We start from the raw sequence: 72,089 nt of genomic DNA, 5'->3' as shown, positions 1-72,089 counted from the left end.
ATTAATTTCATATTCCTTTATTATACTTCTAACTACTGGTATTCTACTTTTACTTCACTAATTACTTTTACTAATTATCTTAACTAATTTCAAATAAATATATGTTATTTTTTTTTCAAAACTATGTTGTTTCTATATTCCTATTATCATCCACTTGGCTATTATCATTTACTTTTATATTAATATCCTACTGCCACCAATGCCATTGTTACAATTAAAATTATCATTATTATTATTGTCATTGTATAATTCATGTCATTTCCTTTTTCCTGTTCTGTTTTAATAATATTAATTACTGTACTAGATTCTATTTTATTTTCGGTTTTTGCGATTACTGTTACATTCTGTATGTGTCCCTTCATCATTTTAGTGTAGACATTTTTGAAAACATTTTTCCGATAATATTCTTCAATTGACGTTGTTGAATTCCCCCTTTCGTTAACCATTTGTTTTAAAATTTTATAAACATCGATTTTCGGTGTCGTTGCTTTTTGTAACGTTTCGTTTGTAGATACTTATTAATTTTTATTCGCCCCTTCATTTGATTTGTTAAGTTCGTGTATATATATTGTTTCATATTTCTTATATTTCCCGCCTATTAAATTAATTGTACAACATTTTTGTAAATAATATGTTCTAGGTGCATTCAAAACTTTATTCAATTTAATATAATGTTCACATAATTCACATTTTATTTGAATAGTTTCGATACAATTGTTTTCGTAGTCCAAATTTGGAATATAAAATTCATCATCTACTTCTCCCGTGATATTAATTAAATCCAATTGTCCTCTGAATTTTAATTCTATTATATTTCCTATTAGATTTTCACTATCTGCCTCTCGTCCATTGAACGTTATTGCGATCGAAAACCTATAATAGTATTTTTATTTATTTATCAATTTATAGTAATTCTGATGTTAGCTGCGCCATGCTTTATTAGTATATTATTAATCTACTAGAAACTTCATCGCCCTGTATACTCTATTCTACAGTTATTTATAATTATCTTATTTTTACTAGAATTAACTCATTATTGCTATATTATTACGTATTTTTATTTATTTATTATTTATTTTTAAAGACTCGTGAGAGCTATTTTCATATGATTTTCATATGTTGCTCGAACTCATTGTTATTTTGTCGTGATTTTTGCTCATTTCTGTAGTACTAACGTGACTGTCTTCATTTATAGTCTTAATTTGTGTAATTATTTCTCTTAACTTTTGGTCAGTCCTTTTCGTTATCATGTTACTATGATTTGATATTGATATATTATTGTTTTCATTCTCCATATCCATTGTTTGATTTATTATTACATAGTAATCCATTTTTCCTACTTTAATTCGTTCGTCTGCGTCATTCAAAGTTTTCACATGTATGGCACATGATTTCTCCAAAAGATACGAATATTCTTCCAAATAACCAATATTATTAGTTTTTTGATATGGTGTATTACATATATACTGTAATGATTCTATATTACACCCTCCATTCTGAAATTGTGCTACAACTATTCTATCATTTTGGTGATTCGATACTCCCACCATTCCTCTTTGAACTCCGATTTTGTCCTTAAAATATATTTTTATTTCTGATATCCCTTCGTATTCTGGTATATTGTCATTGAAACTATCTGATACTCCTTGAACTGTGGTCCATAACCAACACAACCTATAATATATATACAGGGTGTAACAGATAGAACTGACTTTTGGAATAACTTTTGTTCCAATCAATATTTTTTAATTTTTTTTTTTATTTATCATTTATAAACCCTAGCGCTACATGTACAATAATTTTATTTTTATCTTTAATTTAAGTACTGAGAATAAAAAAAAATTTAATTTGATTTAATTTGTTTTAAAAATTTTCAAAATAGCCATTTTGTAAAACTAATTATTAGAAAAATTTTGATGTTCAAATTGTTATTATTGAATAATCCATAAATGAGATATAAGTCCTCAAAGTTATATTATTTTTTGGAGGTGCTATATTTTTTGTTTGTAAAGACCAGTAGGTAGTTCAAAACTCTGTACATATTTGACTCAGTGTAACGATAACGATATACCATAGTAACCACAGCCCACAATTATTACTGACAGATAGGTTATTTATTGTCAATATTATCACACTCATAATAATAATTGAAACACAATTAATTATAACAGATAAGCAAGGACATAGATTACATACATTTCAATTGATAAGTAAAAATTATGCCGTATCTTAATTCGATATCATACAATCACAGTATGCCACAGAAGAAAATATCATATTATAAATATATAATTTTATTATTGTAGTGTACGCACACTGTTGAACTAAGTTAACCTTAAACGTATTTTAAATTTTGATGATATGATTATTGAATATTGATTAATATTAATGTTGTTTTCTGTTGACTAACTACTTTACTAGTACAATGTCATAATGGTAAACAAAATAAATTATGAATGTTAATTAAAACAAGTAGGTACCTACTCAGGTACTTCAATTTTAAATAATAATACTTCACAATGTGCTTTTTTATAATACTTTAATTTGCAATGTAAAAATAATTCAATTCAAAATAGGTGTTTTATTAACTGAAACTAATATAATGCATGATAATTGGATACCAACTTGGAAACTTCATTTTCAAATTGTTTGGTAAGTTTTTCTTCTAATTAAACAGTTAAAAATCAATAGAAGTTTTTAAATTTTTAAATTATTTTTTAATGTTTTTATTTTTTTTATTTTAGTCAAACATGTTATTCTGCATAGTTTACAATTTTTATTTAAACATTGTATACAAATGGACCACTTACATTGTCTCATAGGATATCATATTATAATAAAACAATACAATACTATACAAACACCAAGTCAAAACTTTTAAATTCATCTGCAAATTCTTTATTTGGTGACTATTTAATTTGTATAGTTAATTGGTAAGTTCACCTAACATTTTTTTTTTTTTTTACTAAATAATACTTATTAATAACTTTGTGTAAAAAAATTTGACTTTGATTTCAGTAAAAATTAGTAATTCATAATAAATTACACTGAACTATGAGAAACTATATCTATGACTAGACAATACAATTTGATTTGACTAGCAAATGTTTCATAACTGTACCAGTACACTGATATTTGATATTTATGTAAATTATTATGGAATCAAATATATTTCTGTAATATAATATAGTCTCTGAACAAACTACTCAATTAATTGTGTATGTATGAATATTTTGAATTATTAAATAAATACATTTTTTAAAATTATTTTATTTTATTTCCAGATTGTAAAGTTAATTTTTACGAATAGGGAAATATTAAGTCAGCCTACTTAAAGGTTATGTTATTAAATTGTAATACGATTCCTCATAAGTAGCATTATGAGGTTGTTAAAATAGAAAATTTTACATTTTTAAAAAAAATTAATCAGACATTTCCAATTTTTAATTAACTTATTTTCAAAAAATGTAAGATGAAAAATTAACTATGTTTGTACTAATTGTATTTGTTGTATTTGAAGTCCGTAGCCCTTAAATAAGTTTAAATGTAGAGTAGTTAATATATTATGTACATTTAATTTTTATAATTTTATCAAGTGTAGTGTGTGTGTCAAGTGTTAATATTTTTTGTTGGTTTATGACCTTACCCAAATTCTGCAAAAACTTGCATTACGGAAATTAGGCCATACTCCAGTAGAATTATTGATAACTAATGCACTTATTATTTTTGATAATTTAATATTAAATTAGTGTCCATTATGTGGCTTATTCACACACAAGATAGTTTTTACATTAAATGCATATTATGTGTATTAGGTTTTAATACAATAGCAATTATTTATTACAAGCATACATTTCTTAAAAAATTATTTTATTTCATATTTTTAGTATTAATTATTATAATCACATTCTGTTTTGGAATATAAAATTCTTATGGATAAAAAATATTTAAAAACATGTTTTAATAAAAATGTTGTATTGTAAACGACTTGAAATAAATGTATGGCTGCTCTATTCTAAATACTGTTATGTAAAAAAAATGTTATTAATTTCTAGCTTCTCCCCTACAAACGGCCTTGTGTGTGATTTGACTTATAACTACTCTTAGAATTATGTTGGGTTATGGACTTTTAGACAAATGAATAAAATTATTTTATAACTTTTATTAAAATTTTTTAATGTAAACATTTATTCATAATTTTCAAAATGTCCTCCATTTCTCGCTACACATTTCTCATGCCTCGTCATAATGGAATTAGTTAGCAGTACCATATTCGCTATAAACTCTAATCGCCTCTCTGGGTCAGAAGGTTTTAAACCTTGTACATAGTGTATTTTATACGGGTGATACAAATTTGTCTTTAAAATACGGTGTACAGAGGTATGGCTTATGTTTGTTTGCCTGGATATTGACCTTGTAGAAGCATGCGGATCAACACTAAACGCAGCCAAGATACTAACCGAATGTCGCTCATCAGATGTGACATTATTTTTTGATTTATGAAGACCATTTGGAAAGCTACCTAGAGTTAAAAATAAGAGAATTTAATTTTTTTTAATGTTGATTGTGATTGTGTATGTACTATTGACTTATAATTTTGACAAATATATTTTTTAATTTTAAGTGTTATATTTTATATATTTATATTGCCAACGTCCAACGCTTAATAAGTTAGTGATGGCACTTGTTATCAATTACGGCAACTGTTACAAACTGTTCTCAAAAAATAACAGTTAAAATCATAAATATTTATGGTGAAAATAACAGTTACCTACTGTTGTAGACTTATTAGTGTTATTAGAAAAGAACAAATAGAACAATTAAAAAATATCAATAACATGACCAGTAACAGCTTGCTAACAACAAAGCAATACTATTGATAACAGGGTAACAGAGAATAACGCCAGTAACCTGTAACAGTTTATAACCAACGAACCAGTCGCTAATCAGTAAGACCAAATTATCAGAATAACCGTAACAGCTTGTTATTGTTACTAGTGTAGTACCTGTTATCAATCAATGTCCTTGATATTTTTTATCATCACTAAATAAGTGCAAGTGTACAAGTACACAACAAGCGCCTCGTATAATTCAGTTTTTAATTGGGTATATTGGATCAACGACTGAATGAAAATAAAAAATTTAAACGCTGCAATCCTTAAAAATAATATTCTTAAAAAATGACAATTCTGAATATGTTATAAAAATATTTAATTTAATTTAAATTTTTTTATTTTCAGTACTAAAAAATAAACAAAAGAAAAAATAAATTATATATGTAGCGCTAGGGTCTATAAATGATAAATAAAAAAAAAAATAAGAAAAAATTGATCAGAAAAAAAGTTATTCCAAAAGTCAGTTCTATCGGTTACACCCTGTATATACTATTTATCCTTTCAATATGCTACGACGTTCACATCCCACGTCGACTTTTATTATCCGTATTTTCCTATATAATTCGATTATTACTATATTTAATTATTTATACATTATATCTATATACTTTTTCCTATTATTATTCTACCGTTTTATTATTATTATTTTTTTTTTATACTATATATTTAATTATTGGTGGTATATTTAACCATTTTGTTCGTTCTTTTTATCATCGTGTAATATTTTTTACGTTATTTTTATGTACCGTTACTTTTTTCCTATTTCGCGATATAACTACGTTTTTCTGAATCTAATACCTCCAAAATTTCGTATGTTCCCCTCCAAATTGGACTTAACTTATTCCTTTGAGTATGATCTTTGAGTAGTATTAAATTTCCTATATCTAACATTTCTGTTTTTACTTTTTTATCGTAATGTTTTTACTTTTTTCTTTACTTTTAATTAATCTTTCCCTGGTTATGTGATGTGCTTCCTGCAATTTTTGCTTTAAATCATAAACGTAATCGTCATAATTATACCTAGGGTCTGGATTTGATTTCAACCTAACCGGAATATTAATCTCCCTACCATACAACCACGCAGAAGGTTGGTATTTCGTGGATGTATTTTCCATTGAGTTTTATACGAAAATTGCGTAAGGTAACAGCTTATCCCAATTGTCTAAACTTTTGCTCACATAGTGTCTTAAGCATTATGCTAGCGATTTATGACTACGTTCGAAATCGGGTGATAACCGGAAGTCTTAATCTTATTAATCTTTAACAACTTGCATACCTCCCTAAAAGTTCTACTAAGAAATTCTGTACCCTGGTCCGTTAAAACTGTTTCTGGAATTCCATGTATACAAACAAAATTTGTCACAAATGCTTTAGCTACTACGTTCGCTGTATGACGCTGTAAAGGTGTACCTAAACTAAACTTTGTCAAATCACATTGCATCGTAAGTATATTGTTATTGCCTAACCCCGTTGTAATTAATGGTCCTACAATGTCTAAAAATATTTTTTCAAATGGTTTTGTGCTCGTTGTGGTGATAACCATTGGATATTGAATATGTTTATTAGTATATTTATTTGTTTGACAAGCTGTACAGTTTTTTATATACTCCTTCACTTCGTGTTTCAAATTTGGCCAGTTAAATTGTTTTTTTATCTTTTTTATTCTTCTATTAACGCCACCATGCCCCCTAGTTTCGAATCGTGGAATTGTTTAAAAATAATTAATTTTTCTTCCTCACTGAATTCGAACTTTGTGCAAATTATTATTTCTATATTTGTATTATGAAAAATGAATCTTATCATTGATCTAATTTTAGCCCAATCTAGTCCGTCTTGTTGTCCTAATTGATTCATTGCTAATTTAGTTAACGAATGTTTTTCACAAAAATATTTAAGATTCAATAATGCTATGTGCACGTTTTCATACGTAGTTAATTGTTTCTGTTATGTTTTCGTTATTAAAAATATTATATATCTATCGCCATTTTTAAATTTTACTACGTCACCCAAATCTTTAATAGATTTCAACTTTTTGTCACGCCCGAATCGTGTTTTTAATTCATAATTAATACCTGATCTGAAATTATAATATTTTTCTATTTCCGATACTATACTATATTCTGACGGAGAGTCTATTAACTCGCCGTGCACTTCCTTAACATTTTTATAACTAATTATTGTCGTTTCTAATTATTCCAGAAAGTTCGTATAACTTTCATTTTTAATTTCGCTAAAATTATACATTCGCGATAGTGCATCAACATTAGTGTTTAATTTTCCCATTTTATAAATAATTTAATAATTATATTGTTCAAGTTCGATACGCCATCTTGCTAATCTAGATAACGGATCTTTCAAATTAAATAACCAAGATAACGGTCTATGGTCTGTTGGTATTGTAAACTTTTTACCATACAAGTACGGTCGGAATGTTTTTACGCCGAATATAATCGCTAAACATTCTAATTCTGTTACTGAATAATTACATTCTGCTTTATTTAAGGTTCTCGAACTATAAGCTATTGGTAAATCCGATTCTACTGTACCTTGAGATAAAATTGCTCCTAATGCTTTACCACTAGTACTAGCATCTGTCGTAAGTATAAATTGTTTTGTAAAATCAGGATATTGCAAAATTGGTTTTGAACAAAGCATTTCTTTTGATTTATCAAAAGCTTTCTGACAATTTTCATCCCAATTAAATTTTACGTCTTTTCTCAATATTTTCACCATTGGATTAGCTATAGCACTATAATTTTCTATGAATTTACGATAATATCCACTAAGACCTAGAAAATTTTTTAGGTACTGGAAAATTCATAACAGCTTCGATTTTCTTTTTATCTGGTTTTATATCCTCATTTGTAATTACATGACCTAGAAATAAACATTCCCGCTGTAAAAAGCTACATTTATCTGGTTCTATTTTTAGATTATGAATACGTAATCGTTCAAATACGTTAATTAATTTATCATTATGATCTTGTAAGTTTTTTGCATATACTATTATGTCATCCAAATACACTAGACATTTAATTCCTATTAACCCTGACAACACATTCGTCATCATTTTTTTGAAATGTTGCCGGAGTTGAGCTTAAACCCATAACTAAACGTTTAAATTGATAATGACCTTGTCCCGTGGAGAAAGCTGTAAGCTCTCTCGAATCTTTTGATAACGGAACTTGAAAATAACCTGCCTTTAAATCTAATAGACTAAACAGTTGGCATTGCCTCAACTGGTCTAAGATTTCCGTAATATTGGGTAATGGCTGAAATTCATTTAAAGTTACGTCATTAAGTGCTCTAAAGTCTATAACTATTCTGAATTTTTGTTTTCCCGAGGCATTCTCCTTCTTTTTAACTAATATTAGGGGTGCATTAAAAGGACTCATTGATCTCTCTATAATTTCGTCTTTCATCATTTGACCTATTTGTCGTTCTATTTCGTCATGTTGTGAAAACGATAAACGGTACGGTTTTTTATAAATTGGTTTTGTGTTACTTCCGATATATTCAACGCACTTATCGTTATTTTTCCGTTTCTAACCGTATTATAAATATTGGCGCAATATACATCTGGTGATAATTCTTGTTTATTAATAAATATATTTTTATTATTCATTGTTTGATTTTCAATATCTATTTCGACTACTGTTTCCGAACGTGGTTTTAAAATAAAGCATACACTATTTTCGTTTTCTACTTTATTTTCATTTATTGTTATCGTATTGTTAGCAATATCTATAACCGCATGATCCATTAAAAACTTATGTCCTAATATGCCTTCTCCTGTTATTGGAAATGTTTTATTTACTACATACAATTCTGTTTGAATGCTTTATTATCTATTATTAAATCTATTTTTGCTTTACCTATTGTTGAGACTATTTTTTCATTAATACCTTTTAAATAAATCTTGTCTTTTTCATTAATTTCTGTATCCCCCTTTAGTGCATTTATTTTAATGATATTTAATTCAGCCCCCGTGTCTACTATTTATTTTTTTTTTTTTTAATAATTTAATTCGCTCTTTATTAAAACTAGGTGATTTTAAAGTAATATGATTTTCTATTAATTTAGTTGTGATGTGAAAACATCGTTTTGTGGCGATTGCATTATCTCTTGGACAAGCCTGACGCCAACTGGAACTTGCCCTTTGAAATTTTTTGAATTATTTTTCTCGTTTTTCTGTTATGTAAAACAGTTCGAAATTTCATGCCCTATTTTATTACAATAACTACAATGCAAATTCTGAACACCCGTATTGTTCCTATTATTATTACCGCTTCCAGAATTACGCACACTATTATCACGATCAGGGCCGGCGGAAGGCACATGCGACCTGTGTGACCGCACGGGGCGGCAATTTTTTTTGGAAATTTAGGGGCGGCATTGTTAATAAATAAAAATATATGTATTTTTCAACATTACTCACTGTAAATATAAAATTAAAATAATGCTCATTATATTATTTCAACTGGAACTGTGTCATTTTATGAAGTACCTAAGTAAGCACTATTAGTAGATAATATAATGTGCGGGCTAGCCGCTAACATTATCGCTCGTTCTGTTTCGCGATTATCTTTGTGGTTTCCAATTAGCAAACATGAACCGAATCAAATCACGATAAAGATCCCCATAAACGTATGTACAATAATCAATAATTATCAGCGATACAAACTAGTTTACTTGTGACGAGTAACAACTATCGAACTATACGTACCTAGTATATTGTAGTTTGTCAACGAGCGTCGTAGCGTCAACGATTATAGAGTACTGTGCACATTATTTAGTCAAACAACATTCAACATATCATATTATTTTAATATTTATAATTTGGTAAGTATTTATTTTCATTTTAAATAATTGTACAATTATTAATATGAAGTAGGTAATTTATGTAAATAATAAATACAATGAATTAAGTAAAACCCGTTTTAAAACTATCATATTTTTTTTTTTTTATAAGAAATTTACATCATATTTTTTATCTATATAGTAAAAAGTTAAGAAAGCGCCAATATGTCGGATGGTAGACAGCGACTTTCTGGTGCAGAATATAGGAAGAGAAAACGTGAAAAAGAAGCTGTAATCAAAAAACAGTCTAATTCTATCAAAAAAATTTTAACGGGTTCTTCCTCGTCATTAGATATTTCAAATGCTGTAGTTGTACAACCTAGTGAAGTTTTTGACTCTTTCTCAGTTATAGATGCCACTGTACCTTCTGAAACTACAGTAGCCAAAAATATAACAGACAGTGTTGTAATGCAACCCAGTGAGGTTTTTGACTCTGTCTCAGTTGAAGCAGTCACTGTACCTTCTGAAACTACAATAGACAAAAGTTTAACAGAAAATGTCTATCAAAATTCCTTTAATTCTTTAATTAATATTAGTACAGACCCTGCTGAATGGCCTTTAATTATTAATAACGACTTTAAAACATTGTTGGTTGAAAAAGGTCCTCCTGCTCCGTTAAATGCAAATTTTGTATTTCCTTCAGATGATCAAGGACGAAAATTCACACAATTTCATTACAAACGAAGTATGAGTAATGGAGAAAATGTCACAAGGACATGGCTTGTATACTCTATTTCCAATGACGTAATATTTTGTTTTTGCTGTAAACTATTTGATAATTCAAACTCTAAGTTGGCTTTAGAAGGTTATAATGACTGGAGGCATTGTACAAAAATGTTAAAAGGACATGAAACATCAAAAAATCATTTGACCGCATATAGTACATGGTTAGAATTGTCATTGAGGTTAAAAAAAACAAAAACAATTGATGATGTAAACCAACGTATTTTAGAATCTGATTGGAATGAAGTTTTACAACGGATCATGTCGGTAGTACAATTTCTTGGTCATCAAAATTTAGCTTTTCGTGGATCATCTGATCAGTTATTCAAACATAATAATGGAATTTTTTTAAAATTAATTGAACTTATGGCTAAGTATGATTCTGTGATGGCTGAACATGTAAGAAGAATAATTAATAGTAAAAAAAATATAAGCCATTATTTAGGAAAAGATATTCAAAATGAGATGATTGATTTATTAGCTCAGTCTATTAAGTCTCGCATAGTTACTATGGTTAGCGAAGAGAAGTATTATAGTATTATACTAGATTGTACTCCTGATATAAGTCACTCGGAGCTCATGACTGTTATTATTCGTTTTGTGTCAATTGAAGATTCAAAAGTTACCATCCGTGAACATTTTCTTGGTTTTATTTCAGTTGAAATTAGTACTGGAGAAAATCTGTGTGATGTACTTTTAAGCATATTACGTGAGCTGAATATATCTTTGAGTAATATGCGAGGACAAGGATATGACAATGGAGCCAATATGAAAGGTGTGCACTCCGGAGTCCAACGGCACATTCGAAATATTAATCCACGTGCATTTTTTGTTCCTTGTAGTGCGCATTCCTTAAATCTTGTTGTAAATGATGCCGCAAAATCTTCAAAAGAAGCTGTAGGTTTTTTTCATATAATTCAAAAAGTATTCAACTTTTTTTCTGCCTCAACTATTCGTTGGCAAATTCTTTTGAAACATGTTAAAGAACTAACACTCAAACCATTAAATCAAACCCGGTGGGAAAGTCGAATAGACGCACTTAAACCGTTTCGATATTACATAGGTGAAATCTATGATGCTTTGTTTGAAACATCAGAAAATATAAATGTAGATCCAATGGTTAAACATGAAGCTGAATGTTTATGTAATCTTATTAAAACATTTAAATTTATTTGTTCTGTTGTCATTTGGTACGACATACTTAATCATATAAATCCAATCAGTAAATTAATGCAAAAACCAAATTTTGACATATCTTTAGCTTTGGGCATTTTAAAAACTTTATTGAAACATTTAAATGAACTGAGATCAGAAGAATCTTTTGAGAAAATGATTATAGATTCAACAGCACTTGCAACGGAAATGGGAGTAGAGTCTGTTTTTGAGAACTCACGGGGTAGAATTAAACCACGACGTACTCGTAAACACTTTGATTATGAACACAACGATGAACCAGTTATTGACCCAAAACAACAATTCAAAATACATTTTTATTACTTTACACTTGATGTAGCTATAAATAGCGTGAATGATAGATTTGAACAACTAAAAGAACATAATAACAATTTTTCGTTTCTTTACAATATGAAAAAACTAAAAAATCTTACACATGAAGAACTATTAAAACATTGCAAAGACTTACAAATTCTTCTTACCGATGGTGATTCAACAGATATCAATGGAATTGAAATGGCCCATGAATTAAAGTCAGTATTAGCTATGGTTGATGATAACTTAACACCTTATGAACTCTTAATATTTGTGATAAATTCAGGTGACTTTGCACCAAACCTATCCATTGCTTTACGAATTTTGCTAACATTACCAGTATCAGTGGCAACTGGGGAAAGAAGTTTTTCGAAATTGAAACTTATCAAAACATACTTACGCTCAACAATGAAAAACGAACGACTTTGTGGTCTAGCCATGATCTCAATTGAACACGAAGTTGGTCAAGAATTAACAGAGAATGTGTTTTTGCTCGGTCGTTTCCCCCTGACCGACCGTTCGTTTGCCAGCACTCCCTTGCGAAATGATTTGATTTTCCACACGTGTAACAACCAGTGTTACTTCTAGTTTGATTATTACCATAATTATTTCGCTGATTATTATTATAATCGTTATAATTTTGTCTATAATTGTTACTATATCTGCCGCGATTATTAGAATTACTGTATCCGGTACGATTACTGCATCCGTTACGATTATTATTATTAAAATTACTTTTGTATCATCCCCATTTACACCCTGATTCTCGTTTTTACTAAAATTTTGACTTTCCGAATTATTCTGCAAATTTTCGATATTCATCCTAGAATTATATTCGATTTCTTTGTCAAGAGCTATTTGTATACACTCCTCCAAAGACTTAGGACTTCTCGCTTTCAGTACTTTATATAAGTGATTTGGTAACCCCGTCATAAATATAATCATAGCCTTATTTTTCGTTTGGTTTTTCACTACAGTTTCCTCAGCTTTGTTCAACCCTACGGTACTGTCTGCACATAATTTGTAATATAATTCCTCGATTCTATTCGCGAATTTCGCTACGCTTTCCCCTTCTGCCATACGTGCTGTATTTAAACCTATTGATAAAGCCCTCTCCGAAATTTTAAGCTCGAATGCCCCTTTTAAAATTGATTTTATTGCTTCCCAAGAATCTAACGTGCGATACTTAGTTATTTCCAAAGCATTTCCCGTTAATTTAGAAGTTACATTTTGATGTAAGTTACATTTTGATACTACATTTTACACACACACACTTTCTCACTTTTTCATATTTTCACTCTTTTTTTACTCTTTAAGTTTTCTACTAAGTTTTTCAATTTGTAAATCGTTATTTAATAAGTTGTATTTTAATAAAAGAATTTAATAGTACATAAGGTTGTAATATTTATAATACAGCAATAACAACCCGTACAATTGGTGACATCGACAACGCAACAAAATTAACGAAAACGAGAATAATTCTGGAGCCAGTAATCAACTTATTCAAACGCCTGATACAACTATGGTGAACCGTGTGAGTAGGTAGTATTTGTAGGTTCTATCCCAGTTTTTACAATTACAGGGAGATTTAAAAACGGTTATCCACGACTTTCCCCCTTGATCGATCAGATTTGTGGGTGCTTACTATCCCAGTTTTTTACTGTTACAGGGAGATTTAAAAACGGTTATCCACGACTTTCCCTCTTGAACGATCAGATTTGCGGGTGCTTACTATCCCAGTTTTTTACTGTTACAGGGAGATTTAAAAACGGTTATCCACGACTTTCCCCCTTGAACGATCAGATTTGTGGGTGCTTACTATCCCAGTTTTTACTGTTTTACTTTTTTCATTCATTAATTAACAGCTAGATATCGCTTTTTCTTTAAAGCAGACCATGTGTTTTTCCGGAGAAACTTAAATTTTACTTATGTTGGTTTCACTGTATTTTTTATCAAAATTTGATAAACAAATTATTAATAATTATTAATTATATTCAGTTGTTTGCGACTAACTGTTTTACTAAGTTGTGTTTTGTAGTTTCCAATTTTCTCGTCATTTCTTTAAATTGTTTTTTCAAGTTATTATTTATTAAAAAATAATGAATTTCCAAAAATGCACAAATGATATCCGGTCATTGGTTAGTCAAATACGATTCAATTCAACACCGGCTTATCCAGAATTCTCTGCATTTTCATCAAGGCTAAAATCATTTCAAACATATCCATCAAATACAGGCCAGAACAAATATAAATTGGCCCAGTGCGGTTTCCAGTATCTAAACATCGGGGATGCAGTTCAATGCCACTGGTGTGGGATAATTCTACATAATTTTGAAATTTTTGACGATTGTTTTATAGAACATACTCGTTATTCGCCAAAATGTGTGTTTGTATTATTAATGAAAGGAAATCAGTATATACAAAAAGTGTTAAGTAATTATTGTAAAATCGAAGTTACTTGTAATTGTGAAACCGATCCGGGCGATACCATTTGTTAAATCATATTTTTTTGCTTATAATATATATTTTTTTTTACATTTTTTGTATTTTTTATCCCAGATTTTAGTATATAATATGTTTACAAAGGGAAAAAACTCACAGTTCAACGTATGACTTCTAGCAGTTATATTTCACTTTATATTTATGCTTATAGTGTACAAAATATTTTTAACTAATAAAAAAGTTATCAAAATTATTTAACTATGAGTTCACCGATAATTGTCTGTAAGTCTACTTTCGACATCCGTGCTTTTAGCAAGAAAAATATTACAGTCGGGTTATTAATTAATAATCGGATTTCTATTATTTTGCTATTGGAGTGTAAACTTTCAAAGAAAATCATTACATTAAGTTTGGAAGAATGGTTTACACTTATGTCTGAATCTAATTACAATTCAATTATGAATAATTTACATACCAGATGTAGACGTGTAAAAATAACAGATAACTTTTCATATTCAACCAATGTTAAACATAGTTTAACTATCTTGCATATAAACGACAATTACATTAGTCTGACAAACATTGACTTCGCCCGTCTCAAGCAAATACAAAATTTGATCGATTTGTATATTGTAGAAAAACAGAAACGTTTGACAAGTTATCAGGTTACATTTGACACAGCTTACGAACTGATTAAAAACGATGTCCGTGGTCTTCCTATCACTTGCCAGAGGAATGAATTTACAAACCAATATATTCAAAACTATGACTTTAGTTATTATTCGCATCTACAAAACGATGACACATCATTTTTACATGAAATATTGCAATTTCATTTTAACACAATGTCTGATATGATATTACAAGACCTATTAGTGTAATAAATTATTGTTTTTTATAAATAAAACTTTTTTGCATACAATAAACAATCTTTTTTATTCCAGGAGATAACCTATGTAAATAATTAGTTTGACTTGATAAAAAAACTTTTATATTTTTTATTATAAAAAGTATAACATATAAAATATCTTTATTTTAAAATATCTGATGATGTTATCCATGAATTTTGGCTCGAATCAAAACCTAGCCATTTGACAAACATTTTATTCCCAACTTTTTTTATAATACGTTCAATGAGGAAAGTGTCTGGATAATCGGTTAACTTAATTTCCTGTTCGTAAAAACCACCTAAGACTTTACTGCCTGTTCCATCTTTTAGTTGATAAGTTACTGGGTTTGTCTGTAAGACTTTTGAAATTGTAAATATTTCCGTTGTCCAATTTGGGGTGTATCCTTTACTAAATTAATGTTTATACTTAGATATTCTTACTTTATCATTAACTTTAAATTTCGGTTTATATAATGTTTTATCATTTATATGATAATTAAATTTAATTTTGTTTGCGGCCATCCGGGCCTCATTGGGTGTACATTTGATTGTTCTATGTTTTGTATTATTATAGTTTTGTATAATTTTTGATATTTTATCATACCAATTCCATGTACCTGTTGCAGTGAAATGTCTATATATATTATTTTTAAGAGTTTGTATAACACGTTCACAAATCGAACACTTGATAACACTGTATGAACTGAAATGTTTAATTTTATATTTTTTCATTAAATCTTGAAATTTAATATTATAAAATTCTGTGCCATTATCTGTTTGTAACAATTTTGGATTAGCTTTTTTCAATATATTAGACATGGCTTTTGTACAATCTTTACCGGACTTATTTTTCAGTGACTCAACCCATATATATTTTGAATACGTGTCTATAACAACCAGAATATATCTAAAGCCATGATTTTTTCTAGAATGTGATTGCATATCCATTAAATCAGCTTGCCAGAGGTCATCAATAAACCGTGTTACTACACATCGTCTAGGAAATATTTTTCTGGCTGGTCGATGTAGTTCATTAGCTATACTATCTAAGGTTGCCATTATATTATAATATTTCTCTCACGTAGTTCTTCTAAAATAGATATAATTTCATTATTAACACCAGTATTACCAACACTTTGTGATGATGCTAAAAGATTTAATCTAGTCACTAGCTCATTTGGGTCGTCATAATAAACTAACTGGGTTTGAGGTATTACATCTTTATATAAACCAGCACCTTTATTATTAGTCTGCGGTGTCGAAGTAAAACTAAACATCATTTCAACAACGGGTTCTGAAATCATAGAACTGTTAGCTGTTGGTTGAAATTCAAACGGCTCATTTCCTATGGTTGTATTATTATGAATATTCCTACGTTTAGCGCTCAACCTAGATATATGTTCGTTAAATGGTAATAAGTTAATTCGAGGAGTTTTAGGGGTATTAATTTTGGCTATTTCTTTGTTTAACTGGTAATTCTCATTTTTCATTCGTTCGTATAGAGGTTTTACAACATTAATCCATTTAAAGTATATTGAGGTTTTGGGTTTCCCATCTGGTTTTAAATGAACATGTGTTGTTCTCAAAATATCATAATAAGTTTCCATATCTTCTATAGTGTGATTTTTTGGTTCCTTCTCGCATAATAACGGCCATAGTCCTTTAGTCCATTTATAGTATTTATTAACCAACTGTAAGTTACCATGGCAAAAAGTTACTGTGTGATCTCCTATTTTGTACGAATCACTAGCTTTATCATAATACATACCATAGGATTTATCATAACGTTGTATTGTCTGTCGATTATTAAAAAAATTTACAAATGGTGAATTTAATAAACCGTCATCTTCGTCACTAATATACGAGGTTTCCGTATTTTTTTGATCAGCTGGGTGCGAGTTACATTGATTATTTTTTCCTATATGCGTACTCAATGGTTTAAATGCCTCACGGAAATAGTTTTCAGAATCTATAACGCCACGTTTCATTTCCATTATTTTTCGTTTAATATTTTTTTTTGATGTTATTAAATTTTCCAGCAAAACTTTTTCTTTATTGTAGGTTATTGTAAATAATAAATACAATATAACTGTATCGTATGACTACTGATATCACTATGGGGCTAATAACTACGTACTATGATATATATATATTTATAAAGTATTTTATTAAAATAATATTAAGGTTTACAATAATTTTCTACAAAGTTCCCCATTAAATGGCTTATAAATTATAATATCAGAAAACTAATGATACGTATGTTAACATAATACAATACAAATTTATTTTATTTTAATAAACGTATGAAAACCACATCAATATCTTCCTTCATTCATTTCTCGAGTTTTATCGATAACCAGAAACCCGTAATCACTGTGGTTCCAACATAAATGTGAAATTTCCCGAAATTTTGAGAAATCCATATCTGCAGACGAATGATCGTTGAATATATGGCGTAAATTTGTATCATCTTGTTTCAGCCCCATTAAAAAGTTTGAGTTATCTCTTACTAATTGTTTTGATATTTTAGAATATGTTTGTGCTAAATAAAATACAGAGCTAGCACCTGAATGTCTTCCAATGCTGAAGTATTCCCTGATTACAGATTGTGGACCACATATTACATCATCAAAAATTATAATAGAATTTTTTTTAGTCAAGTTCGGTTTTATAACCTTATCAGCGCTTGTAAATATGAAAAAATTAGCACCTTGTATATCATCTATTATTTTTTTTAATAAAACATATTTTTCCTGATTAGAGGTTTTAGAGTATAAATAAATATTTTCAAATCTTAACCCGTTTGCATGTGTGATTAGATTATACATTATATTTGTTTTTCCTGATCCACTGGGACCGACTAATATAGCGCGTATAGTATCAGGTAATAATGAACCGTGTCTTGATGGTTTTTTTACAATCTGAACATCCACATTTATAACATCTAATTTATCTTTCTGTTCGATAAAATCCATTTTTTTTTTCTTATAAATACTCTAGAATTTTTCAATTGATAATCAGTTATAGATTAGGTGTTCATCTCGAAAGTGCCAATCAGGTAAGACTGGGAAAGGATTTGCAAACTTCCTTATAAATAGTCTCCCAGTTGAAGCCCATGTTCCAGGCTATCAGTATTGTGGTTCTGGTACAAAATTAAAAAAGAGATTAGATCACGGTGATAAAGGAATAAACCCATTGGATGCTGCTTGCCGTGATCACGATATTGTGTACGCAGCGAGTAAAAATTTAGACGATAGACATAAAGCTGATAAAGTGTTAGAAAATCGAGCTTGGGAAAGATTTAAAGCAAAAGATACACCTAGAAAAGAGAAATTTGTTGCGTACGCAATAACAAACGCGATGAAAGCTAAAAGAAAATTAGGTATGGGTTGTAAAGGTAAACGGAAACGTGTTAGAAAAAACAATGGTATGCTAGCTGTGAAGAAAAAAAGATCCTCAAAGAAAAAGAATAGTGGTAAAAGATTGATTTTAACACCAGGACAGAGAGGAGGCGTAATCCCCTTAATACCTATATTTGCGGGATTGTCAGCACTTGGTAGTTTAATGTCCGGGGGTGCCAGTGTGTATAATGCGGTTCAAAATTCAAAAAGAAAAAAAGGTGGTGGTTTGAATTCAAACAATAATAAGTTAAGAAAAAAAAGAAAAAAATAACGACTGATGATCACGCTACCTGACAGACCGCTTTCATCTCAAGATATTATAAAATATGTAAGAAAGTTGAATATCAATCATTTCCGTGGTGTCTTTTCACGTGATAACTTACCTAAAAAACCTCATGCGATTGAATGTGGTATATTAAACTTGGACATATCTTCAGGCGACGGAAGTCATTGGGTAGCGTTTTATAAAATTAAGGACAAAGTTATATATTTTGATAGCTTTAGTGATTTACCTCCACCAATTGAATTACAACATTATTTCAGGCAGTTCAAAATAGTATACAACTATTCTAACTATCAAGATTTTAATACATTTAACTGTGGTCATTTATGCCTTGAATTTTTACAATGGGTGAATCCGTTACATTAAGTTTGACTGGAAACACAACTTTACTATCCACAAATTATTTTACGTGTCTTAACGTTTACGAGGATTCGGAAATAGCTTTGTTATGTTTAAAAACGCGAAATTTATTTCCAAACATAAATTCAACTATTAACCGCCTGGCGATAGATGTAATTCCCTCATTAAATCATGCACATAAACTAAAAACGTTTATATTTGTTTTGGAAGAAGGATGTTATGAAATTGAAGATATTAACAACAAAATTAAGAAAGAATTATTTCACTTCAATAATGAATCCAGAACACAGCTAACATTCAACGTATCTATTGATCCCGTAGATTTTAGAACATACATTAAATGTAATGGAAAACTAAAGTTAAATATTCCAAACAGTATAGCATCTTGAAGACTATAAAAGAATATTAGTGAATTCTAGATTGGAATTAATATTAACCCGAAGTCATAGTGATTTAAATGCTTTATAAGTTAAAACTGGTGCAACTGCTACTGAAGGTAAAGTCGTTTTAAATAAAATAGTCTGGATGGTTCCACATATCACTGTTGACGATGAAGAAAGGTTAAAATTATTGAAACTTATAGAAAAAGAAAAAAGTCTATTTATCCCTTTTAGATCTTTTGAAACTTTTGAATATCCTGAACTCGGAACCACTAAAAAAGTTGTATGGAATTTGAAAACTGCTTCAAAATTAGAAAAACCTCGATTTATCATAATTGGATTACAAAAAGGACGCAAAAATTTGATAACAAAAGATTGTAGTATATTTGACCATTGTAATTTAACAAACGTTAAAGTATTTCTGAACTCGATAGCTTATCCGTACAATAATTTGAATTTAGATTTTACCAAAAATAATTTCACCTTATTATATAATATGTATACATCGTTTCAAGAATCCTACTATGAAAAAAGTATTCGTAACCCTATATTGAGTCCTTCTACTTTTCTGACAAACGCGCCAATTATAGTCATCGATACTTCGAAACAGAACGACTCAGTCACTGCTTCAGCAGTAGATGTTCAATTGGAAATTGAAGCTTCAGAATTGCTCGCAGGTGTGACTGCTTACTGCTTATTAATTCATGATAGAATTGTAGAATATGTACCTTTTACTAGAGAAGTAAGAAAACTTGTGTAAATATAATTAAGAATTAATTTATAACAATAAAAAACTATTATTTATTAATTTGTAATATTTTTATTAAATATTATTTTAGTTTTAAAGTAAGGTTTGATAAAAAATAATTTTGACTATAGTGTAAACATTTTATGTATATACGCTAAATAATTTTGTGTAATTAATAAATAGGTTTACAACATGTGTGTAATCTCAGTAATATGTGTCTCAGTAAATCGGTGACCCCTGGAGGGATATCCAGATTAAGTCTTAACCATTATGTTATAACACGTCAATGAACTGTAAACATACAGATGTATACTACTAGCACAGGATAATAAGCGATCAGGTTTATATAAAAATGATAAACTTGTTACACAATTGGTTAAGTACAATATTGTTTTAAATGATTTAGTTATACAAAAAATTAAAACATAATTTTATAAGTTATAACACTACATTTCAAAATTGAATGATAAAGTATAAAATGTATCATTATTCTATATATTATTTATTTAATTTTATTTTATATTTACAAGGTCAATGTTCAATTTACAATATAGAATAACGATATTAACAAAAGTATAATAATATTTACCAATTATTACATTTTTTAAATAATTCAATATAAGTATAGTATATAAACATAAATAGTCTTATATATTTAATATAATAGGATAAATAAAAAGTAAAATTATATACATTTTGCTTCATCATCTTCATAGAACCGCCATATTTTAATTTCAAAATTTATTATTAAATAATTACAGTATCATAAATCATATTACTTACAATTTAACATAATGAATCTCGACCAAAGTCAATCACAATACAATTATGTATATTATTATTTAATAATAATAAAATAGAAATGAATCATACATAAAAGTTAATGACCAATGTTGGAATATTAAAATATATACATAGTTTTACATACATTTTTCATTTTTACAATTTATAAAATGTTCAATGAATACCCCCCCCCCCCCCCCCCATAACTTCAAACAAAATAATAAACAATATTATGTCATATTTAGTAATATTAAATTTTTAATATTTTTATTAATATTTTAATTTATAATGTCCGTATGGTAGAGTGCAAATACCATCTTTTAATATGACACGTTTATCATCATTTGCACTCAATACTATTTTTCTGGTTGTTTTGGAATAAACATTATGTTTTGTTGCCTGTATTGAGTTAATATCACAGTATGCACTAATTTGACTAGATTCCCCGTTTTGTGCATCCAAATGTTGGGAATTTTGTATACTGAACTTTGATAAAATATCTAAATAATGATTGACCGTCATATACTTGTCTCTAACATACTTTTTTACACCTTTTGCCTTTTTATATTCAATACCACTTACTGTATAAGCATATAATTTGGGTCTTAGCGTTACAAATTGCGTCATAATTTCACTCTTCAATTCATCTTTAAAATACCCTGGGGTGTTCTTATGTTTATCGCTGTAACAAAAGTGGCTAATTGGAAAATTAGAAGTATCAAAGTGACACAATAAATCAAATTTTAAATCATTAAAATAATTATTTGTTTTAATACGATATATTAATGAATCGGTATCAGTGTATAATAGTGATATTTTTTCCCCGTATTTATTTTTCATTACGTCATAATGGAAATTATAAATATAGGTTTTTGATATATCTAAAATAGAAAATCCAACGTAGATTGGTTTATCAAATTTAATCTTTTCTTTTTGAAAATGTAAAGACATTAACTCATTGCTATATATAGTTCTATCTATGAAATTAGGTTTTCTCATTAGCCTATGAGCTTTTCGATCATCTGATACCAACTTTATATCCAATCTTTTACACGGATTCATTTCCCATACACTATTCACGAGTAATTTCCAAAATTCATATTCCAACTTGTTTTTTGCCAAGACCCTCATACTAGTACATTTATCGACATAGGGGGCTAACCATTTTGATTGATCAAACTTAATTATTTTATGAACTTTTAAAACTTTTAATCCGTTGTGAATCGCCTGCTTTAACAATCTATAATGAACGACATAATTTGATTTATTATTTAAAGTTGTTAGCAGTTTAGTAATCTTAGAATTAGGTGGACAGCTATTGTGTGGCAAAAAGGGTAAATCGCTATGAATATCACGAATAAATCCACATCCACTTCCAGTATATAACCAATAGGTGCATCGTCATCTATGGTAGTAACGTCTAATGTCAAATCATTATACCATTCAAAATTTTTGTATGGTAAACTTGCAAGCATTGATTTGCCGTATAAATTTACACAATCAAAATACGCCAAATAAATGTGTGGTTTTTTTTTGTTATAATTAATTCCATTAACATCTGGTAGATTAGCTCTGGCATAGCGTCTTACAGATTGGCATACCCCCCCTCTTATTCCATTTCCCATCATGAGTAACATCAAATAATCTGTTAATCTCTCAAGTTTAACTCCAGTAAAATTTGTAGCTACGATTACGATTACGATTACGATTACGAATTTACGATTAGGAACTGCTGCTGGCTCGAGTGCTCGACCGTTGATTCTTTTGTTTGTTGTTCTCGTGTTGACTGTGTTAAAAGATCGAGTAATATACTAAAATGTCTCGTGGTTGTGGTAGCAAATGTGTTTATATGAATTGTAACAATACTGCACGCAAGAATACCGATTTAAAATTCCGCAAGTTTCCAAAAAACGAAGATTCTCGCAAAAAAACGGATTTTAAACACAGGTAAGGAAAACAAATATTTTTAAATGTAATAGAAGAACTATGTTTTTATATTTATAAGTTAAGTTGAAAGTAAAGTGCTCACCAATTTAGAACTTGAGTTATGCTTCTATTAAATTCAAAAAAATTTAAGATAGAAGTACAATAATAAATAATAATGTATAAAATAATATACATAGTCACGATAATTGAAAAGTTGGTACCAAACTATGTTAATAGTAGGTACAATGTATTTTATATTTTGGTAGAGAATTAATTTTTTTATTGAGTAGGTACTATTAATTGTTACTTTATATTATATTTAGTATTCATATTTTGTTTAGGAAATGTCAATTTAGTTCACCTCACATCTGATCAACTATCACGTCGGTATATCTGTGATAATCATTTTCTTGATGAAGATTATACAAATAATGAAAAATTAAGATTGACTAGAAATGCAGTTCCTATAAAGTATAAAGACTTTGAACATTTACATGTATCTACACCCACTAATGCTTACCAAAAAATAGGTGGTCTAAGTCCAATAGCAATAGAAACTATTTCAAAAAATGGATCTCCTAGTGTATATGTTCAAACACCAGATAAAAAGTCATCTGACTCAGATAATATTAGATCAACATCTTCAACTCCAGTATTGACTCCAAAAACCAGACAATTTATTGAAGAATCTCACGAACCAACTGGCCTAAAACCTAAAATATTATTCTGCAACAACAATGATAGTAAAATATCAAAACTAAAACTTGCTCTTCAATTTAAAAAAAAAAACAAATCCGTAACAAAAATGCCTCTTTATTAAAGTTAAAAAAAAATTTGAAAATACTTAGAGAAAGTAAAAAAAATAAAAGTACTTTATTAGATTCTTTATACTATCCATCTTCAGATTCTAAAATACTTGTAAAAATGTAGGTATTAAGACCTAAATTTTCAAGGAAAAAATTCACAAAAAATTCAAAAATTTTGATTTAGGTCTATTCTACAAATCACCATCTGCTTACAAATTCTTAAAAAATAACAAGCAATTAACTCTACCTGGTTTATCAACCATCCGTCGCTGGATTGGAAGTTCAAAATTCAAACCAGGATTTAATGCAGGAATATTTAAACAGTTAAAAAAAAAAGTGAATCGATGAGTCAAGATGAACTTTATTGTACCTTAATCTTTGATGAAATGAAAATTAAGAATTATCTTGAATATTCCAAATTTTTGGATGTTGTTGAGGGATTTGAAGATTCAGGACCTAAGGGTCGATCAAATAAATTAGCTGGCCAAGCAATGGTATTTATGATTCAAGGATTATACTCTTCTTGGAAAATGCCAATATGTTATTTTTTACCAGCAACATCAATGAAAAATAATATACTGAGTGAGTTGATAGTATAAATAGTACAACGGCTATTAAATTGTGGATTTTTCATCAAAGCTGTAATATGTGATCAAGGTGCCAACAACGTATCAGCACTTAAACTTTAAAAAGTAACAAAGGAGAAACCATTTTTTGAGGTTGATGGAAGAAAAATTTATTCAATATTTGACACTCCTCATCTGTTTAAAAATTTTAGAAACCATTTTATAAAAAATAATTTTAAATTTCAAAATGAAGAAGTATCTTTCCAAGATGTTAGAAATATCTATAACATTGATAAAAACAGTACTACAAGTAGGTCATTATTGAAAATAACAGAAAACCACATAAACCCTGGACCTTTTCAAATGATGTCTTGCAAATTAGCAATGCAACTGTTTAGCAATACAATTGCTGCTACGATAAAAACATGTGTGTATACGGGTGAGCTGAAATCCAAAACTGCTCTTCACACAGCAAACATGATTAAGTTTTTGAATGACCTTCTTGATGTTTTAAATAGTAAAAGTTTATACAATTCAAATTCATTTAAGTGTGCAATATCTGATACAAGATCACAGCAACTTCAATTTCTTGAAAAAGCAAGATCAACATTGAATGAAGTTTTCCTGTTCGAATTGTGAAAAATTAATGATTAAATCTGGCATTATTCCAAACCAATTAGAATATTTAATTTTTTGTAGAAATTATGACTCAAAAACATCAAAATTACATTTAAAAGTACCTACAACTGCCATCACAGAATTCGTTTTTTCATCTCAAAAAATACTTGCTAAAATATTGGAAAAAAAAACCTCATAAAATAAAAATCGCTCAATTTGTTGGCGAACAAATTAAAACAAATTTAATAAATTCACTTAGTATTGAAGGTTACCAAAGACTATGTTACTAAAGAAAGATATACACAAGTATACATGGGTATCTCCAGACGGTAAATACAAAAACCAAATAGATCATGTACTAGTAAACTCCAGATTCAAAAACAGCGTATTGAATGTAAGAACATTGCGTGGAGCAAACATTGGTTCTGATCACTTACTACTAGGCATACGGTTAAAAGTGAAACTCAAAAAACTTGGTAAAAAAAAATCCAGTAAACTCAAGAAGGCTTGACATAGATAAATTAGAAAATCATGATATAGGCAAACTTTTTGTAAACAGTATCAAGGACGCTTTACAAAGTAAGCAAATAATATTCGAAGAAAATATCGATGAGAGTTGGGAAGAATTTAGAGATGCTTTAAGCAATGTAGCTAACAAGACTTTAGGAACAAAAAAGTTAAAACCTAAACCCTTGGCTCAATAGAATTTGCGAAGAAGCGTTGCAGAGAAGAAAGGTTGCAAGGCAAAATTGGTTAAACGATTCGAGAAACGAAGAACTATTCGCAAGGTACAAAACTCGTCTAAGGGAAACAAGCAACATCCTAAGAGGTGAAAAGCGGAAATATGTTCGAAATATAATGGTTAATGCTGAACTAGACTACAAAGCACATAAGGCTAGAGATATGTACAAACGCATAAATTATCTTACTGGTGTTTACAAGAAGAAGGAAATATTCCTAAAAGATGACAATGGGTCGTTGATAACCACGAATGAAGAATTAGCCAAAAAGTGGGGAGATTATTTTGATACTCTCCTTAACTGTGAAGCACCTGATGAAGTCTTTAGCCTTAACTTAGAAACTGAAGAAGAACAAGAATGCCCAGAACCTACATTGGACGAGATAAGATTCCAAATTAACATATTAAAAAATCATAAGTCACCTGGCGAGGATCAAATTCATGCAGAACTTCTCAAAAAAGGAGGAGAAGAAATGACGTTCAGGATGTGGAAATTGATCCACCAAATATGGCTATCCGAAAAAGTTCCGGAAGATTGGAAAATAGCCTTAGTATGCCCAATTCATAAGAAAGGGGATAAACAAGATTGCAATAATTATCGCGGAATTTCCCTGCTAAGTGTTGCGTATAAAGTTTTCACGAACTGTATCTTGTCAAGGATAAGAACAAAATCGGAGCAAATCATTGGAGATTATCAAGGAGGCTTTAGGCCAGGAAGATCTACGGTAGACCAAATATTTATTCTCCGACGACTTTTCCAAAAGACCTGGGAATTCGACAAGGAAATGCACGTGCTCTTTATCGACTTCAAGAAGGCATACGATAGTATTCATCGCAAAAGCTTGATAAATATTCTTAGAGAGTATAACTTCCCACAAAAATTAGTTAAGTTGATCGAATCATGTATTATGGAAACATTCATTAAAATAAGAGCAGGAGAAGCGGAAACCGACCCAATAAGTGTGAATTCAGGCCTAAGACAGGGGGACTCAATGTCACCTGTTCTTTTCAATCTGGTATTAGAAAAGGTTATCAGGGAAACTAATATTAGACCCCAGGAGGGGATGCCACTACAAGGCTCCTCCGTGGCATTATTGGCTTATGCGGACGATTTGGTCCTCATGGATAAATCACATGATGGATTAAGAACATTATGCGGCCGTTTGGAGGAGGCAGCTAAGAAGGTTGGCTTACAAATAAATGAAGATAAAACAGAATACATGGTGGTGGGGAGAAGAGATAGTACCAGAATGTACCCTTCCTTAAGAGTTGGCAACCATGAATTCAACCGAGTCAAACAATTTAAATATTTAGGTTCTGTTTTGACCGAAAAAAATGAAACTGATAAGGAAGTGGCAGCAAGAATCCAATCGGGAAACAAATGTCTGTACGGACTCATAAGGATACTAGGGTCCCGATCCCTGTCGAGAGATATAAAATTACAATTGTATACTACACTTTTACGTCCCATAATTACATACGGAGCAGAAACATGGACATTAAGAAAAACGGAGGAAAACAAACTGAGTATTTTGGAAAGGAAAATCTTAAGGAAGATCTTTGGCCCAGTAAAAGACGAGGAAACTGAGGGATGGAGAATAAGGAAAAACAAAGAACTAGAAGAACTCTTTCAGAAGCCAAACATATTAAACATAATCCAGAGTAGGAGGTTACAGTGGGCGGGTCACGCATGGCGTAGTCAGAACCCACTACTACACGTAGTATTGACAGAGAACCCAAAAGGGAAAAGGCCCCTTGGACGACCCCGTTTAAGATGGGAAGATTTAATAAAGAAAGACGTGGAATCGCTGAACGGTGGCCCAGATTGGAAAACAAAAGCAGCTGACAGAGAGTCATGGAGGATTGGTTGTTTGACGGGATGGTCCTAGTGGCCGATAATTCCCAAGAAGAAGAAGGAGAAAGAAGAAGAACTTAGTATTGAAGAAGATTGTATTCCACATCTAGAATTTTTAACTAAGCATTTGATAATTTGTAAACTTTTTAGAAATTTTAATTGGTGTTCAAACAATTTAAAACATGTTAGAAGTGAAAAATCAAAAAAAAAAATTAAAAATTCTTAATAATATTTAAAGTATTATTTTAAATAAAATTATATTATGATGATTGTAAGTAAGAACATTCATGGTTTAGACTTCTTGTATTAATTGTATAATATACTTTGTTCATAATATATAAACTCATATTCATCACTTAAGTTTTTTTTTTATTCTGTAATATTGGGATTGTTATTGAATGTACAAAATGTATCTATAAAAAAAATAGTTTTACAAATATTGTAATACCTACTACCTATAAGAATTCTCATAAGATTGGCAAAATGTATTATTCTTAAAATCTTCATCTTGACATTCTTCAGGATAACGTTTTCCATTTATTTCAAACTAATAGTTTCTAACACAACAATGATCAAATTCACCAGGATCATGATCTTGAGTATTTAATTTATTTGTTTGTAATCAAATTCAATTTTTATAGTTCTTCCAGATATATTTCTTTCCTCGATACATTGCCACTCTTTAAAATTAAAAGTATACTTTTTTTCTTGAGAAAGTTCAGTTAACTCTTTTAACAATAAAACTTTTTGCAAAGGATTGTATTCTACAATTGGAATTTTAATTGTAAATTCATCAATTATAATTTTACCATCTTCTGTTCCTACGACAACTCTTTTTAATAATGCATCATTATCTGTATTTCTATTAAAACATAATTCCATGTCACAATTGAAAACAGGATATGGATGGTCTTTGAAAAATGGTATGCCAAATTGTGATAAATTACCCATTAAAATGACCTCATTAACATGGGTTCTCATTTGAAAAACATAAGTCTGTATCGCCTCAGGACACTCCTTAAATACTACAAAGAAATGGTTTTTAAGTATAATTAAAAAATTCCAAAAATCAGTACTTGTTAAAATACAATTTTATTTAATTCATTTCAATTCATTTATAAAAGGATAAAATGGTGGTTACCAATTAGCATGCTTAGTTAATTACCCTGTACCTATAGGTGAAAATTAAAATATAATATAAATAAATATAATTTAGGTACCTACATAATATGGGGTAAGGTAATGTATAATATTATGCAGATCTACTTCTATAAATCAAAATCTAAATTATCACTTAGACAGTTTGGCATTATCTTCAAATACTCTACAGGAATAAAATTATTTGCCGTAACATTAAGATTCCTAAAGATTAGGTCAATATACATTGTATTTTTTAATTTATTTTGTTTTATAATTTGTGTTTTATTTGTTTTTATAATTTGTAAATAAACTTTGTATTTTTGTTATAGGTACCATAATTATATCTATAGATGCATTTTATTAAGAAGTACATATTAAACAACCAGTAAGTAAAATTACCTTTTCTTTGGACCATTTTTTAGTTGGACCACTAAACAGTTTTGTTTGAATCTCAGTTGTCCTGTCTTTTCCTTGCTTTCTTTACTTTTTGCATCAATAATTTATGTTTGAGCTGTAAATTTATAGATAATTTCTTTATAAGCTTTATAATAAAGAAGACCATTTTTATGGAATTTAACTATTTAACAATGGAAATAGGCATGTAATAACTATGTAAGGATTTGGGCTTTTTAGTTCCACAAAAACTACCCACGGAGAAAGGGGAACACTTTCCTCGTGACCTGTGAGCCGCATGAGCACCGCGTGAGACCCGAGGGTCAAGTCGGTGGAACTCACAGGCTTTGATACACGCATGGGGTATTGAAACTCCAAGATTTATATTGGGTAAAGGGTGAATTGATAAAGACATAATAAGTTATGATTTTAAGGTAATCACGTGGGTGTATTTTACATAAGTTTAAATGATAAATAATTTAATAATAATATTTTCATAATTTCGTTACAATAAGTATAAGGTGGCACATGGCAAATGCACAAAATACAGTATATCGTAGTTGACACGAAAAAACCTATGTGCCAAATTTTCGATTTTGAGATATTGGTATCCCTGGATTCAGAAAAAATAGGCGGTCATTTTGATAAAAACTCCTATGAGCTATTCTCCATCGTAGAATTAATGAAAAATATTATACAATTCCTCCTATGTGTTACCACCCACACAGCAATTAGAAAATATTTATATTGTAGAAATATGTTTTCTTTATGTTCTTCAAAATATGTTGGTCGAATACGTTTTTACAATATGTTTATATTATGAACAAAACTATATTTTATAAATGCATGTTTAAAACATATTGTAACAATATATATATTTAATGGCCAAGAAAATATTTTAAACAACATCAAGCGAAAATATTGAGACAATGTAGATCTAAAGTTATTGATACCATATATTATGGTATATATTCTGGCAATAAGTTTATTTAATGGACAAGAAAATATTTTAATCAACATCAAGTCAAAATATTGAGACAATGAATATCTATAGTAATTGATAAAATATGTTCCGATAGATAATCTGACAATATGTTTATTTAAAGTACAAGAACATATTTAGTTAAGTATAGGATATTCAGGGAAGAAGTTAGTTTCTTTTGAATATATTTTAACCGTAGCTCGGAGCACGAATGGTATTTATTATTTTAATATTACAATAATAAATTACGATTGATCCAAATAATTATAAATAATACAAAATAATGTTTATTATCACTTGAGTGTCGATTACACTGAGCGAATTTACTCGCTAGTCGTTGGCGAAGAAAGTCGCGCGTGTGTGAGCGTGTAGCGACCTGTCCAATTACATTGAGCGATTGAATTCGCTCGCGGCTCGCTCGCTCGCTACCAGTCACTACTTTCTGGCACACTAGCGATTTTGCCACCTGGCAGCTAGCCTCTAGGGCGGTTTTATAATCAAGCGATTTTACTCGCTGGAGTATAAAAAAGCCTCGATTACACTGAGCGATTTTACACGCTGCGTGTCGGCGATTAAAGTCGCGCACACGCATTCATGTGATATACACGTGACAAGAAGTTGTCATTGATATAGATAATTCATTCGTTTTCTTTTATATTAAACATTTTAAAATTTATGATGAAGTGGAATTGTAATAACATTGTTGACTTTTTAAAAATTTACGAACAGTATTACTGTGGAACATAAAACATAAGGACTATTTGAACATAAAATTAAAAGATGAAATTTTTTAAAAGTTGTATGCAGACCTCGAGAATGAAGGATTGGTAACGGGAATAGATGAAAAGCAACTCAAGGCAAAAATTAAAAATTTAAAAGATGTTTATAGAAATGAGCTTGCAAAAATCGAAAAAAGTAGAAAAAGTGGAAGTGGAACAGATGAAATATATTCTCCAAAACTTACTTGGTTCAACTCTGCCAACTTTTTTCGTGAAGTTTTATCAACAAGACACAGCCAGTCAAATTTGGTAAGTTTGAATATTATATAGTATAATAATATTGTTAGTGTTATAAATTAATAATTAATACCAATATTCAAAGTATGCAGAAACTATTTCCTATTTAAAATTAGTATATAATGTGCAATGATAAATATTCCATAATGAACAAAACTCAGACAATATAAATAAGAGAATATTTTGTTTAATTTTATAGATATAAATGTAACGTAAATGAATAGCTTAACATGTATTTATTTGCTTATTTTAATTATACTTTAAATTTAATTTTTCATAATTGATTACTTAAAAGTACTTTAAATAAATACATTAGGTTTATTTATATAGTTATGCCAACTTTCTCCCATTGCCACGGTAAAGGATTTTCCTCTATAAAATATTTTGACAATGAACTCCTAACATCTTCTGCAGCTCGTTTATAGTTGTTGCTGCCCATTCTATTGACAGTTTCTAGATTATTCACGTGTTCTCTCCATTCCCCAGGAATAATATTGCCGTTGTTAAAATCCTCTTGGTCAACTGCTTGTGGAGGTATATAGCTATTTGGAGTAGTTTTACGTAGCCAGTTGTGTAGACTACAAGCTGCATATATTAATTTATCTATTGTTTTTGGCTGTAGATCAATTGGTTTAGAAAATATTCGGAATCGCCACACCAGAATGCCAAATGCGTTCTCCACCACCCTTCTAGCACGTGAAAGACGATAGTTAAAAATCATTTCATAATTATTAAGTCGAGTTTTACTATATGGTTTTAATAAGTTTGTTCTTAATGGAAATGCATCATCGCAAATAATAACACAGTTTTCGGGCATACCTAAGGTATTATTTTCCAATGCGATATTTAAGGTACTGTTTCGAAATATTGCACTATCACTAGCTCGGCCATTAGCTCCTATGTCGATGTATGTAAAACAATAATCACCGTCAACCATTGCGAACAATATAATACTATAGGTTTTTTTATAATTATAAAATTATGAGCCAGAACCAGGAGGTCGTTTAATTATCACATGTTTTCCATCGATTGCACCACAACACATTGGAAAATTCCAACGATGAAAAAATGTATCCTTTATTTTCCCCCATTCATCAGCAGTCGCAGGCACCTGAGCATTTTAAATTTAAATTAAGTTTATATTGTATAATAATTTTTTTTAAATATGTATGGAATCATATTTTAAATAATCTAAATTTCTAAATTGATTATTATTGTTTAGATTTTAACCAATTTAAGTCAATGTTCGAATGAGGTGGAATCTAACCCAATCGAAGAGATTGAAAATGAAGGTTCAACAAGGGGATCCATAAACGATATTCAAATAGATGAAACAATTGGGAGACCAAGACCGTCGCCAACAAAAATGAAACCACCATCAGAGTCAATAAAAAAAATTAAAAAGCAAACTGCCCCTGATATAGCAATTGCAATTGAACAATTAGATAAAATCGCTCAGAGTGCATATGAAGAAAAAGCGTATGATCAGTTTGGAAAGTATGTTGCATACGAGCTTCGCCAACTACCACAACGCCATGCTATTTTGTTACAGTCTGAAATACAAAGTTGTATTACTCGGATTAGATTATCATCTACTTTGGAACCTCTACATCAACAACCATTACCATACACGGAACAACTTCATGTAAATGTCGCATCACCTTCTACCTCGTCAAGTTCAATAAGTAATTATACATCTACTCCGCGTGTGAACGAGGAATACGATATGTTAAGCCAAGCTATTATAAATTCTTTTTCAGACAATGATCAATAATTTGTATGAATTTAAAATTAATTATTATATTATACAATTTAATAATGATACAGTTTAAAAAAAAAAATAAAATAATTTTGTTGATATTTAGTTTAATTTAACTTTATTTATTAGTACTTTATTTTTCTATAATTATACTAACTTTAATAAATGGTTCCAACACTTGAGAAATCGCTGTAAGTACATCGGGTAAAAATACTGAAATTGTACATTCAGGAACATGAAAAAGATATTGTAAAGACTTAAAATGAATCACCAGTAGCTAAATAACGTAAAGTTATTTCCAGTTTGATTTTCGACGGAATCGCCATCCTCATTTGAGTGTCTTCTTTCTTTATTAGGCCGTCAATCATCTGTAACAATGTATCAAACTGGGCCCCGTTCATCCTTAGAATATTTCGGTAGGCTGTAGAGTCTTCGTGTCTTAACTCTTCTAATAATGTACTGGATGCACCATATTTCTCTCACCTTGAAATCCAACTTCTGATCCATAATCTTTTCTTTTTATACTTTTTCTTTTCAAACTTCTGTCGCAACAAATGAGAAATCACAACAACTCCCGCACGAACTACAGCTTCCGACATTTTGACCAGTCACTACTCACTAGCGATTTTGCCAGCTAGGGAGATTACATTGAACGATTTTACTCGCTGAAGTGTAAAAACGCCAGCGACTTGCGACTAAAGTAGCCCGGCCGTCAACTTTAATCGCGAGCGAGCAGCGAGTATTCAACACGCGGCGAGTAAGCGACTAGACCGATTACATTGAGCGACTTTAATCGCAGCGAGTTAATTCGCCGGCGACTAGCGTGTAAAATCGCTCAGTGTAATCGAGGATAAAGGGGCTGTCACACGAGGCGACTACTCGCTACGACTACGTACCAGCGAGTAAAGTCGCTCCATCTGACAACGTATTCGCTACGAGTTATTCAAGTCGTTGCTATGAATAGTCGCGGCGAATGGAATAGAGCATGTTCAATTCTACTCGCTTGGAACGCGCGACTATGCTGGTCACGTGACCCACTCGCAACTCAAAAATCGCGGTCACCCGTGTGACATCGACACTCGCTGGTCGCCGCTACTAGCTAGTATCATTATTATCATTATTGTTTATCAATATTAATTATATTATCAATTATATTATTTTATAAGATTGTTATTGTATTAATATTACTTTATTTCATTAATTTAATCAGTACACTTCATCAGTTAACTTTTCGATCTTCAACTTTTCAATTTATTTTTCTATATAATATCATGAATAACAAGCAATAACTGACCTTGAAGTGGTCATCTAATGATATAAGTAGATTTTTACTTGTATATAGAAAATATGAATCGTTATGGAATACAGCCGAAGACAATTTCATGCGAAAAAATGCACGTCAGAACAATATGACAAATTTACGCATGGAATTAAATGACATTGGTTTTCAAATTTCAAATGATGAACTTCTGAAAAAGAAAATTAAAAACATTAAGGATGCGTACAGACATGAAGCTAACAAAGTTAAAAAGTCTATGAAAAGTGGTGCTGGAGCTGAAGATATCTATAAACCCAAGCTAAATTGGTTTCACGAAGCTGATGCTTTTTTGAGAAACGTCATGACTGGTCGAGAATCCAGCTCAAATCTTGTAAGTACAATGTACATTTTACCCTGCAGTAATTATTTATTATTTCATGTTTTAATAATAAAATTTGAACTTCAATGATTTATTTATCTTGTTTGCGACTCTTATTTATTTTAAGAACAGAATTGCGTAATTTAATTTAATTTTAGTCAATTTTTAAAAAGATAATACAATATTGAATATTCCCATTGGTGACTACGTCGACGTGTGTTTAATAATTCGTGATTTATTTTGGGTTATTTTTTTTTCTATATTACAATCTCATCGTTAACCATGAATAATAAAGACATTTTATTTACCCCAATGGCCTAATAATAATAAATTGTCATATTTTTACGGTGTACTGAAAACTAGTAGTCCAAGTCATTATGACATAATATATATTTTATATTATTTAATATTACAATTGTATGGGCTACTGGTTGTTGGTAAATCGAACGCTAATATAATATTCTTTTTTTCTCCTACACATTAGTTATTGCTGTTTGAAAAATAAATAATTTTAATAAAAATCATAATATTATTTTCACATTATAATACTGTAGGTATTAATCTGTAATCATAAAAAATAAAAATGATAAAAAAATAAAAACAAAATTACCATTTATTTGAATTATTTTACTAAGAAATAAATATACTAATATTATTTATTTTAAGTATTTTGAACGGCTTGTGTTTCCACGGAACAGACAATGTTGTGCAGAAGTCTCTAGCATATCTTTTCCTCAATAGTTCCGCATCTGTTGTATAGTGATTGGAGGTATATCCCACATCTCGCCGACCAACTGACAATAATGAATTGGTTTGTCTCCATGTACCCGGGTGAATTTCACCTGTGTTTATATCTTCAGTATTAACACATTTTGTTGTTAAATAATCCATTGAAACGGTCATTCTTAGCCAATTATGAATGGCACACGCAGTTTTCACAATTAACTCTGTAGTTTCCACTTTAACATCAATTGTCCTTCGAAAAATATGGAATCTGGATGATAGGATTCCAAATGCATTTTCAGAAACGCGCCGAGCTCTAGACAAGCGATAATTAAAAAATTTTTCTTCCAACGACAAATGTCTGTGACTGAAAGGCTTCAATATGTTTGTTCGAAGAGGGAAAGCATCATCTCCTACACAAAGACCACCCCCCCGGCCAATTGAGCAAATTTTTTTCAAGTGCAATATTCAAAGTAGAAGCTTTGAATATTGTACTATCTGAAGCTCTTCCATCACTTCCTACATCGATGTATCTGAAGCAGTAATCGGCATCTACCATTACAAACAAAACGATACTGTAAAATCCCTTGTAATTGTAAAATGTGGATGTACTGTTTGGAGGGCGAATGATGGCAATATGCTTTCCATCAAGAGCCCCACAGCAATTGGGAAAGTTCCACTTTGTTTCAAATGATTTTTGGATAGATCACCACTCTTCTATAGTATCAGGAACCTAAACACATTTGTGAAATTACTAATAAAAATGTTTCTTGTAATTATTGTATAATTAATTTGTAATTAACCAACTAACAGTTAGTGGAGTATTGCTAACAGTAGCTAAAATAAAAAAAAATTGAACTGCACACAAAAAATACACTGAAAGGTGAATCATGAGGGAGAGATACTATACTAACACATTACAACTATATTAAGATCATAATATTGTAACACATTGTACATTCTGATATCAATTAAAATGTTTTATTAACAGGACATTTCATTGATCAACCAAGATTTAGAAAAGTGCAATGATTCAGATGAAGATGAAAAAGTTTCCGTAATATCTGAAAAACCAATTGAACAAGTCACGAATTTGCCACTTGCCTCTTCATATACCGAAAGTATGGCCTCATTACCTCCTCCGAAAAAGAAGAAGAAATGTAACAAGTCCTCGAACTTGGAGCAGTCTGTTAACAAACTTCATGAAATTGCATAAATGACAAATGAAACCGATGATGAATACGATCGTTTTGGAATGCATATTTCAGCTCAACTTAAACAGCTACCATTAAGAAGTTTTATAACACTTCAAGAAAAAATTCAAAGTTTAATTACACAAGAAAGACTGAAAATTATTGATTCTCAAAATAACCAAACTGAATACCCATTCTCCATTCCAACCTCATCTGGCAGATCATCAAACCTTAGCCAAACATCTTTCTCTTCTTCGTCTCATTCAACCCCCATAATTCATACCGGAGAATACCAAGAACTCCCTCAGTGCAATACATTTCAGTCAACTATACAATCAAAAAACACAATGCTGGACCCGATCCAACAAGCAATTTTAAACATGTGTTCTAATAATTAAATTATATATAAATTCTATAAGAGAAATAATTTTTTTTTGTTTTCTATAAAAGGTTTTAATACACGAGTTCGTGGCAGTTATTTAATAATATGTATATTGTATAAATACATACAATAAAAAGTGTGTTGTTTTTTTACGTTTGAAAATATACGATTTGTAAAAGTATATATTTATCACATTTTTTGCCGTTATCGACCTGTAATAGTTTTGGCGAGCGCTTGAGTAGTATTTTTGACATTGCATTTGAAACTTCTTTAGCCGTTTTCGACTTTAAAGGTATAGCGAAAGAGTATTTCGTGTAACAATCTATGATAGTTAGAAAATATTTATAGCCTTTATTCTTTTTAGAATAAGGTATCATTTCCACCAAGTCTGCCTGCCATAGATTCTTTTTTACCATACACATTAACTCTTCGCCTTGTATAATTTTTTCTTGCTGGTTTGTGTAGTTCGTTTGCTATATCGCGTTTAGACATTTGGAATTCGTTTTATTAAACCCGTTTCATACAATTCTTCGTAAATTGAAAGTATTTCGTTGGAAAGCCCTGTATTACCGGCAGCTTGTGAGGCTAAAAGAAGTCGTAACCTATCAACCAACTCGTTTGGATCATTCCAATATACTAAATTATGCGCTTGTAATTTCACACCCGAACCCGAGGTGAATAGCTTGCTAATAATTTGCTCATACTTTGTACCACCCTTCCTAATTTTTGTCACGTCCTGTGTTAAATGTGCTGAAGTATGAATCAGTATTTCTTTATACGTATTTAAGTCATTAGCGGAGTATTGCATTGGATATCTGGAACACAATAACTCGCTAAGCCCCTGTGTCAGTGGATAAGAGTTTTCTCTCACAACTATTGCACCGTTTTTAAATTGTATTACTTCTGTACCTAATTTGATAATGCCATTAGAATATTTTTTTGGGCCATATACTTTATCTTTTTCTTGGTCTTCTAATTTACGAAAGTTTGTAAACCGGTTGTCGGATGCGTTGGAAACCATATCATTATCGACTTTGGAAGTCTGTAATTTGTTCAGAGGTTCGATTATTGGCTGAAGTGTTTGTGATACAAAATATTGAATATCGGCTTTTCCATGTTTTAATGCAATATACTTGCGTTTAATATTTTCTTTAGCTTTAATCAATTCTCCGAGTACCTCGCCTTTAGACGACATATTTGTGAATGAAGTGTCTTATAAAAAAACAATAGTTTATATAACAACGAACGTATCAAATCCGTGACGATAGCGACCATTGTCACGTTCACTGTCTTTGTTTATGACAATAAATTCAAATCCTCCTTTACACCAACATGAAGTACAAAAGTTTTTAAACTCGGGATATGACACATCACCAGAGCAATGTTCGTTGTAAACATGCTTTAGGTTTGTCTCGTCTTGTTTAAATAAAACAATAAAATTTGCGTTATCACGTAAAAGTTGTTTAGGTACTTTTGAATAACTCTGAGCCAAATAGAAAACATCTACTAAATTATGGCGGCCTCTGGAAAAGTAAGTCCTTGCAATCTTCTGGTTTTCAGTAATAATATCATCGAAAATAAACACAGAGTTTGGTAAAACTTTTTCAGGTTCGATAACTTGTTCGTTTTCGTAGAACGTGAATAATTGTATTCCATTAATACCTGATAAAATATCACTCAATAATTTATACTTTGGTTGATCCAATGTTTTTGAATATATGTATACGTTGTGAAATCGTATACCATTTATATGTGTTAATAATGTGAATATTAAATTAGTTTTCCCACAGCCTGAAGGACCCATGATAAGCGCTCTAATCGTATTAGGTAGAAGTACACCATGTCTTTGTTTTTTATACGAAGTAGGTGGGTCCACGTTTTCAACTGTGAGTTGTATATCTTGTTTAATGAATTTCATTTTTTAAATAAATATCCCTGTAACACTAAGAGCGTAATCAGTACACGATGTCACTCGCTCGAAGAAAGACCAAGAATAAAGGTGCTGGTCTTATAAACACGCTTATAAATAAATTACCATTAGAGCTTCACGTACCTGGTGAGAGTAAATACACGTATCCTAACGTGGTAATAGTAATAAAAAAATAATATTTCTTTATAGGTTATCAATATTGTGGACCTGGCGCAAATTTGAAAAAACGATTAGCTCGCGGAGATAAAGGGGTAAATCCTTTAGACACTGCGTGTAGAGAACACGATATTGCATACGATCTTAGTAACTCTATCGCAGATCGCAACGAGGCCGATTATATATTAGAACAACGAGCCATTCGTTGAACTTAATTGCTACTTCTGATATTTCTAAAATTTCAGATGAAACCTATATCAGTTTATCTACAAAAACGTTTAACAAACTACAAACGTTCTGGAACTTATTAAGTAGAAGTACAATGGCATCTGATAAAGTAGTAGAACATTGCAACTGTAAATTTCCTATTCCTGTCATGACAAGGTGGAACTCAAAATATGATGCTATTAAAAACATTTTGGAACATAAGAAAAAAATAGTGACACTATTTGATATTTTAAAGTTGAATAAACTTAAAGGTAATGAATGGGTATTTTTAGAGGAGTATTGTTTATTGTTAGAGCCATTAGCAAATTCTCTTGATAAGCTACAAGGAGAAAAACATAATTATTTAGGGTATGTTGCGCCTACATTAATAGTATTAAGAAAACTATTAATTCAATCAACCAATTTAAAGCACTGCAGACCATTATGTTTATCATTAATAAGTTCATTAGAAAAAAGATTCAACTATGTATTTGATCTTAGTGATCCAAAAAGCAAGATATATATTATTGCATCTATAAGTCACCCTAAGTTTAAGTTATCTTGGGTTCCAGTAAGGTATACAAATTTGTGCAAAAATATTTTTTTAAACGAATGTGAAATAATAAGTGCCACTATTGAAAATAAATTATCTGGATCTACTGACAATGAAGATAGTGATAGTGATGGATTCTTCAATAGTTTATCTGAACGTTCTACAATAGACATTTATACACCAACACAGTCTCAAGACGATGCTTCAACTGAGGATACTATAAGAGTTTCAAATGCTGCTAGTGTTCAAGCGTTAACATTTTTAAATTCAAAGAAAAAAGATCTGGTGATGCTTGATCAATTTAAAGTTGTCAAGCAAGTTTTCTTAAAGTTTAATACAACGCTACCATCATCAGCTCCAGTTGAACGGCTATTTAGTGGGGCCATACAGGTTTTAACTCCAAGACGTAACCGATTAAAAGACAGCACATATGAAATGCTCTTATGTTGCAGATCTCAAAAATGATCTTTTATTATTTTTCTTATATACATTTACAACTTTTTATATTTTTATTTTGCTACAAAATGCCAAGATGGCCGAATTTTTTTAAAATTTGTTAGTAGGTATAATTTTATATTTATTTCAGTTATTAATTAACAAGTGTTGTCAACTGGAACTTCTACACCATTATTTACATTAATCATATCAATATGAAATATGATTATTAATTACAATAAAATATGTATAAATTATTATGTTTTATATTTAATAAGAAATTAGTGTCAATATAAAAAATATAAAATATAAAAAATTTATTTGATAATTTATCTAGATAAAATAATTTTGTTTTCATCTTTATCTAGATAAATAAATAATTTAGTTATCTTTATCTTTACCTAGATAAAATTATATTTATCTCAGCTCAACACTGCTTCCAACCTTTAGATGTTTGAGGCACCTATAAAAATATAAAATTAACACATTTTTCTTACTTATTGTGTTAACTATTATTTACAGTTGCTAAAAAAAAATATTATTATTTTACTAATATTAAAATTTGCATTTCAGGTTTTTCAAATACCGTCATCACCTCTTCAGTCTAAAAAAACTAAAAAACAGAAGATGGATGATAGCGTTTCTAATTTTATGAAAAAGTGTTCTGAAGCTCTTGAAAACTCTAATGATAGCAAGCCTGATGAATATGAAGCAATGAGGATTAATTTTGCAGCTAAACTGAAAAAAATGAAGCCTGAACAACAAATATATGCCGAACTGTTGTTTCAAAAAGTCTGTGCCAAAGGGCTTCTGGGGCAACTACATGAGTGTTATGACATTGTTGATGTTTCCAAAAATCAACAGACATCTCAATTGCCCGATAACAATTATACTGCAGTATCTTTCCCAAGAGAATATTATTCCACTCCAATAAGTACAATGGCATATCCAAACAACAATTCATCTACAGAGTCTAGTGAATCACCATCAACAAGTGTTCAAAGTTTTCTTTATAATTGGAATACATCAACTAATTCCACTGATGATCAATGAAGTTTTTAATTATTTTATAATTTTTAAAGTTCTTTATTACCTATTATTATAATATTATATTTTAATTCAGATTTAAGTTGTTACACAAAATTCTAAGGGAAAACTATAATGTACCAGTTTCTTTTATTATTATTTTAATTATCAAATTATTACATATAAGTCTGAGGAAAAGACTTTCCTTTTTCATTCAACTCTTTTAATAATGGCATGTGACCAAAGAAGTCCCTTCTAGCAAGCCAGTTTTTGACCCACTTACTCCTCATTTTTCTTTTTGAGATATTATATTGGTACCCAACCATAATTCCTGCAGCAGCTATCAACTTTTTTTTTCTCGGAGGCATATTGTGTTTATTCATTATTATTATAATATTACGATTATAAAATAACATTTTATTAACACAAATTCATAGATGAGTGATAACATAACAATAATAACTGATAAACCAGTTGTAGTCCGTCGTATAAATCCGCAGATCTTTCAGTACGTCTTGAAAGACCAAAGGACTCGGGTCCTCAGCATAAAAATCAACGGATTTCCTCCACTAACCAGCGGACATGGTCCGCTGGTGGATTCGCTCCGCGAAAAATAACGGACTTTTATTTTCACGTAATGGACACGTCAAAGGACTTAGTCCAACGGACCAAATCCGTCGAGGACCTAAGGATTTAGTCCGTCAGACCAAATCCGTCATGAAATCCGCTCGTGTATGGCTACCTATTGCTTACGCTGTAGTATTTTTTTATTTAATAATAACGCATGGCTTAATAAAGGTTCACACCCTATTGATGTTCCTAACGTAGTGCCGTACGCGTCGAGTTCTGTACATAGGGTTTGTAATTTGTGCATATGGTCTTCAATTACGTCCCATTGTTCCGTATAACATGATGTGTCAAGAAAAAATACCAAATCCCATGTGTTAGTAACAATTTTAATTGTACCTATATTTTCGTAATAGATACCGGATCTTGGCGGCAATTGATTGTCCGAGAATCGTAACTGTGACATCACCAGTGTAGAGCCAATTATTAACTGCATAATAATCTGACTGGATTGGACATAAAACAAAAAAAATAATAATAAAAATAAAACTATGTACACGTATTTGTATTGTGATGCGGTCCTATGAGGAGCCGCGAGGATGAGGTGGTGAGGTGTCAGGTGACCACAACAAAATTATAGACACAAAACAGCTTTTGAGGGTGAAGGTTGATTTTTTTATTAACGCGGACCAAAACAAAAAAACAACCACAAAAAAAAAAACAAAAAGAAAACAAAAGACGTTGCGGGGACGGGTCAAGAGAAAGTTTCGTCTCGTGCGGGTCGTCGGTAAAAAACTGGTCACATGACAATCCGGTTCACCCAACGGCCGGCCGACGGTTCACAGCGCGGGTGTCGCGCGCCGGCGTCGTCCGTCGTCGATTGGCGGTTTGTTTGAGAAGCGTAGCGCGGCTTTCCGCGTAAAAGGCTATTTGAATTCAAACAGCTATTACGCGGGACCGCGTCAATTGTCTATGTGTATTTTATGTTTATAAACATGTATATATATATATATATATACCTATCTCTACTAATATGTATATATCTATTACTACTTTATGCAAAAAATTAAATAAACCTAACCTCATAGTTCGGTTTCATAAAACAATTTAACATTGTTTATATGTATACGGTAACCCTTACGACCTTTGTTAATAGTAATGTTTTCGTTATCGTGTACCGCGAGTACTTTGTATGGGACCGTCCAATTTCTACTCAACGTGTTACGTTTGTTATGCTCTTTTACTAGGACTTTGTCCCCTACTTGTATATTAATCGCGTGTGAATTTTTATCGTACTAATGCTTATTATTTTCTTTCTTTTTAACTAAATTGGCGCGTGCCAGTTTATGCGCTTCCTGCATAATTCGTTTTAAATCGAGTACGTAATTATCATAATTGTATTGTGCTTCGGGTTCCCTACTAAATGACGACGGAATATTCGGTTTCCGACCGAATACTTATTTGTACGGTGTTTACGAGGTTGACGTATGAACTGTTGTGTTATAGCAAAACATCGCGTATGTTAGCAACCTATCCCAGTCGTTGTCCTTATCCACAAAACCACGTAAATATGATTTCAAAGTGGCGTGACTCCGTTCGAGAAAACCATTCGTCTGGTGATGCCACGGCGTCATTTTAGATTTTTCTATATCTAATAGCTTGCACATATTTTTGAAAATATCCGATAAAAAATTAGTACCACAGTCGGTAAGTATCGAAGTCGGAATTCCGAAAATGCACACAAAATGTTCTACAAATGCTTGCGCTACCGCTACCCTACCATCAGTGGTCACTAACGCCATTGCCAGCGAGTACTGTGATAATTCATCTTGTAGTGTTAAGATGTACGTGTTTCCCCCTGTCGTGGGTGGTAATGGACCCACTATGTCTACACATATACGTTCGAACGGTTTTGTTACCGTCGAGGTGATAATCATAGGTTGTTTCGTTCTGATATGCGACTTATTCTTCTGACATATGTCACAATTCCTAATATATTTTTTAACGTCTTTTTTTAACTTTTTCCAATTGTAGTTTATCTGTAACCGTTTCGCAGTCTGTGATACACCAAAGTGCCCCCCAATCGGAGTGCTATGATATTCATATATGATACGCTCCCGCTCTTCTGCGGTCCAGCTTTGCTCGGTATAGATTCTTATACATACCTCGGTTCCCTTGAACACGTACTTGAACATGGTTCTAATACGCTCAAAGTTGGTAAGGGTCGTTAACCCCTCAAAACGAGTAATGGAAAATTGATTTATTCCATTTGTTTCGCTAAATGTTTTTAGTTCGTCTATAGCCAGAAAAAACTGTTCCCCCGTTAATTCGGTCAAATGTGTTTCTTTTAATTTATACAATACGGTTATTCGATTATCTTTATTAACTACAATAAATTTGTTTTCGTTCGTGAATTTCATTTAGGTCGTAATCTCATGTTTCGTTAACCGTGGTGTATTAATTTTATGGGTTACAACGTCCGTTGCAGTCAATAGGTCCCCCTCTAGATGGAAAATATCAGAATACTCATTACAAATGCTTATAATATTTTGTTTTTCTTCCTTATTCAAATGTTCAGTTTTAATTGAATCGTTTAATAATGTTATTCGGCCCAGGTGATGCCTATCTACCGGCTCGTGATCCTCATTAATAAAAAAAATCTTATCCGTATATGGCTCCCATTTCAAATTACTCGTGGTTAATTCGTCAATAATAAATGATTGTTCGGATATGTTATTATATTACTTATTATGGTGTTGTCGCGCACTGGGCTTAAACTATTTGCTATTATAACATCGTCGTTTATAGCATATTTTTTAATCGCTACTAAATTAGACCGTATATTATCTCATCGGCTTTGACCTGTAACACGCAATTACTGCGCGCAGGTAATATAATAGATTCGACTTTGTTCTCTATGGGTTCGGGTATAATTAGTACTCCTTTATCCCAATCAGTTATAGCTTTATAATTTATTATTTTACTTATTTTATTTAAAATAATATAGAGGCTTTTGGGTTTACTACACGTATATTAACCGTAATACTAACAAATACAAATATATCGGTAAAAATTATACCGAACTCGCTTTGAAGAAAATATTTTTATTCTTAAATTGTTAAATTGTTAATTGGTTATTAGGTACTTACTACTTATTACTCGTTATTAGTTATTAATTTATTATTATTTATTTCGTTTCACTAACTCATTTAAAACAAATACAATGGACAATTTTTTTATTCGAATTACAAAGGTAAGTCAATAAAATATAGAATACATACGTACAGTTAATATAATATTTTAATGTCAGGTACATATTTAATTTACAAAATTAGTAAGTAATTAGTATATTTATTAACTTTTTTCTTAATATAGGGAAAAACACAACTTGATTCAAATTGTGATCCAGATGAACCGGCTCCTATTGCTGAAAATGAGTTCACTCCCCCGACAAAAAAATTAAAATTGGTATGTAGATTTTTAATATTTAAGAAACTATTAATTGTTGCTCTAAAATCTATATTTTTGTAAATGTCTTTAATCTTGACTATTTTACTTATTAATTTTAAGAGTTAAATTATAATTATCATTTAAAAATCATTGATTTTACTATAAAATATAAGCTTTTCATATATCTTTTATCATAACTTCAGTCTTTATTACTATCTTTATTACTTATTATTTTTTTTATTAAGTGTTAGATTAGGTATAAAATGAAATTGTTTGAACATCAAAGTTAAACAAAAAATATTAGTATTAAAAAAAAAAAACTCTTAGCCCTACTTATAAAAATTAGTTATTATAATAATGCTTCAATATTTAGTTATACATTTTAAATATATAAAATTAATTATCAATTAAAATGTTGTCAAAGGTAAAAGTAAGTTATCTTGATTTGATTGAACCTGCCCATTATTATGAAATTTTGTTTTTCCCATAAAATGTTGAAGAAAAATTTGTATCACATTCACCAGTCTAACATGTTCAAGGTGTCTTTCCAAATCATTTGTTTGCAAATGTAGGTTTAATGTGTGAGGATTTTATTTTGATTAGTTAACTTTAAATTTACTAGCTAAATATAAAAAATTTAAAAAAGTATTAAAAATTAAACTAAGTTTTTAATTAAAAATGTTCATACATACTTATTTTATTCTATTGTCAATCCATAATTAATATATCATGAAAATAAAGTATTATTATTTTTCATTATATCAATGCATATTTTGAAAATTTGTGTTGAAGCTTGCTAATTGAAATCTGGGTTATATTTGTATTGAAATGTAGAATCCCCAGAATTTGAATAGGAAATATTAAAATAATAATTCTTATAGACGGTGTCCAAGATGTCTGTTGTCTTGGGTGTTTGTATTGTATTGTATTATTATGTAGCTTGATTATGTTATTTTTTCAATGAATATTGTATAATAAAACACTCATACTTGCTTCACTGGTATTTTTTTCTATAACTGTGTTTGCTTGTAAATAACCAGAAACCTATCACTCTTTATGAAGTGTTGTTTCTTACTGTATAACCGTACAAGTGACACATTTTCTCCGCAAGCAACAGACAATTTAAGTGATCCATATGTATAGGTACAATATTTAAATAAAAATTGTATTTTATCCAGAATAACATATTCGACTAAAAGAAAAACAGATTATAAAGCATAAGGTTATAATCTTAATAAATATTCATTGATTTTTAACTGCTCAATTTCAAGGAAACTTATCAAAAATGTTGCAAAAGTATTCTAGTAACCAAGTATCCAATTTGCTTGCATAATACCAGTAATTATGGCATATCTTAAATTGGATTATTTATAAATGAAATACTTTAAAAATTACAGTATTATAAAAAACGCATTTCCACATATTATTTATTACATATATTTTCAAATTCAAATTTAAGTCATACGGAATGCGAATATGCGATGGTGAGTCTTATACAATATACAATATTAAATATTTGAATACTTATCAGTTATCATATTAAATTAGAATTTAGAATACAACAATGAAACAGTTTAAGGTTAGCTTTATAGTGTGACCAGTGACCACAGAATTAACTTAATTTAATTTATTTTGCGGTATCACTGTGTGAAGCTATATCAAAAGGTAATAAGCATAGATATTATAAGCCGTGGGTTCTGTGGTAATCGATGCCACTCGTGGGTACTTATCGATATTCAAAACGAACAATATTCTGCTTATCGGTCAATGGTCGTTACTCATTATAAGTTATATTAAAGATATTACCTTTTGGGTATGATTATTGCTGATTAGGTGGTTGACGATTGATAGTGCAGTGGTTTATCTCTTTTTTCTATGAATAGGTTAACGGGTATGACAGTAGTTGTAAACGAGTTGATAGTAGTGACACTATTAGCTACCTACTTGTTGGCATGGGGTCAATTTATTGCAATTTCTAAAATTTGTAAATAGCTCTCAAGCATAGAGCTTTGCATTAATCAATGTTGTTCATTCACTAAAATTCATTAAAAAAAATTCCCCCACATTATGATTGCAAAAAAAGTATAGGTTTCTATTTGAATTTATAAAGTTGACCCCCCAAAACCCCCCTAAAATGTTGTTAACAATTACAAAATTGTGAAATCATAATAGATGTTTCTAAATCAAAAAATTGAATATTTATATGTTAAAATGGCTGTAACATAAATTTTGAATCACCCTGTATATAAATTTCTATAAATTACTTTATTTTATTGATATGTTGATGGATGTTTGATATACACATGCTGGTTATCTAAAACGTGTTATCATGTGCTCATCAGCATTATCTTCTCTATTACAGATATTAATCCATACATAGCATCCGTTCCTACTCTAAAAGCTACCTCAATTATATGTTTCAATTCTAAATCCTCCCTAGCATTTAGTTTCCACTCAGAAACCATGTTATGGAGACATGCCAGATCATACGATTCACTAGCTTCATATTCTATATCATCTGTTGCTGCATCAGCTATATCTTTCCGGAGATTCAAGATTTCTATTGGCAGTCGACCTTGAGGCACATTGTTGTTAATAATACATGCTAGCTTATTAAGACTAGGGACTTTGAATTTTTTGCAGATTCCAATATTGTTTTAATCTGTTATGAGTCCAACACAGTAATTTCATTCTGAGCATCCTTTTTAAGGATTGACTTGACCGCCGGCCTTATTTTTGATATCTTGAAGATATTAGATTCGTCATCATCTCCCGATTGATTATCCATCGAAGAGTCATAATTGGAGCCACTTTTAGACTGAGAGGGATTCTTTTCGGCATTATCCTCTTGGGTTTTACAATCTGCATTGAACACTGAGGTGATTTTAGAGCCTGAAGATCCTCCTGACTTTGTAAGTCTTTTGATCCTTTACAAATACTTCTTCTTCCTAATGTCTAACTCCCCTTTTGGGATTGAATCTTCAACTGATCATATAATTCGTGTTAGGCTCAAGCCGTTCCACTGTAACAGTAGAAGAGTATACCTGTTGGACAGTTTTAAAAGTATCTAATTATTCATACGGTATTTCAAAACTGTAGACGGTACTGAGGAAAAAAAAGCAAAAGGTGTAAAGAAATATATTATTAAAAAACATATGCAATTCGAAAATTATAAGGATATACTACACGCTTTTATAAACCATTTATCTGTTAAGGATAAATTAACTCACAGGGTCATGAATTTTATCCAATCAAACAAACATGTTGTTCAATCGAAAACAATGAACAAACTTGTTCTAAACGATAATGACGATAAACGCTATATAAATGACGACGGGATAAATACTTTGGCTTATGGTCACTATAAACTAGATAAATTATATAATTAAAGAAAAAAGACTTGATAAATCTTCAATCGGTATAAACAGAAAGCGCTATCAAACGGTAGTGAAGTAAAATTTATTTTTTTTTTTTTTAAATTACAAACTGAAAACAAATAATTATTTCAACTTTTTTCTGACATTTATTATAAAAGTATTACATGTTATACATAAAAAATTATTATTTAAAAAATACCTGTGATGCTATCCATGAATTTTGATTTGAATCAAAACCCAACCATTTAAAAAAAAACATTTTATTCCCAACTTATTTCACAATACGTTCAATGAGAAAGTTGTTTGGAAAATCAGTTAATTTAATGTCCTGTTCATAAAAACCACCTAAGATTATATTGTTTGATTCATCCTTTAGTTGATAAGTTACTGGATTTGTCTGTGAAACTTTTAAAACTGTAAATATTTCCGTTGTCCAATTCGGGGTATATATCCTTTACTAAATATATGTTTATACTTAGATATTCGTACTTAATCGTTAACTTTAAATTTTGGTTTACACAATTTTTCAGAATTTTTATATGTATTAAATTTATTTTTGTTTGTATCCATTCGAGCTTCATTTGGTGTGCATTTGATTATTCTATGTTTTGTATTATAATAGTTATGTATAATTTTTGATATTGTATTATACCAATTCCATGTACCTGTTGCAGTTAAATGTTTATATATATTATTTTTAAGTGTTTGTATCACACGTTCTGCGATTAAACATTTAATAACACTGTATGAACTGTAATGTTTAATTTTATATTTTTTCATTAAATCTTGGAATTGGACATTGTAAAATTCTGTACCATTATCTGTCTGTAAAAATTTTGGTTTAGCTTTTTTCAATATATTAACCATTCCTTTTGTACATTCTTTTGCTGATTTATTTTTCAGCGGTTCCACAAATACATATTTGCTATATGTATCTATAACAACTAATATAAATTTAAAACCATAATTTTTTTTAAAATGAGATTGCATATCTATTAAATCAGCTTGCCAGAGGTCGTCAATAAACCGTGTTACCACACTGCGTCTAGGAAATATTTTTCTCGCTGGTCGATGTAGCTCATTAGCTATACTCTCTAAGGTTGTCATTATACTATAATATTTATCTCTCGAAGTTCTTCTAAAATAGATATAATTTCATTATTAACACCAGTATTGCCAACACTTTGTGATGATGTCAAAAGATTTAATCTAGTTACCAGCTCATTCGGATCGTCATAATAAACTAATTGTGTTTGAGGTAATACATCTTTATATAAACCACTACCTATCTTAGGTTCAGGTGATGAAGTAAAATTAATCAAATTTGTAGACATGCGATCTGTAGGCGAAAAACTGTTTGCTGATTGATTAAAATCAAATGATTCATTTTCTTGCATTATTTTTCTACGTTTAGCATTAAATAAGCCGGAAGGAGTAGAAGGTAAAGTATTGTTAAATGATTTTAGATTTATTCGAGGAGTTGTTATCTCATTAATTTTAGCTATTTCTTCGTTAAACTGTTTTTCCTCCATTTTCATTCGATCATACAATGGTTTTACAACAGTCATCCATTTATGATACCTCGAGGTTTTAGGTTTTCCATCTGCTTTTAAATGAACTCCGGAAGTTTTCAAAATATTGTAATAAGATTCTATATCTGCTATAGTTGTATTTTTTGGTTCCTTCTCACATAATAAAGACCATAGTCCTGGTGTAAATTGATTGTATTTATTAAGCAAAAGTAATTTACCGTGGCTAAAAGTTATAGAATGTTTTCCTATTTTATATGAATTACTATCTTTATCATAATGCATACCATAGGATTTATTATAACGTGTTGATTTAGGATGGTTATTTAAAAATTTTCAAATGGTGAATTTAATTCGTTATCATCGTCTTCATCACTAGTGCATGAGGTTTTTGATTTATTTTTTAGTTCAGTTGACTGTGTGTCATATATTGTATTTTGTTTTCCATGTGTAGTCAATGGTTCAATTAACGGTTTAAATGTTTCAAGGAAATAGTTTTCAGAATCTATAACACCACGTTTCATTTCCATTATTTTCCGTTTAATATTTTTTTTTGATGTTATTACATTTTCCAACAATTCTTTTTCTTTGTTCATTGTAAATGCAATATACCTGTATGACTACCGATAACACTATGCAGATAATAACCGTGTGACAGCATATTTATATATATATAGGTATAGACACATTAAATTATTTTATTTTAATGAATGTATGAAAACCACATCTATACCTTCCTTCATTCATTTCTCGAGTTTTATCGATAACCACAAATCCATAATCACTATGATTCCAACATAAATGAGACATTTTCCGAAACTCTGAGAAATCCATATCTGTAGACGAATGATCGTTGAAAATATGTCGTAAATTTGTATCATCTTGTTTCAGTATTATTAAAAAGTTTGCGTTATCTCTTACTAGCTGTTTTGATATTTTAGAATATGTTTGTGCTAAATAAAATACAGAGCTAGCACCTGAATGTCTACCAATGCTAAAGTATTCTCTGATTACAGATTGTGGGCCACATATCACATCATCAAAAATTATAATAGAATTTTTCTTGGTTAAGTTTGGTTTTATAACCTTATCAGCGCTTGTAAATACGAAAAAATGAGCACCTTGTATATCATCTATTATTTTTTTTAATAAAACATATTTTTCCTGATTAGAGGTTTTCGAGTATAAATAAAAATTTTCAAATCTTAACTTGTTTACATGCGTGATTAGATTATACATTATATTTGTTTTTCCTGATCCGCTGGGACCAATTAGTATAGCACGTATAGTGTCGGGTAATAATGAACCGTGTCTTGATGGCTTTTTTACTAACTGAACATCTACATTTATAACATCTAATTTATCTTTCTGCTCAATCAAATTCATATTATTTTCTTATAAATACTCTAGAAATTTTTAATTTATAGTCAGTTATCGATGATGCGTTCAACTCGCCAGAATTGGTATACTAGCAGCAAAGAAAAAAAAATTTCAAAGAAAAAGAATGGTGGTAAAAGGCTGATGTTACCACCGAGACAGTCAGGAGGTGTAATTCCCTTAATACCTATATTTGCAGGATTGTCAGCACTTGGTAGTTTGATGTCTGGGGGTGCTAGTGTGTATAATGCTGTTCAAATTCAAAAAGAAAAAAAGTTGGTGGTTTGAATTCAAACAATAAGTTAAGAAAAAAAAAACTGATGCTTACGCTACCTGACAGACCGCTTTCGTCTCAAGATATTATAAAATATGTTGAAAAGTTGAAAATCAATCATTTCCGTGGAGTCTTTTCGCGTGATACTTTACCTTAAAAACCACATACGATTGAATGTGGCATATTAAACTTATATATATCTTCAGGTGACGGAAGTCATTGTGTAGCGTTTTATAAAAATAAGAACAAAGTTATATATTTTGATAGCTTTGGTGATTTACCTCCACCAATTGAATTACAGCATTATTTCAGACAGTTTATAATAGTATACAACTATTCTCACTATCAAAACTTCAATACATTCAACTGTGGTCATTTATGTCTTGAATTTTTACAATGTATGAATCTATTACATTAAGTTTGACTGGAAATTCAACTATAATATTATCTACAAACTATTTTCCATCTCTAAACGTTTACGAGAATTCGGAAATAGCTTTGTTATGTTTACAAACATTCAATTTATTTCCAAATATAAATTCAGCAAATAACCGGTTAGAGATAGAGGTTATTCCTTCAACAAGTAATAGATTTATCATGAAAACGTTTATATTTATTTTGGAAGAAGGATGTTATGAAATTGAAGATATTAACAACAAAATTACGAAATAGTTATTTCATTTTAATAATGAATTTAAAACACAGCTAAAATTACGCGTATCTATTGACCCCGTCGATTTTAGAACAAACATTAAATGCAATGGAAGACTAAAGTTAAATATTTCAAACAGTATAGCATCTGTTTTTGGATTTGAATAAAGAACCTATGAGCCAATGTATGAAGCTCTTCGGTCGGGAAACGCAGTTAATTTAAACACAATTAACTCTATTAAAGTAATGTGTAATACAGGGTGTCCCACTGAGATCTGACAAATGAAATAACTTTTGTTCTAATTAATATTTTTAAAAAATTTCTTTTAAATATAATTCATAGACTATTGCGCTACATTTTTAGTATACATTTTTTATTTTTTATTTTTTAATACTGAAAATAAAAAACTTAAAAACTGATAAAAAATTTTTCAAAATATCCAAAATAGCCAATTTGTAAATCTGATTTTCAGACAAATTTATATCGTAAAAACATTTATTTAAGTCAAGTGGCTGATTTTTTACCATTTTTTTAAATAACAATATTCTTGTTAAGTAATATACGATCTAGTTTATGTTAGAAACATTATAATTTCAAAAAATATAAATCATTTTTTTTTTTTTGAGTTTTTAGATTATACACAAATACTCTGCTTATGCAATCCGTTAGGTGTAAATTCTAAAAGTTTTTAGTTAATTAAGTGAATTAAGTCAGTATTTCAGAAATAAAATTATTTTACTAAATTTGTATCTTAACAGCAATCATTGGCGTGCACAGCTGTATACCGTTGACATAGATTTCCTTCAATAATTAATAAACTATACTGCAATACTAATAAGCATAAGGTATACATATAGTTTAAAAATAGTTATGATTATGAATATTAGTTGTTTAATGTTCATGAACTGTTTATTTATAATAATTATTACTGTTATATTACAATTAAAGTTAAATAAAAAAAGTTGATTTTTAAATTAAATGTCTGAGCATGCCTAAAACAGTTACATTAAATTTGATGCTTTTTTTTAATATAATATGTATATTTTAATATTTTTCTACTGTTTAAAACAATTAAATCAAACAAAAATAATTTCAACCTACAATCTTCTTGATTTGTATATTACAAAATGGATAATTATTACAATAATTTAATTTTTAAATAAAAGTTAACCATCACAGATATTGATTTGTGCAAGTTTGTTAATGTTGCTGTTAAGATACTTAAAGATAAAGAAATTGATATTTAATAATTATTACAATAGGGTTTTTTTTATTTAAATTAAAACAAATTATATGTACAACAAACATATAATGTCAAGGCCAGCATTTAGGTTGCTGGTAATGAATTTTTTCATTTTTGAACAGACAAGTTTTTCTATAAATGAAATCTTTGATTCAAGTGGCTGTAGATTATCTATTTTTACATAATTATTCATATTAGATGAGGGGGAATTATGTAAAATTTGTTGCTCCTGAATGTAAATAATTTTTAATTAGTGAAATGTGTTGGATATTTTGTTTATTTGTGTATTTTATTATTTACTAAATTTATTTTTACCAATTTCTTTTCTTTGTAATCTATTGCAGTTTTTTCATTCACCTCAATAGTGGCCAATTTTTGATTGAGTAATTCCTATAAAAATACCACTTAGCATATTTTTTTTAAATAATTTTTTTACTTGTACTTACAATGTCTTTCTCTAAACCGTCATTTTTTGTTTTGAGTACAGGCTATAAAAATATTGTAATTTATAATATTACTGCTATAAGGGTGTATTTATACAATTATAATGTTACACCTATAATTAGGGTTAGGATGCACTAAAAAACAGTTAAATATGCATAAAAAAATAAAGAAATGTGAAAAAATGCAATATAAATATATATAAATATATATGTAGAGATAAATTAAATTATTAATAAAAAATCAACAAATTGTGTCAGTAAAAAAAAATAAAAAAAAAATTTGCAAAATCATAAACATCCTAACCTTGTTTTATAAACATACATTTTTTTTCTTTATAAGCCTTTTCATGAACTTTTAATGTTACCTAATAATATGTTATTGATAATAAATTGTATATCATATAATTATTTTTTTATTATTTATTCTGCTATAGTTATTTACAATTTCTTCAGCAAGTGACTTATTTTCTGTTTGAAGGCGTATCACATCTTCAGCATAATAATTACTTTCAACATTTTTATTTTTTAAATGTTTGTCTAACGTATTGCTGTAAATTTGTGTATATATATATATACTAGCAGACCCGGCGAACTCCGTTTCGCCACCAGATTCGTTTTAAGAAGCTAGTCAATGTTGTCGATGGTGGTCTCTCAGCTCGTTGTGCCGCATTAGCCGCAGTGAAGTAAACTCTTTGGCCATTTTCCAAATGCACTGCTAAATGTACAACTGTGGGATATCTTTCATGAATTTGAAATGACAATAATCGCCACAGTGCTTCATTAGTACTTACGTATCTGCCCATTTGGAAGTTGCTGATTTCGTCATTCACATTTTCCGACGCAATACCAAACACAGCCATGTCGCTGCCTTTTGTGACGTACTTGCACAAATATTTGATTGATTTGGCCGAATGACAACTCTCAACGTTTGCATGTGTTTCGAAAATTCGTGATAGCAGCGGGCAATATGGTACAATGAATTCATTTCCGATCTCAATCTCTTGATTTTGAACTTTAACTTTGATAGTTCGACCGTTATCTTCTTTTGAACGCCGACGATAAACTGGATATCCATCGTTCCCTGTGACTGTTTCAGCAACTAACGGTCGCGGATATCGTTTTGTGCACTTTCCATCAGCCATGCAAGGCGATAATGGATTTAATGCACCGCACGGTCCATGCACCATCTGTGTCGTCACAATGTCGTGTAGACGGGGATCAGTGACTGGATCAGGAATTTCAGCTGATATGATGTCATCCACTTCATTTGAATGTAATTTGTTCAGCAACCAAATTAGGATATGAGCATGCGGTAGTCCACGCTTCTGCCATTCCACCGAGTACATATAACAACGTGTGTCACCAAAAACTCGATACTTAGTAAGCACATCCATCATAACCTTGAGTTTTTGCTGAAATACTCTGGCGATTATGTCATGGCGATCTTGCGGTTTTTGACCCGGTTCCAACTCGCGTTCAATTTCCGTCCATTTCGGATTGCATGTGACCGTAATAAATAAATCCGGAGTTCCATAATTTCGCACGTACGTCATAGCGTCTTGAGCGTATTCGTGCATGTGGCGTGGACTTCCGATATAAGTTGATGGGAGAACCGTCAGTCGTCCAATATTCTGAACATCACCATCTGAATGAATAGCATCACGCAAGTGTATATAGTCCTCAGATCGTAGCTTTGGCTGATTGAATCTGATGAACGCTAAACGTTCGGTCTCGACTTTGACATACATGTCGACAGCGAATTGCTGGAATAGCCGACCGCACTTCAGAATGACATTCTCCTCATGTGTACGAATCATCATACGATACGCATAGTAATTCATTGCGCTTAGATTTTTATTATTCGTTGATACTCCTGAAAATGCAAAATTAAATGAATTGTTAATGGAAACCAATAAAAGTAATAATTTCCGAGTGTGTTTTTAGTGTGTGAATATTGTACCTGTAATTGGATCGACCATCTTCAACGTGATGTCGTATCCGTCTTGCCCTTGCCAATAAATGATTGGATATTGTAACGCATCGTACAAACGATGTGTCTCGTTTACACGATGCATGATATTGCTTCTTCGCTGAACGACAATGTCTCGTGATTTAGTTGGATCGCCAACAATAATTGCAGCAACATCATTAACGGTGGGTGCATTGAATCTTCGCACATGTTCACCTGTTGGAGTACAATCCGCTCTTATGACAAATTTGTGCGTATCCGATGGCATTCGTTCCAATGCTGTTTTGAACATATTAACCACAGCATTATTAGCGTGAAAAAATGCTTGCAACTGTTCAATAATTCGTCTCTTTAACTGTTGTGCTCCCTGTATATTGCACCGCACGTTCAGCTGATCCACCATCGACGAAATGAAATATATTTGCAGAAATTGATGCGGTTCATCTGGTGTGGTTGGCACCATTGAACCATGCAAATGATATATTTGACCTTGCACGTCGTTCTCTAGGCATTTTGGACTATGGACAGAGTGTTGAATTTAACTTCAAATGCACGATCAACATAATTTACACTGAGCTTAAATGAAATTAACTGAGCAGAGAATAATGACTATCTGTCAAACACTTTATCACGCACCGTTGCTATTGGTTTGAAGTACATGCTATGTATAATAGATGGCGCTGTATGTGAAAAACGATTTCCCCACTTTTCTGTTGAATTTTTCCTGAATTTTCCAGAATTTTCTTTGCTATAAACCTCACGGAGCCCAAGACCTTTCCAACGAATGCAAAACCGTGGCAATCGGTTCGTGCGTTCTGGAGTTATAGCGTCAGGGAGGAAAACCGGACTTATTTTTATATAATAGATAAGTGTATTATTATTATTTTCAGAAAAAAAATAAAATTTAAATAAAAATAGATATTAATTTCAATTTTCACATACCTGACGTAGAGTATCCATTTCATTAATGGCATCTTTAAGTGCAGACTTGAAAATTATATTTAAATTGAAATTCCTATTTTTTTTAAAAACTGTAATGTATTTATTAGTTGGGTTTTCTATTGAGGCTTTAACAGCCTATGCCTATCTGACTTGAAGATTTTTCTCAAATTTTAACTATAATATAATATATTATCTTCTTCTTCTTCGGTTTTTAAAGGCCATTGAGGCCCATTACCGCAACACAAACTTGCTTCCATCTGTCTCTGTCCTGTGCTATTGTTTCTCCATCTCGTATTCCAATCTCTGCTAAATTCTTCTCCACTTTGTCAATCCACCTTTGTTTCGGCCTGCCAAGTGGTCTTTTCCCCTGAGGTTTCCATTCTAAAACCTCTTTCATAAGACATACATGACCGGCCCATGCCATTCTCCTATTTTTTAGTACTGCTACTATGTCTGGCTCTTTATATAATTGTTGTATTTCTATATTATTTCTTTTCTCATATTGCTGTGTCATGTTATTTATTTTTGGCCCAAATATTCTTCTTAATATTCTTCTTTCGAGTATCGCTAATTTGTCTTCGTCTCCTTTAGTCGTTGGCCATGTTTCACACGCATATAAAAGGACTGGTCTGATAATTACCTTGTATATTGTAATTTTTGATTTGAGTGATACCTGTTTTGATTTTAGTATACTCGTTACTCCATAATAGCATTTATTTGCTGCAGTTAGTCTTATTTTAATTTCATCGTGATTATTATTTTTGCTATTTATTGTAACACCCAGGTATTTAAAATTTTGCACTCTTTCAAATTTATAATTCTCAACTTCTAAAATGTCCTCGTGATTTTCTCGCCTAGATATTACCATATATTTGGTTTTTCCTTCGTTTATTTGTAATCCAATGTCTTTGCTGTTTATTATTAGTTCCTTGGTTCCTGCTTTGACTTCTCGACTGTCTGATCCCAATATGATAATATCATCTGCGTACGCTAGTACTCCGCATTGTCTTCTGTTCTCTCCCAAGTTTACTCCCCCATATTTTTTCTGAGTTTTTCTAACTACCATTTCTAATGCTATATTAAATAGTATTGGGGATAGGGCATCTCCCTGCCGAAGCCCGGTCTTAACTTCAAATTCATCTGATATATGTTGATTGAATCTGACTTTACATCTAGTATTATTCATACATAATTTTATCATTTTCACTATCTTAGCTGGTATCCCAAATGTTATAAGTGTGTCTTATAGTACTTCTCTATTAATTGAATCATAAGCCTGTTTATAGTCAATAAATAGTAGATGTAGATCATTGTCGAATTCATAATGTTTCTCAACTAGTTGTTTAACAGTGAAGATGTGATCTATGGTGGATTTACCACTCATAAAACCACATTGGTAGTCTCCAATGATATCTTTTATGTAAGGTTTTATTCTGTTTAGTATGAGACCTGACAATACTCTGTGCATTGTATTTAGTAACGATATTCCTCGGTAATTTTGATAGCTTGACCGGTCCCCCTTTTTATAAATTGGACAGATTATTGCTAGTTGCCATTCTTTTGGTATTTCTTCTTTATGCCATACATCTCTAATTAATTCCCCTACTTCACTTATTAATTCCTCACCACCATACTTTAAGAGTTCTGCAGCTAAGCCATCTTCACCTGGCGATTTATTATTTTTAAGTGTGTTTATGGTCATTCTAACTCCGTCGTCCGATGCCTCTAAGTCTTCAGGTTCTGCTGTATAGTACTCAATTTGCGTATGGTCTTGGTGCGTTTGTGGGTTGAGTAGTTCCTCGAACACTTTCCCAAATTGTTTTGCAATTTCTTCTCCTTCTGTTACAAGTTCTCCATTTTCTTCTTTCATTATCTCTGTTCTGGGGTTATATCCCGTTTTTAATTCTTTTGTTTGTTTGAAGAAGAGTTTTAGGTTCGTTCTGTTGTCCTCAATCTGTTTTATTCTTTCCTTTTCCGAATAATCGATTTTCCCTTCTTATTATACGTATAGTTTCTCTAAAATTCTGGGCAAAATGTTTATTGTTTTCTGTGTTTGGGTTTGTAAGCATCAGTGATCTCACTTTATCCCTTTCTTCAATTGCTCTTTGACACTTATCGTTAAACCATTTGTGCTTTTGTACTTTTTTCTTTTTTCCGAGGTGTTCCAAAGCAGTTATTTTTAATATTCCCTCTATTTTTTTCCAACGGGTTTCGATATATTCTGCCTCTATTCCACCCTTTAATTTATTTTTTAGTTCCTTTTTGTATTCCTTTAGCATTTCAGAGTTTTTTATGTTATCTATATCGACTTTTTTTTCTATTATTGTTCTTTTCCTCCTTTTTCGTGGTAGTTTAATTTGTATTTTTGCTTATGGTCACTATAAACTAGATAAATTATATAATTAAAAATATTAAAAATATAAAGCAAATAAAATATTTGCTATAATAATGAATTTAAAACGCAGCTAAAATTCCACGTATCTATTGACCCCGTCGATTTTAGAACAAACATTAAATGCAATGGAAGACTAAAGTTAAATATTTCAAACAGTATAGCATCTGTTTTTGGATTTTAAAAAAGAACCTATGAGCCAATGTATGAAGCTCTTCGGTCGGGAAAAGCTGTTAATTTAAACACAATTAACTCTATAAAAGTAATGTGTAATATAGCACATGGGTCATTCAGCAACCAGCTACAAAGCCATTCGATATATGAGTTTTTCCCAAGCGGTAGAACAGGAACAAAGGTTATTCAATCCCTGTTAAACTAAACTATTGTGCACACAATTTATGGCCTATCTTCAGATAAAAGAACAATATTTTAACTACTGGTTTTTAATAAATACAACTACCGCGATTAAGCTACGCAATACCGTAGCGTCTCTTATTATTTGAAATAACCGTATTCTGCCAACGGATTATTTAAAATGAAAAGTATAAACGCTAACATTAATTGTAAAAATATTATTATACATTTCTGGTAATAAGCACATGAATTATTTAATCAATAATTGCGGGTATCATTGTATTAATATAGTTTATACACCAGTACACAACTTATTATTATAATAAATACAATAAAAAAAATAGTAAGATTTTAACATGCACCTATTTCAAAATGTTCATATAAAATAATTTCAAAATGATTTATATTTTTTGAAATTATAATGTTTCTAACATAAACTAGATCGTATATTACTTAACAAGAATATTGATATTTAAAAAAATGGTAAAAAATCAGCCACTTGACTTAAATAAATGTTTTTACGATATAAATTTTTCTGAAAATCAGATTTACAAATTGGCTATTTTGGATATTTTGGAAATTTTTTTTATCAGTTTTTAAGTTTTTTATTTTCAGTATTAAAAAATAAAAAATAAAAAATGTATACTAAAAATATAGCGCAATAGTTTATGAATTATATTTAAAAGAAAATTTTCAAAAATATTAATTAGAACAAAAGTTATTTAATTTGTCAGATCTCAGTGGGACACCCAGTATAGCACATGGGTCATTCAGCAACCAGCTACAAAGCCATTCGATATAATAAGAGTTTTTCCCAAGCGGTAGAACAGGAACAAAGGTTATTTAATCCCCGTTAAACCTTATATATTACAGATTAAACAAAACAAATATTAATTCAATAACTGTACAGTTAGTTGATCAAAACAATAATCCGATCGACAACTTAAATGAGACATTGACAGTTGTTCTGCATATTAAACGTCACGAGTCTCATTATTAAATTTGTATCTCAGATTTCGGAATGTACGAGTCAATTACTTTAAGTTTAACCGGGAACACAACCATATTATCTGCGAATTATTTTCCGTCTATAAACCTTTACGGAAGACTCAGAAATAGCTTTGTTATGTTTGCAGACATTTAATTTATTCCCGAATATCAACAAAGATAATAATAAATTTGCTATACAAGTAGTTGACCATTATAATAATGATCGTATGTGGTGTTATATTAAACTGGAAGAGGGATGTTATGAAATTAAAGATATTAAGCAACGGGTTATGGATCAAATAAATATTTACAATAAGAAATTCAAAGCTAAGTTAACATTTGACATTTCGGTTGATCCAAACGATTTCAGATCATATATAAAATGTAATGGAATACTTCACTTTGAAATTTTACATAACATAGCACCTGTATTGGGTTTTTAAAAACGAGAATATAAGCCGGAGTATGAATTTCATAGATCAGAAAAAGCTGTGAATTTAAACACAATTAATTCTATAAAAGTAATGTGCAATATAGCTCAAGGATCATTCAGCAACCATCTTCAAAGTCATTCGATTTATGAGTTTTTCCCGAGTGAAAGGTCAGGATCGAAAGTAGTACAGTCACCACCAAATGTAATATATTACAAATTGAATAAAACAAATATTGATACGATAACCGTTCAGCTAGTTGATCAAGATCATAATCGGATTGATAATTTTGGTGAGACATTGACAATTGTGTTACATATTAAACGTTACGGGTCTTGAGATGGGATTAAAATTCAATATAAACCCGCTACTTCGAATCAGTTTATCTAGTCATAAGCCTAATGTGCTAGCAGCAACATCAAATAAAAAAAAAAAAAATTGACGGTGAAAAATAAAAAAATTTTGCAATCTCTAGGCTATCAATTAAAGCAGAATGAAAGTGATATTTTGGATATAACTTCACAGTACGAAACGGATTCTAAGAATACAAAAATTGAATATCATTCATACACACCGTATACAGCATCATTTAATAATAATGACGAAAAACGTATATCAATCCAGCAAACAGATGTTTATCCATATCTACATGAAAGCTTTATTTTTTTGGAAGGAAAAATTACTGATGCTACCAAAGTGAAACTATCTAATAACGGTTACTCTTACCTCTTCGAGCAAATACGATTGGAAATCAATGGGATAGAAGTAGATAGCACACGTGTCCTTGGAATTACTAGCTCGTTGAAAGGATACTTATCTGGTACACCACACAACTATAATTGTTATGAAAATTCTGGTTGGAATTTTAAAAACGCAACGCAATCGGAAAATGAGAAAGGTGAATTTAGTGCTTGCATTCCATTGAAATATTGGTTAGGTTTGTTTGAAGATTATAAAAGAATATTAGTGAATTCTAGATTGGAATTAATATTAACTCAAAGTCATAGCGATTTAAATGCTTTAAGTTTAAAAACTGGTGTAATTGCTTCTGAAGGTAAAGTCGTCATAAACAAAATAGTCTGGAAGGTCCCACATATAACGGTCGACGATGAAGAAAGGTTAAAATTATTGAAACTTATAGAAAAAGAAAAAAGTTTGTTTATACCTTTTAGATCTTTTGAAACTTTTGAATACCCTAAACTCGGAACCACTAAAAAAGTTGTATGGAATTTGAAAACTGCTTCAAAATTAGAAAAACCACGATTTATCATAATCGGTTTACAAAAGGACGTAAAAATATGTTATCAAAAGATTGTAGTATATTTGATCATTGTAATCTTACAAACGTCAAAGTATTTCTGAACTCAATAGCTTACCCATACGATAATTTGAATTTAGATTTTTCGAAAAATAATTTTACTATATTATATAATATGTATACATCGTTTCAAGAATCGTACTTTAAAAAAAGTATTCGTAACCCGATATTGAGTCCTTCTACTTTTCTAGCAAACGCACCAATTATAGTTATCGACACTTCAAAACAGAACGATTCAGCCACAGCCTCAGCAGTAGATGTTTAATTGGAAATTGAAGCTTCAGATTCGCTTGCAGGTGTAACTGCTTATTGCTTGTTAATTCATGATCGTATTGTAGAATATGTACCTTTTACTAGAGAAGTAAGAAAACTTGTGTAAGTATATCAAGAATTAATTTATAACAGTAAAAAAAATCTATAATTACATAATTTATGTTCTTTACTTAAAATTATAATTTCAGTCTTATAATAAGGTTTGTTGGGAAAAATTAAATTTGGTGTTTGCACGGTAAATATTTTTGAGTAAGGGGCAAAACGCCTAAATTTTTAGGGTGCAAACTCCCTGTAATTTTAAAATACGGTAAATATTTTGTGCAAGGGTAGAATTCGTGGATAAAAAATGAGAAATCTCCCTGTAAAATGCTATACGGTAAATATTTTTGTGTGAGGGGGGAATAGGTGGACAACGAGTGTAAAATCTCCCCGTGATTTTTATCATGGTAAAATCATTGTGTTCAAGGGGGACATCCTCCCTTGAACGTTACGAAATTACCGCGGTGAAAAAAAAAAAGACTGTGAACATAAAAATATATACTACTATTACACAAAGATTAATGTGGTCACCAGAGTTTTAGGACTCCCAGAAGGTTCAATGTTTCTAGGTGGGAGCCATATTATGACAACATACAATTGTAATATACTCGGGAGCTTGGTACCTACTATCGTAGTACTGATAGTAGATGAGTGGCTGCCAAGATATTATAGTTGCAGGTCGCAGACAATTTGTTTGATGTTTTAGTCGTGGTTGATAATAAATAAAAGACAGTTGTTGTTTTATTGTGAATTTTATTATTTTGTTGATAATTTTTCTAAGTCCAAAATATGCTCGTACAGAGTGGCGTGAAGGTGCTTGCACTAATGGGTGGTAGTACACGTCTGAAAACAGGCCGATTCGGGCTCCCTTATATATGAAGTTCCCCGTACCCCTTGCCTATAGATACTGTATCTCGGCTCACGGATGTGATGTGTGTGACCATCGTTCCGGCCCACGCATTTTATGACTTCCTTATATTTCTACGTATTGCTAAAAATGCTAATCTATGATTCAATTGAATAATCATTCTACTCTTTTATATTTCTATATTGAACATCGTCGCGTACAGCGTTGTAATTAAAATAACCATTATTTTATATTTTTATATTTGAATATTGTCGTTCACAGGACTCCCCGAGTAATTATATTATTCAGTGAGCCTGTCTTCTCATGCTAAACAGTAGGAAATCCTATTTCCGTTTCTAATATCCGATTTATGCCGAATTACAGTATAGCTAATCTATAGTATAGTATAATTACTATTATATTACAATGATGTTGTTAAGTAGTAACTGGCTTACTACATCTCCCCCTTTAAAAGTTGATTTTTATCGTCTAAAATGAGAAAAATTAACTCAAACTTCCTCCATTAGTTCAAGCACTTTCCTATGATTACAAATTTTACATATATCAATTATTACATTACATTCAGTTATTACATGTTTACATTTTATGTTTTACATTGAATACATAATTTTAACTATATGGTACATTTTACCATATTGATTATTATTGACAAAATACAGATTATAATCCACAATATTACAGTATATATTTTGCTTATTATCTAGGTTAGTATCTTATGTGATTTAACAATATATTCTTTTTTTTTGTGTTTTTGTTTACATCAATAATCTTATCTTAGTGTTAATATAATATGTGTAATAATATTTTAATATAACATGAATTCTTAAAATCTATTACAATATATTTTTTTTTCCGTGCAATATATATATATGATAAAATAGTGGTGTTTATTATATTTTATTTTCTGTTACCATGTTAATTATATTTTAAATAAGTTAGATTAATATATTTATTATTCCATCACCATGTTAATTACGCCAATACATGCTAATATGTTCCTAACTTTCCCTTCTTTTTTTTTTTTTTCATTCGTTCTACGTTTACGTTGCTTCTATATATATATTTTCCATTAATCGCTATATCATTATATTTTATATCTAGTTAATATTACTATCCTTATACTGTAATTGGATTATATCTTTTTACTACAGGTCCAGACCAACAATAAACTATTGTATTCAAGTTTTATTACATGATCTAGACAAGTATTAAATCGATTCTATTCTATTCTATTTTTCGTAATGATTTCATCTTGCTAATTGAACCCGTGTCGCCAGAGTGTGCTGCAAATCAAAGCATCATCCCACGACACTGGCTAAACTAATAAGATTTTGTAATTTCTTATTGTGATTTATTATGGCCATTTGGTCCCTTGGTGATCCCGTTAAAAAAATCTGTTATTCACACGATTTTTCCAACCAATCACCAAACGATCAAATTCCAACATTTTCCCTTAAGTGGTCAAACCGTTCGGTGCATAAAAGTGCACCATTTGTCAGTCTCCAATAAAATAAACAAAATATACCCCTATTATTTACCGCCCGGCTCCTAATGTTATTTCTTTCTTTTATTTTTTCTGAAATTAATGTATTTAAAATTACTATTTGTAGTGTTATATTAGTTAATTATTAATATCTAGCGTTACTTTTTTTTTTTTTTATATATTAACTTTAGTGTGTAAAAATGTATCTTATCATTGATCTAACTTTTGCCCAATCTAGTCCGTCTTGTCGTCCTAATTGGTTCATTGCTAATTTGGTTAATTTATGTTTTTCGCAAAAATACTTAAGATTCAGTAAAGCAACGTGTAAATTTTGGTACGTGGCTAATTGTTTCTTTTTCGTTTTTGTTATTAAAAATATTATGTACCTATCTCCACTTTTGAATTTTACGACGTCGCCTAAATCTTTATGAGATTTTAATTGCTTGTCTCTACCAAATCTCATTTTTAATTCGTAATTAATACCTGATCGAAAATTATAATATTTTTCGATTTCAGATACTATGTGGTACTCCGACGGACTATTTATTAGTTCGCCGTGTACTTCCTTAACGTCTTTATTAGATATTACTGTTGTTTCGAATTTTTGCATAAAATTATCATAACTTTCGTCCGTAATTTCCGTAACATTATACATACGCGATAACGCGTCGACATTGGTGTTTAACTTGCCCATTTTGTATACTATCTCATATTCGTATTCCTCCAATTGTAGTCTCCACCTTGCCAATCAGGATAATGGGTCTTTCAAATTAAATAGCCATGACAAAGGCCTATGGTCCGTAAGAATTGTAAATTTTCTACCATATAAATACGGTCGAAATGTTTTTACGCCGAATATAATCGCCAAACATTCCAGTTCCGTTGCCGAATAATTACATTCCGCCCTATTTAAAGTTCTAGAATTGTAAGCTATTGGTAAATCCGATCCTATTTTACCTTGAGATAATATTTCACCTAGCGCCCTACCGCTAGCGTCTGTCGTTAGTATAAATTGTTTTGTAAAATCCGGAGTAGTACGGAAGCGTTGAAGGGCCAACCATATGTTTTTTTTATCTCATTAATATGGATTATCATAAGTCATTATTATAGATTAAAACTCGTAATAACGGATTCGACAACTCGTAATAACGGATTGACAACTCGTAATAACGGATTGTACAACTCGTAATAACGGATTGGACAACTCGTTATTACTAATTACTAATTACGAGTTGAAAAGCCATCTACATGTTTTTTTATATCATAATTATTGATTAACACAAGTCGATATTATGAATTAGAACAAGCCAGTGCAGCCTAGCTGTGGCAGTTAAATACTTTAATCGTGTGAGAGAGTGACTTATTTAGTAATTTCGTTACCTACGTCTCAGTCATTGTAAATGTTCATTTGGAAATTGGAACTATTTATTAAAAGGTATGTTCATAGTCATTATTTACTTTATAATATTATAAACTATATGTCGTAATTATCTGATTTAATGATTTATAGGTACCCATGATACATACTTATTGAATTAAAACACATTTTTTACCATGGATTTAAACAAAACTATAAAGAAATATTTTGATATGGGACTCAATTATTCAGAAATCATAGAATTTTTACATAAAAATGACAATATTTCTATGAGCTTACGCACCTTGAAGAGAATATTAAAAAGCTTATCACTTGCTCGGCGAAAAAATTTTTCATCTATTGCCACTGTTGCTGATTTTTTGGCATCACAAGTCCAAGGTTCATCTCAACTCCATGGCTACAAATGGATGCATTTAAAGTGCATTCAGAATGGTTTTACTGTTAAGCAAGAAACGGTTAGATATTTATTGAATGACTTAGATCCTGAAGGTGTAGCTATTCGAAAAAGAAAAAGATTAAGAAGGCGGCAATATCATAATAAAGGTCCGAATTACCTATGGCACACTGATTGTTATGACAAATTAAAACCCTATGGAATTCCTATTAGTGGATGCATTGATGGATTTTCTCGTTATATTTTATGGCTAGAGGCGGCACCAACTTGTAATGACCCTAGAGTTATTGGTGGATTTTTTTTGAATGCTGTTAGTACTCTTAAAGGTTGTCCTACTTCATTGAAAACTGATGCGGGAACGGAAAACCGACATATTGAACAAATACAGACATTTTTCCATAGGAATAATCATTCAAATAATCGACCATTTTTATATGGAACTAGCCCAGCTAACCAAAGAATTGAAGCTTGGTGGGGTCACCTTCGAAAACACTGCAGTCAATTTTGGATGAATACATATCAGTTACTTAAAGATGATGGATATTTCAGCGGATCATTTGTTGATAAAAATCTCAATAGATTTTGTTTTATTGATTTAATTCGAGTATGTTTAGTGTCATAATTCATAACTTATGTTTTGTATTAAATAAATTCAAATTTTTGTTTTAGAGTGAACTGAATAACATAAAGGAAGAATGGAACAGTCATAAAATTCGAAGCACCAAGAATGCAATTGCACCATCTGGTCGTCCAACTAGCATGTTTAATTTACCTCATTTGTGGAACTCTGAATCATATCTGTTTGATGTACAGGACGAAGACATATCAGTGTGTAAAGACGAATGCGTATTTGTTTCTCAATTAATATGTGATGAAACCATTTTTGAGTTATGTCATATTTTAATTGAAGAAAACAATTTAGTTGTAACAAATGCTCATGATGCCTATGATGCTGTAAATTTATATATTGAGTTAAAAATATTATTTGATAAACTGCTTGAAAATACAATTTAATATGATGAAACAAATCTTAATAATATTTTTATTTTTACTTTTAGTAGTAGTTAAATTTAGTAATTTACAATTAGACTAAGCAATTATCTAATAAACAAACGTTTATTAAACACCCAAAGACAGTGGCGCCAAACCATTTTTAAATCACTGGAATAAACTTTTTTTGGGTTTCAGACTTTATGACTTCATGTATACTATTTTGCTATTTACACTATATAATACTTATAATATGTCAAGCACTAAGCAGTCACCCACCATCTAAAAAAGTTCTGGGGTAATTAACCCAGTATCCATGTAATGTAATGGAATCTTAGTTCTTACACATACACATCATAAGCTCCAGGATGGCTATAATGTAATCAAAGATCAAACATGTACTGACTAACTCACTGATTCACTTGCTAGGAATCAGTACAATCCTATATATTATATAATTAATTAATAATCAATTATTATGGAAAGTATATAAACTTTTAGTGGTGGCACTTATGCGAGGTATACATTTTTAAATTAGTTATTATTAATTATACAGTTAATAAACCAGAAGGGATGGTTGAGAGGGTCTGGGTTAAATATTTTATTTCTGCTACATAACTTATGGAAACTTGATCCCACTGCTAAAAAGATGTGAAATTGTCAAATTAAAAAATACCTTTTATAATAGGTATATTGTTTATTTTTTAAAATGTATTGAACATTTAGAGTATAGTATAGCATACTACAATATCAGAATATAGAGTTTGCATTTTTAACTGGCAACAGAGTGCAAGAGATCAGTGGCGTATTTAGGAATTTGTCATGGAAAGGGTCCAGATAATTTTCAGAAAACAGAACCGAGAAGGGAAAAGCCTCCCACACCACCCAATTGCTCTTTATTAAATAAATATACCACATTTATAAGACTATTTAATTATTAAATAATATGACGTACAAAACAAAATTTAAAAAAGCGGGTAAGTGGATGTCGCTCTGTATTAAACTTGAATTCAATGATATAATCTCATTGTACAAGAAAAACGACTCTGAGCAGAGACGGTTTGTCAGTCTGGATATTTTATAATGTTATTATATGGCCTGCAAGTTGAATTAATATTGAAATATATTTATTTTTTTTTATTCATTTCTATGGTGATAAACAAAGCGTTAGAAATTGAAATCCCATTTTTAGCAGTTTTTTGTAATTTGTTGGTGGTTTTTCCCTTGGAATTAAATATCTATTGAGAAAATCAAAAAATGGCCTCCCTAAAGTACTATTTTGATCCAATTTGTTAAAATATAAGATACCTACTACAAATTGAAATCGAAGCACTCTTTCTGATAAAAATGTTGTATACAGGAAAAAAAAATAACAATAAAAACACCATTGTAAAACCAGTAGCTTCATCGCTCTGCTCAGAATCTAATATAGTTATGTTATAACTTGTAACTTTTATAAAAATATTTCCTAAAATACATTATTTCATTCATTGTTGATCTTAGATAACTTTTCAACCTTTTTAAAGTTAAAAAAGATCTCTCTGGAGTGGCTATAAATACTTGGCAATGTACAAATCAATCAAATATTTTAATTAAAAAATTAACTCTGTATTTTTCAACCATTTTCAGTACCAAACTTTTAACAAAAAAAAATCACGATATTAATTAAAAATGTTGATAAATGAAGCTTCAAACATTTTTTACAAAATCCTTCGTATCGTATGTTAAAATTTGTTTTTCTTAATCATGTAAAAACACAACAATTAACATGTGCGAGGCACGAGTCAGTGGGGGGGGGGGGGGGGGTCCGGACCCTCTTGACCTCCCCCCCAACCTCTCCCGTAAATACGGCACTGCAAGAGGTCAGCTATAATATTACATTAATAAAACTATAAAAATTACAAGATGTAATAAATTTTCAGTCTTTAGAGTCAATTTATTTTTAAAGATTTAAACATAACATAACAATTTTTAAGGCTAGATACAACATATATTTTTCAGTCTTCTCGAATGAATTTAACAAAAAAAAAAAAAAAAAACAGTGAATAAAAATGCAATATATAAAAATAAGAAATAACTTAAATAAAAACCTACAGGATATCCATTACCCAAATATTTGATGTCAGTATGCAGTTAAGCTCTTTCCGAAAATCCGCAAAGTATTCATACTTGGAGGGAAGCTCTAAAACGCCTGAACAAGTATGAGCTACAGGAGCACGAGCCAAGCCAACAACGTTTGTGAATTCTACTTTAATATGATTGTGTGTTATAACGTCGGCTCCAGTTGAAAATCTTAAAAACTTAAGGCGAATCTCATTTGTTGTTTCTTTGATAAACCTTAAAAAGATAAAATATAATGATTAAATGTATATAAATAGCAAATCCAAATTTAAAAATGATTTTGCGTTAATGCAATAAACCTACTTTTTGAGAAATCCAAATGTCTTGATTTCATCACTATTGGTTTCGTGGCATGATAAAATGTTGAGGATATTTTTTGCGGTAGGCTCCATTGATTTATATAATGTAAGAAGATTTTCTTCACTTATAAGTGTGTTCATCCTAACTTCTTTGAGCTCTTTACGGAATTGTTCAATGATGAAATGCGGTTTTTGTATTAACTCCTTATGAGATATTTCTTCCAAAAGTTCAACAAGATTGTATTCATTGGGCACTGTTCTGCATTCAAGAGAGCTAAATGCCTCCAACAAGTCATCCTTGTCTACAGATGCAATATCTTTCAGCGCGGAGTTCAATATTTGGTTGTCACTTTCACCAAGAGATAGCAAAAACTTAGCAAGACAATTAAAAAATAATTACCAGTTTTTTCATATAATTCTATGACTGTTGTATCCTCTTCTATAGGTTTTCTTTTAAAATCAAACATTTCAACATCTAACTCTTCCCAATTACCAAAAACTGTCATATTATCTTGACTGAAAAATAATTCTTTTGATTTTAGAAGTAAATCAACAGGCTTTGCATACTTGGGACACTGAATACTTCTAATACCACCGCCAGATGGTTCTCTAACCTATGTAAATTAATAATATTTTTAAAAAAATTGGATGAAATAATTATAAATAAAATATGTATAGAGCCAACCTGTTTATATTTATTATCTTTCTTATCGAAATGGAGCCAACCAATTTGTATAGACCTGGTTGTTTTGAATGCATTACTCTTGAAAGTTCTGTAATGACATTTTGTTTTTTTAACAATATCTAATTACTAGTTATGTTAGAGCCGTATAACTGTTGGCATAATGAAGCATTATTAAAGATGTAAAAAGTAAGAATAAACTAAGAAATTATGACAATAATATTGAAGACTAGGAATGAATACTACTATCTTTATGTACTTAAATATAAATAAATACATAGGCAGTGGTGTGGTGAAAAAATATCAGACCCTGGTGCAATTAAGAAAAAAACCACCCACCACCTACCTTAGCTAATTCAATATTTCGTTAACTAAAACGAAAATGGTTTAACTAAATTAACTTACTTTACAAGTGGTTGATCAGTATCGTCAGAACTACACATTTCGCCAAATGATCTCCTATTTTCATTTTTTACTTTGTTCATCAACTTGTCTAGTAAATTATTTTTTTTACTTTTTTTATACTGATTTTGTTTGGACCAGTTGATCAAGGCCATTCGATCACCATATCCTGGTAACCAATCACGTAATTTATAATCATCTTCTTTTAAGACTGATATAACTGCTAAATCAACCTATGATAAATTCAAAACTCACTTACCTCATTTTCAATTAAAATGTACATATAGTTATAATTTAAATAGAACTACAAGAAATGTAAACAAGACATAAAATCCAATAAATGGAACTTAGGATGAGAATTAAGATCTTCATTTGTGATTCGGATTAATTAGGTACTAATACAGACACGCATTATAATTTAGGTAGGTACCTACCTTGTTACAATCCATCTCTCTGGCCACTTGATCAGCATTCTCAATATTCCTGCTTTTCAAAAAATCTAGGACAGTGTTCATGACTGATGCTATTACACTGAAAAATTATAAATATTTTAACTAC

At 30.2% G+C, this 72,089-nt stretch overlaps 4 protein-coding genes and 1 long non-coding RNA gene across 5 annotated transcripts; 3 read left to right on the top strand and 2 right to left on the bottom strand.

The window, feature by feature from the left end:
- Nucleotides 1-2,405: 2,405 nt before the first annotated feature.
- LOC132935949 (uncharacterized) lies at nucleotides 2,406-4,595 on the top strand. Its single transcript, XR_009663364.1, has 4 exons — nucleotides 2,406-2,652; nucleotides 2,745-2,933; nucleotides 3,019-3,218; nucleotides 3,285-4,595. It is a non-coding gene; the product is annotated as an uncharacterized LOC132935949 (long non-coding RNA).
- Nucleotides 4,596-9,920: 5,325 nt separating this feature from the next.
- LOC132933215 (zinc finger MYM-type protein 1-like) lies at nucleotides 9,921-11,997 on the top strand. The gene is made up of 2 exons (XM_060999529.1): nucleotides 9,921-11,933; nucleotides 11,992-11,997. The coding sequence occupies exons 1-2, from the start codon at nucleotides 9,921-9,923 to the stop codon at nucleotides 11,995-11,997; spliced, it is 2,019 nt and encodes a 672-aa protein (XP_060855512.1).
- Nucleotides 11,998-31,615: 19,618 nt separating this feature from the next.
- On the bottom strand, nucleotides 31,616-32,230 carry LOC132933214 (uncharacterized). The gene has a single exon (XM_060999528.1). It carries the CDS (start codon nucleotides 32,228-32,230, stop codon nucleotides 31,616-31,618), a length of 615 nt encoding a protein of 204 aa, XP_060855511.1.
- Nucleotides 32,231-50,543: 18,313 nt separating this feature from the next.
- On the bottom strand, nucleotides 50,544-57,149 carry LOC132933213 (uncharacterized). Its single transcript, XM_060999527.1, has 7 exons — nucleotides 57,118-57,149; nucleotides 56,167-56,693; nucleotides 54,791-56,079; nucleotides 54,210-54,251; nucleotides 54,079-54,153; nucleotides 53,827-53,992; nucleotides 50,544-50,722 (listed from the first exon to the last, which is right to left on the bottom strand). Exons 1-7 carry the CDS (start codon nucleotides 57,147-57,149, stop codon nucleotides 50,544-50,546), a joined length of 2,310 nt encoding a protein of 769 aa, XP_060855510.1.
- A 9,486-nt stretch (nucleotides 57,150-66,635) lies between these two features.
- Nucleotides 66,636-68,234, top strand: LOC132933212 (uncharacterized). Its single transcript, XM_060999525.1, has 4 exons — nucleotides 66,636-66,700; nucleotides 66,776-67,641; nucleotides 67,707-67,991; nucleotides 68,226-68,234. The coding sequence occupies exons 2-4, from the start codon at nucleotides 66,820-66,822 to the stop codon at nucleotides 68,232-68,234; spliced, it is 1,116 nt and encodes a 371-aa protein (XP_060855508.1). The 5' UTR covers nucleotides 66,636-66,700; nucleotides 66,776-66,819.
- Nucleotides 68,235-72,089: the final 3,855 nt, after the last annotated feature.

The sequence above is a fragment of the Metopolophium dirhodum genome, chromosome 1 (genome assembly GCF_019925205.1).
Source record: "Metopolophium dirhodum isolate CAU chromosome 1, ASM1992520v1, whole genome shotgun sequence".
Taxonomy (NCBI): Eukaryota; Metazoa; Arthropoda; class Insecta; order Hemiptera; family Aphididae; genus Metopolophium; species Metopolophium dirhodum.
Note: the sequence above shows the minus strand (reverse complement) of the source record. Positions and strands in the feature narration are given on the sequence as shown.

What these genes read in the sequence shown, in the direction of transcription:
- LOC132933212 (XM_060999525.1), top strand. Translation starts at nt 66,820, where the DNA reads ATGGATTTAAACAAAACTATAAAGAAATATTTTGATATGGGACTCAAT. An exon ending in GTTTTATTGATTTAATTCGA is followed by an intron (nt 67,642 to 67,706) that starts GTATGTTTAGTG and finishes TTTTTGTTTTAG; the next exon opens with AGTGAACTGAATAACATAAA.
- LOC132933213 (XM_060999527.1), bottom strand. Translation starts at nt 57,149, where the DNA reads ATGCCATTAATGAAATGGATACTCTACGTCAG. An exon ending in AAATGGATACTCTACGTCAG is followed by an intron (nt 56,694 to 57,117) that starts GTATGTGAAAAT and finishes CTCTGTCCATAG; the next exon opens with TCCAAAATGCCTAGAGAACG. An exon ending in GATGGTCGATCCAATTACAG is followed by an intron (nt 56,080 to 56,166) that starts GTACAATATTCA and finishes TTGCATTTTCAG; the next exon opens with GAGTATCAACGAATAATAAA.
- LOC132933214 (XM_060999528.1), bottom strand. Translation starts at nt 32,230, where the DNA reads ATGGTTGACGGTGATTATTGTTTTACATACATCGACATAGGAGCTAAT.
- LOC132933215 (XM_060999529.1), top strand. Translation starts at nt 9,921, where the DNA reads ATGTCGGATGGTAGACAGCGACTTTCTGGTGCAGAATATAGGAAGAGA.